We start from the raw sequence: 69,930 nt of genomic DNA on the forward strand, positions 1-69,930 counted from the left end.
CAGTGCTCTCTCCCCAGGCCCCTGCCCGTCCCCGCAAGAGGGGCCCCCCTCCCTGCAGCTGCCCCAGGGAGCCCGGAGTGCAAAGGGTCAAGGGTTTTGCAGAGCCACCCTCTGAATAGACATGCACAGCAGCGAGATGATGGCTGTTTATAAAGCAGATTTGTTATTTTTTAATTCTTCGCCTTGTGTCCTTTCCCCTACTTCTGTCTTTTAAGGATAATTAAAATGCAAGCAGGCACTCCCTGCGAGGAGACAGCTGAAGATTTAATTGCCCCAAGAAAAATTTTCCAGCAAAAGGTCCTGGCGTAATGGCAGCTCCCGGCCTGGCCGCTGCCACGCCTCTGCCTCCCGCCCGTGATCTTGGCGGTAATGCGCTCATCTGCACGCGTGCGGGGTCCATTTGCCGGCACCCCGGGAGCCAGGGCAGGACAGAGCCCACAGCCTGTGTTGGGCCACAGCCAGCTTGCCATTAAACCCTCACCCGGCCTCCTTCTGGAGACAGGTCCGTGGCCCAGATCCCTACCATCACGACCGGCTGCCACACCAGCTGACCCTGCCCAGAGCGAGTCCTCGGGGCCAGAAGGCCCGGGTGGCCAGGCAGGGCACCTTCCCCCGTGAGGGCTTGGCCTGTTGTCCTTGAAGCCGGGCCAGGAAAACAGGTCTGCTGGGCGGGGCGGCAGAGCCCCACCAGCTTCGAAGCTGGGCTGGCCACCCGGGATTGTGCAATCTCGGGGTAGAGATGATCTTTGCCATCACTCATGGTGTTTTCTAAGTATGGGCCCAGTCTCCCCAGAGGAGGCATCAAAGGCTCAGACAAAGGTCACTGTTTCCTTGTCTGTTGGGGAGCACACATCCATTTTTTAAAAAGTGATTGCTCTGAACCCAGGATCGAGATGAAAGGCAGAGGGACTCAGTGGGAAAAGCAAGATGGCTTGGGGTTTGAATCCTAGTTCCAGACCTGCCAGCTGGGGAACTTTCTGTTCTCCAAAGAGGCCCTGCTGTCTCCAGCTTCTGGGCTTTTCTACATGCTCTCCTTTCCTCACCTTTCCTCCCTCCCTCCCTTCCTTCCCACCCACAAATCTATCTTCCATCCACCCAGTCATCCTCCCTCTCTCCCTCCCCCCCCCCCCCCCCCCCCCCCCCCCCCCCCCCCCCCCCGCCACATCCTTCTCTTCCTCCTCCCATCTATCCAACGAATACTTATTGGATGCATCCAGTGGGCTAGGGCAGTTACTGGTTAGCAAAGCCAACATCCTCCATGCCCTGAGGCAGGTCCCAGGGCAGTGGAGCAGGGGGATGTTAATCAAGGAACCATAAGGTCAATATCTGTGACAGGGTTACAAAGAGAGGTACTGGGCAGTGTTGTAATGGTGGCGTTTAACAAGGGAATTCGGGCCATTCTTTGCACTGGAGGACAAGCATGAAAGAGCCCCAGCAGTTGTTCCACGCAGCGGGTGTATCATGTGCGAAGGCCCTGTGTTTCATTCTAGGAACTGTGTTGTCAGTGCAAGGAGTGATGGGGGGAGTGATTGCAAGAGAGGGTGGCAGAGCTTAGCCGGGGCTGGAAGAATGGCTTCTGGGCAGCATTGACTCCACGGTTCCCTCTTTATCTGGCTCACTCTTACTCATCTTTGAGGCCTCAGCTCGGGGTTTCCTCTTCAGAAGGCCGGGATTGCCCTATGCACACCAAGTGAAGCCTAATAAGAAAAAGTATCCAGTACTTGGAAATAAGGCAAAGAAGGTGGAACTTCCTTTCAATGCCTCCTGGGGCATTGTTTAAGAAGGCCCCCTGAAGGATTGCTTAATTCTGTAAGGAGTGTGGCTGCGTTTGGCTTTGCGGTTCTGTAGTTGCATCTCTCTTGTTTTGTAACTTCCTGAGAATTACACACGGACACCCCCTTGAGCAGATGCTCTGGCTCCCTCGCACCCCATGAGCTCATGAGGGTGTGGTCAGCATTCCTCAGCATGTTTTCCCCAGAGGTTTGCAGGGCCAGGCGCACAGCAGGAGCTGGAGAAATCCTGGCTAAACGAGTGGAGTGATCGTGTCTTTTTCACCTCCCTGAGCTTCAGTTTTCTTATCTGCGAAATGCACAAGATAGTGCCCATCTTCAGAGAAATAAAGAATTCAAGAGTCTGGACCCTGTCTGGCATGTGGTGCTTCAGTCCTTCTCCCAGGGACTGGATACCAAAGGCAGGAAGTGACGTTCTGGTTCTGGTGTTGGGGAGCTCATGGTCTGGCTCGGGGGCAGGCAGGAGGGAGGGTGACTCACTGTAGGGAGGGGGCAGTCAAAGGTAGCTCCAGCTGGTAGCTGGCGGGACTAGACTGGCCAGAGGAGCAGGATGTATCCTTAAAGAGGTCAGGTGGGGGGTGAGGAAGAGGAGCCTGAAGGCCAGGCTAGGTGTTGGATTCCCCAAAGTTGGTAAGAGGGAGCCACCCCAGGGGCGTGTGGGTGGCTCAGTCATTAAGCATCTGCCTTTGGCTCAGGTCATGATCTCAGGGTTCTGGGATGGAGCCCCACATCGGGCTCCCTGCTCAGTGGGAAGCCTGCTTCTCCCTCTCCCATTCCCCCTGCTTGTGTTCCCTTTCTTGCCATGTGTCTCCTCTCTCTGTCAATAAATAAATAAATAAATAAATCTTAAAAAAAAAATGAGGGTGCCACCCCAGGCTAATGAGGGAGGAGGGAGCTGCGAATATTGCTTCACCCAGAAAGGGAGGCCCATCACCGTTGAGCTCCTCTGAGAATCTGGCCTTGGTGAATGGGTGTGAATGTGTGTGTGAGTGTGTGTGTGTATGTGGGGGGAGTGTGTGCTTGTGTGTATGGATGTGTGTGAGAGCATGAGTGTGAATGTACAGGAGTGTGGATGTGTGTGTAAATGCATGGTGTGTGGGGGTGTGAATTGTGTGGGTCTGAATATGAGCATGTGTGTGTGAATGCGTGTGTGAATGCCTGCAGGCGGGGGGGTTGTGAACATGTGAGCATGTGTGTGTGTGAGTGTGAATATCAGTATGTGGACGGCTGTCTGTCCCACGCTGTTGCAAAGGGTCCTCTGTCTATTCTCTATGTAATATTCACTAGAACCCAGAGGGGAAGACTCCATCCCATTTTCCAGGAGCATAAACTGAGGCTCAGACATGAAGCCACTTGCCCAAGGTCACAGGGTGAAGTCTGTGCAGAGGGCTCCGTAGCCTGGGTGGCAGGATGAGGGGTGTGGGCGTGGGGGGAGTCGGTCAGGCAGCCTCAGCGGACGGATGATGTCGGAGAAATGGCTTGTCCTGTAGCCTTGGCCTTCCCCGTTGCACTTTTTCTTTTCCCCGTATTGTGTGCTCTTTTGGTCTCTGGGAGGCCATCTCTCTGAGGTGCTCGACAGTGTTCCCAGAGCCCTCACCTGGGGCTGGGCCCCGGAACTGTCAGGTTGGGGCAGGCATCTGAAGTCGAGGGTGAGGGTTGAAGCCCCTGGGGGACAACCTGTCTTTTTTGAGGTGTAATATACACACGGGAAAATGCAGACATGTTAAATGTGCACGGGATGGAATTTTGCATCCGCAACCCCCCCACCCCACACAGCCCCACTCAGATGGAGATACAGAGCATCCCATCACCCCAGAAGGCCTGTCAGACTGGTCCCCATTGCTGCCTCCCTACAAGGACAGCCCCCATCCCCCAATCTGTCACTGAGATTTTGCCTGTTTCCGAACATCTGGGGTACAAGTCTCTTTTGGAAACCATTTTCCATTTCAAAATCCCGTGTTCAGAAAACAAACCCAGGCCCCTACAAGCACAGTGCCATGGTTAAGGGCTGGGGGCAGCAGAGACACGTGATGGTGCCGGGCAGAGCCCCAGGGAAGCTCGAGGCTATGAGAGCTGGCCGGTGACCAGGCAGGCGACCGGGGCTGTCCTCATACTCGGATGTTTTGGTGGTTGAGACCACATGGCATTTCCTGGCTCCCACCGTCTGTGTCCCCTGCTGTGTCTTCAGCAAACCACCTCCCCCACCCGCGCTCTGCACGCCCATCCAGTTCCCACCCATACCCAGGGTGACACCACTTCTTGGACAATGGCCCCTTGAACAAGACAGGCAATCTCTCTCTGCTCCCATGTCTTTATTAAACAGAGCATAATCATACTACCTACCTTCTAGGTTTGTTAAGAGGATGGAGTGAATTGATTTTAAATAAGTTAATATTTGTACAGAGTTTAGGAGACCATCTGATACGTTAAAAAGTACTTATGTAAAAATTAAATAAACAAACCTTGGCCAAAGTTTGGCTGTTGGGAATTTGCTGGAACATGCGGAGTTTTTCACAGTTGGGTGTTAGAATCTTGCAGAGAAGGCAGAGATTTTCCTGATGATCATGTAAAAGGGGCCGGGGTGGGGGGCCGCAAATGGCCCCTGAGTCCTCATGGGGGGTGGGGGGTGCAGTGGGGTCCTGTGGTTCTCCTTTGCACAACACAGGACCAGACGAGGCACCCGATAAACACCGACTGCTGGACTGATTTCCTGGCGGGCAGGAAGAGGGTCACTTGGCTCCCATCAACTTTCTGCCTGCCAACCCGCAGCCCTGGAGATCTGGGTCGTGGAGCAGGCAGGGCCCAGGTGCTGCATGAAATACACCCCCCCAAGTCTCCTTGCCCGGACACGCTGTCCATCATCCCCCACTTTCCCAGAAAACGCGAGGCACTTCCTCGCCCACGCAGCCTGGATGCTTGCCTTGAACACCTGATCCCGGCCAGCAGCACACAGATTTCCCAGGTTGGGTCCCGAGGGAGGCTGAGGGCTGAGCTCTCTGTCAGTTCTCCGGCCTGGCCTGCGAGGCAGGTGACTTCCCTGAGCCTGGTGGGAGGCTCCTTTGCCTTGGATGCCTTAGATCTCTGATCACAGACCAGGCTCGGGGATGGTTCCACATGGGCTTGCGGACCCAAGTACAAGTCCCAGCTCGACTGCAGGTTTGTTGAGTGAGCTCGGCCTGGTGCCCCAAGTCTCCTGTTCCTCCACCTTCCTTCCCTGCCAAATGGGCACAGCCCCTGCTATCTGGCCACTATGAGAAGTGAACAAGGCGGTAGGATGTGTTGAGGAAGAGCCACACTCTGGGTTCAAGGACTCGCTCTTGCCAGGGGACTCTGGGGAAAGGACTTAGCTTCTCTGGACCTCAGTTTACTCATCCACAAAATAGGTATGACAAGAGTTCCCCCTCATCCGGGGGCTGGGGAGACTGAATAAGGTAACAACCGGGAAGCACCGGCATCTTTCTCCCCATCTGACCTGGCCAGTGCCAACACGAGAGGTCTCAATTCTTGACTCAGGGGTTAGAAGCTGCCCACTGAGGTCACGTAGCTGGAGCCTGCGTCTCAGCGACAGCCCTCATCAGCTGTGTGACCCTGTGTGCCTTCCCTATTCACGAGATCAGGAATATTTCCTACCTCCATTGTGAGGACTGAAGCTCAGCAAGGTCAAATGTTGACACACAGTAAGCCCCACTTGTTAATATCATATGACCGTCATTATCTAATCGTCACTAGTATTATGAGTATTCCCATGGAGGAGAGGTAAGGAAGCCAACATTTACACGAGCATTATATGCTAGCACTTGCCAGGAATCATCTGGCGAGGATATTCTAGGCCGAGCACCGGACTTCTGCATTCGGTCAGTCAAGGGGGAAGTGAGGTTCCCAGAGGGTGACCCACTTGTGCAAGATCCCACAGGTGGGGAGGGGCGATCAGTCCCAGCTGTGCAACGTCTAGGGCAGGGAGGAAGGACCAACACTTAGTGAAGGCCTGCCACGCACCAGGCATGGGGCTCGGCAGCCCCGGCCCCCTTCGATCTGCACAGGAACCCTGGCTACCGGCATGACTGTCGCCACTGTGTTGATGACACGGCGAGTCTGAGTCTCCGGGAGGAGGCGAGCTGTGTGAACTCTGCAGAGGGGCAGAGCTGGGATTCAAACACGGTTCTGTTGGAATTCGGCTTATGTAGGTGTTTTGGGGCACAACCTTCTGCCGACTCCTCTGAGCCAGGGGAAACGAAGTCTTTGTGTCTAGAAAACCCAAGAGAGAGACCCAAACCCTGCGGTCTCCAAGCCCCAGGGCCACATGCCAACCTCTGCCCGGCTCCCGGGGACAGGGGAGCTCACACGCGTCAAGACAAAGCCACTCAACATCCAGAAGGGTCGTTGTTACCCAGAAATCTTTATTACAAAAATATTTTGCAAGCCAAAAAGTTTAAGTTGCAACTATATACAAAATGGGGCCTGTTTCCTTCCTAGCAGTCTTAAAATAAACTCCCGAAACCACGCTCCTTCTGCAGTGTTGTTTCGACCTCTTCCTTTTCCTGGGGTTCAATACACAAGGTACGGGAATCTCCAGGCTGCCAGGCCGGAGCTAAAGCCGCACAACTTTCTTGGCCTCATTCCCTTACTCCCCTTCCAAAATTCAAAATAAAATAAAATGAAAATGGCACCAAGAAAACATTCTCTTAAGATTCTGTGTGCATGTGTGTGTGCACACACTCGCGCACACTCGACACGTGTGTCTTCTCTGGGCAGAAGCGAGGGAGACTAAGGTTTACAAGCCAACCTTTCGGAATTTGGAAGCGGCCCGAGCCAGGTGGCTGGGCCACTGCGCTCCCAGATGCTGCAGAGAAACTTCGGCTCATCGGGCCAAAACTGCCCACGTGGCCTGCTGGCTCAGCCGATTCCTGGACGCCGCCACGTAAAGCGCCAAATCACTGTCCCCAGAGAACTGGGTCCGAGCTGAGCTCTCTGTGTTCCATGTGTGGGACCTGCTGATGGGCAAGGTGCCTCAGCTTCTCATTCCGATGGCCTGGGACCTGTGGGGCATCGAGTGGCTGGACCCAGGGGTGCAGGAAAGAGGAACCTCTCAGCTCGCAGAGTCGGTGGCTTATACGTGAAGACCGAATAAACAGGCCTTGCCGCACGTGCTGGCCCTGGGCTTAGCCAGGCCCCACTCCCCACGGGAAGGGTGGGGGTGGTCAGGGGTGGTAGGTCACAGCATCTGCCCAACCTCCTGGCTGTCTTGCATTTATTCCAGTTTGATCCCGAAAGCGTTTGAGAGCAGAAATGGAAGATTCCGCTAGCAGGGGTCAGCTCGGAGAGCTGGAAAGGGAGCAGTCACTAACAGGTGGGGAAATAGCCAGGCATAGCTTCCCTCCCCTGCATGGCATCCAGTGCCTGTGGGATGGCAGGGAGTGGGGGTGGGGTAGGCATCTTTCCTCTCTCCCTCTCGCCCTGTGAAGGACGCAGCCTGGAGAAGTACTGGGCAGGTCTGGGCTTAGCACGCTGGGGGCACGGAAGGCAGCAGTACCGGCCACGTGGCTTGGCTGAGAGCATGGCCACTTTCGTCCTGGAGAGAGAAGGCTAAGCGTCTCCACGGAGCAGCCACACCGCAACCTCGGGGCCTGGGTCGTGCAGGAACTCCATTTCTGCTGTGAGAGGATCCCTCCAGGACCACCAAGCAGTAAACCTTAGATCACACGAGACCCAACGGGGGACTTCAACACATGACAAAGAGCCAAGATAACGTTGCTGTCGTTTTAAGAAAAAAACAAAACGAAACACCACAGATCAAATTTTCTAACACCTCAGTTTCAAGATTGCACATTTCACATTTCTCAATAATTTACAGGCGTCCACAGCGAGATGTTGCTGAGTTAGTGCTAGCTGGAGGAAGCAAGCTCAGGTCTAGAAAGGAGAGGAGGGGCCACGTGTTGCGTCACTGCTGGGATGATGGGTCCTCAAGGAGTCTCGGAGGGCCGCCAGGAGGAGAAGGGTTTTGCTATGCAGTCCTTGGTGGTGGTGGTGGTGGAGGTGGTTGCATGGGAGTTCCTTGGAGGGTCCTCCCCTCCCCCAGGGCCTCTGCCTCCATCAGTCCAGGGATGGGAAGGCTAGGACATTGGCAGCAATCTCACCAAGTCTTGGGATGCGGGTCCCAGAGGTTTCTTTTTTTTTTTCCCACCAGCTTCTCCATGGATGGGGCGGTTTGATCTAAAGGGAACATTTTCCCCAAGCCCCAGATGGGTGGTGGTGAAAGGAGGTGGGGTTTTCTCCTCCTCACCCTGGAAGATCAGGCTGCAGAACATCAAGGGGGTTAGTCAGGGTCTCCAAGACCACGACCAAGACCCACATGTCGTTGGAGATAGGCATGAGGGTTCCTGGATCCCTGACGGCTCTGGCCAGTTCCCAGATCGGTCCCCTGGCTGGCCCGGCACCATCGGCCTCCATGTGTGGCGATGTTGGGAGGACGGTGGCTGCCCTGGAAATGCTGGAGAGCCAAGTGGGTCGGGGAAACAAGAGCCAGCCTCATCCTGGGGTCCCGGGGCCTGCGCCATCCTGGCCCTCTGGGAACTGGGCTGGCTGTCCCCATCACAGCTGTCCCACATGGGACAGGAAGGCTCGCGAGGACAGACCCTAGAGACGACCATGGTCCCATTTACTTCCTCTGGACCTGGACGCTGGCGTACTCCGAGTAGGACGGCTCGGGCTTGGGGGCTGGCTGCTTGGGGGCCCGATTGAGGTGGACCATATCCAGGTCCGCATAGGTGAGGTTGTCCTCAGGCGCGGGCGGCGGGCCGGTCTGAATGCTGGCATACTCTGTGTGGTTGTTGGGCTCGGCGGCCCGAGGCGCAGGCTTCTTCCCCTTGGGCAGGTTCAAGTCTGCATAGGTGATGTCATTGTTGTCCTGGATCTAAATGTGGTGGAGAGACGTTCATTCTGGGATTGCCAGCCACTCATCCGCCTGTTGGCACCAAGGCTGGTTGCTTCTGTCTCCCCTTGGGCCCCACTGGCTCAGCCCTGAGTCATGCCCCACTCTTCTCTGGCCCAGGTTACCTACCTCTAGCTCTACCCTTCCAGGCCCTGCACAGCCTGAAGGAGCTTCCTGAACTCAGCCAGCCCGGTCACATCACAGCCCTGCCTCAGTGTCCCTCCTCCCGAACCTCATCCTGCCTTTTCAGGGTTCCTTCCTCTGCCTGGTGTCCGACCCCTTTCTCCTCGTCATGAAACCTAATCCACCTCACACGTTCCAGCACAAGCAGTGCTTTATCCTAAGACCCTGCCCTCGGCGGGCTCCAGGGCTCCCGCCCTGTGCTTCCCCAACTCATGACGGCACCCATCCCCCACGGCAGACTCTGTCTGGGGGTCGGAGTAGACGCCGACCCGCAGTGGGTGGACACAGTCATTCACTTACTGGTTTCATCAACACATATTCACTATGAATTAGAATGCAGGAACCAAGGCCGGCATTGAAGAAGCCCGATCAGTGTTGAAAGGATGGATGGATGGATGGACGGACGGATAGCAATTTCAGCCTCACTCAGGGTGAAGCTGGGATCCGGGAGACAGAGGAGAGAGGCGCATGGGAACAAGCCCCCAGGGAGCAGTTGCACTAAGAGGCCTAGGGTTTGAGTCTCACTTGGGCTCTCTCTAGTTGAGGGACTTCAGGCAATTCACATAAACTCTTTGGGGGCCTCAGTTTCCCCATCTGTAGAGCAGGGATATAATCGCATTTCCAGGGTCCCTGTGAGGATCACATATGATCCCCCAGGTAAAGCTCTTAGATAGCCTGGCACCTATCAAGCGACACACGTATGTTCGATAAACGTTAGCCATCATCGGCCACCTAGCCAACCCGAAGGTCTCCCACGTGCTCGTCTTGCCATGCACAACAGCCGCCTTCAAATTACTCATCACGCATTACCAGCTCTGCTCCCTCTGCGCCCCTGCCCCGACCGTAGAAGCAGAGGGGGCGGCGGCAGCCACTGGCTGTCGTTGGTGCACAGTGTGACCGCAGAGCTCAACCTCTGAGGGCTTGGAGGCTCCATGCCGTCGCATGGAGCACCTTCTCTAGGCCTCACTCAGTCTGTTGTTGAATTACTTACCCCATTTTACAAGTGAAGCAACTGAGACCCAGAGAAGTTAAATACTTGGGTCAAAGTCACACAGCTGGAAAGGATCCAAAGTCTGTTGGACTCCAGCTGTGGTCACACCACCCAGCCCTCCGGGCTGACCGGGTCAGGAGAGCAGGCCGCGGTGTTCAGGGCTACAAACGCTGTGTTTTTACCAGCCCTGACTCTCAACCACAGACTGTGTCTGAAGCGATGACAACAGACGGGGGAATGTCAAGGACAGCTGGTACTCTCTTGCTCTCGGGTTCAGGGCAGGGCCTGTCTCATTTCAAGAGGCGGAGAAGCCCTCTGCCTCCAAGGTCTGACAGCATCAGCCAGCGAGAAGCAGGGCTAGGCTTCTCAGAATCAGACCAGCCATGTTGCCCGCGCCACTGCATCAGCAGTTTTGAGGAGAAAGCGCCAGAAAGGGAGGACGCCCTTGCACGAGGCAATTAGGAAGCAAACCGCGGACAGTGCCCCCTGGAGTTGTACAGTGGGTGTATTGGGTCAAGAAGACTGTGATTCTCTCCTGGTTGGGGCAGAGGGAGAGTGTGCGCAGAGGACGAGGGGGACATTAGGAATGTCAGTCTCCCCGACTCTCCCCACCCCCCTACCCCCTGCCCCGCTCTGGGGAAGGAGTCTTAATTTAGAACAGGAGCTGAAACTCTGGTTGAGGGGAAGGAAATCACACCATCGAAATTCCCAGGAAGGGCATCTCACCAAGGACTGTACCTGGGTTATTTCTCTGGTGTTCTTCTCGGGCTCATGCAACCTAAAAAGGAAAGAGACGCACAGATAAAAATATCCTCCCTATCTCAAGTACTCATGCAAATCGGTAAGAATAACATTTTCGTTCCATTTCGCATATGGGTGGAGCAAATCACAACAGAAACACAGGATTTATCAAATGTTTGGACCGAAGGGTCAGTCTTACTGAGAAGGAATTTTAAGCAATGCACTTATCTTTTTTTTTTTTCCCCCCAACCTACATTTTCCGGCAAGGATTTTAAAAAGTTAAAATACCGGATGCTGGGGAAGGTATGGTGAAACAGACACATTCATACATTGCTGGCGGGAAGGGCAAACCCATATAAGCCTGCTGGGAGGCAGCTTGGCAAAATCGAGAGCTTGGAAGGTGTCCTCATCTTTTGACTCATAAGTGTGCATTTTGGGGGGGGATTCAAAATATAGAAAAAGCGTTAGGCGCGGAGGCATTTGTCACAGAGCAGGACAGGGAGGAAGGTTTATATGTTAGAGCTCTGCCAACTGGGACTGGTTTAGGAAATTAGGATAGGTTCACAATAAAGATTTAAAAGGCTTATGAGGGTTTTTTTTTTTTTTATCACAAATGATTACCTTAAAGTGATAAGTGAAAAGGTAACATTCTCTGTGGTTTGATCTTGATTCTAAAAATGTACCGATAACACGGGAAGGAAACATAGTAAAAATGCTAACTAACAGCAGTGGTCTTTGGGAGGATTTTTTTTTCTTCCCTTTTCATTCCCATATTTTCTACACGTTCTATATTCTACACATCTAGGTCTTAGCATTAAAAAAAGAAGAAGAAGAAAAGAGAAGGTACAGTGTCCTGGTTAATCAAAGGAGCTGTTCATGCACTTGATTCTGTAATGGGAGGCCGTGGCTTGGCTCACTGCAGGGTCACGGTCAAGGTGGTGAGCACACCGGAGCCATGGTTTTACAGGAGTTGTGTAAATTCTCAGGCCGGCAACTCTGGGGATGTGAGCCTGGATAATGTCAGAAATGAGCAATGGGGCTTGGCAGCAGGGTTATTAATGGATTTGGCACGAGATCTTGGCTCTGAGAGCAGTTCTGGGACATGACAAGCCCCACGTGGCCACAGAAACAGCCCTCCGGGAGCAGGGACACCGGCTGCTAAGGAAGATCACGAAGCTCTATCCACACCCCTTCCAAGGCTCCCCACAGCCTCTGGTTCAAGTAAAACCCATCACTAATCAACCCATCATAAGCCCCGTGTGCTCTGGCCCCTGTGGACTGTGCCAGGCCCTTTCACTGCCTGACCTTATTTACCCACATATCCACCCACCGAGTATTTCACAATGGCTACTCAATGAGACATACTTTGTGTCAACAATAGCCTGGAAGGCCGCTCTCCACCGCTTTTCCTCTTGGTTAACTTTTGTGCTTTCTTTAAGACTTAACTATGGTGTCACTCTCTTGGGAGAGCTTCTCTGACAGCACTGGGCTGGCTGGGCTGCCCCTCCAGGATACCTTCAAGCCTCCTTGATTATTTTCCCGCCTGCCGCCTGCCTGCCATGCTTTGTCAGCACATGGGTAGAGGTGTGTAAAAGTGACTTGGAATGAAGACATTCAGACTGCCCCTGGGCCTTTGCACAGGCAGCCCTCCTTGCATCTTCATTTGCTTCAGTGCTTCTCTTTCCTCGGATTCTATTTCAAATAGTCCTTTCTTGGGGAAACCTTCACCGGACTTCAAATTCCATTCTTAGAACACTGGGTTCCTCTCTTTTCAGATCAATATTGCAGATGAGACGCAATTATCCATTTTGTTGTGTCTGTCTCTTTTATCTCTGATAATGGCACTACTATTACCCATCCTTGGGCTCAGGCTAAAGAAATGGAATTCATCCCTGATTCCCTTGTCCTCCTTTACAAACCATGTTAGCCCATCACAACGCTTGTGGACTCTGCTTCCAAAATCCTTCTCAAACTCAGCTATTCAAGTCTCCTCCACTACCATCCCAGCTCCCTAGGTTCCTGGAGAGCCTCCTCCCTGGTGTCCCTGCTTCTGTTCCCGCCCCTCAGCATTCCATTCTCTGTGTGGAAAAGGTGTAGGTGAGGTCATGTCATTTTCTGCTCAAAACCCTTAACCCCTTGACACCGCACAATGAAATCCATCTCTGTATCCAGAATGGCATGCCTGCGCGGCTGGTCCCAGCTCAATGCTCTAGTCTCCCATTTCTTCCCCTCGCCTGCTCCAGCCCAGCTGCCCTGGCCTCCTCCGTGTTCCCTGAACTTGTCCAACTGCTCCTGCCTTGGGGTCTTGGCACTGGCTGTTCCCTCTGCCTGGCCCACTCTTGTCCCAGATATTCCCGTGGCGAGAGCCTTCCTGTCCTTCAGCTACCTTCTGAATGTCACCTCTAGACACCAGCTTTCCCTGACCGCCTGCTGCAGCCCACACCCTGCTCTGCTCCCTGCCTAGCTCTGTTCCCTGCCTAGCTCTGTTTTATCCAGCCAGTACCTCTATGACACCGTGTATTAACCTCCCACCCAGCTTGTTTGGTGACCTCCCTCCTGATGGATCGTGAGCTCCACACTAGAGCCCTGACACCCAGTAACGGGCTAGGGCACTGTCAGCACACCCTAAATATTTGTTAAAGAGAGTAATGAATGAATGAACATCGAATCAAAAGGGCCACGAGACTAGGGTGAGTGTCTTTTTTTTGCTCTCCTTCAAACCCCCCTAGCTTAAGACCAGGCGCTGAGCTGGGCTCAATTCAGACGAATAAATGAAAGAATCAGAGAAGCCCTAAGTATTCCAAGAATAAACGCAGTGAATGTCTGACAAGTGAACAAACGGCTGACCGAATGAGCCCCAGTGCCCAATTAAGGGAGCAGAGACCTATTTTTCTCCCATCCGAGCCGGGAAAGGTTACAGACAATGTTCTACCGGTACGTCCCTAACCCGGGGAGTTAGAGACACCCAGTCCTCCACCAGCCCTGAGACCTGAAGGGCCCTCTGAGCTCAAAGAGGCGGCACCCACCCTCAGCACCCTCCCAAAGGTGCTCGGTTGTTATCCACACCCGCCTTTCCTGGAAAGTGCCTGATCCCAGCCGGCTGACTGAAGCTGGCCGCTGCATGGGAACCACCATCCCCGCTCACCAGCTAGCGCTTGGGTTTAGGGAGATGAAAGGGAGCAAGCAATCTCACGGCTCCCTTGGTAGGTTCACACTGGAAAAATAAAACATAAGCGGAAAATGGTTGGCTTCTCTGGGGAAGAAAAAGTAAGCAGTGGGAGGCATGAGAGCAGTGAGGAGCAGCAACGGGCTCCCGCGGCAGGGAAATCTGGGCTGGAGCCCGAGTTCTGGCACTTGCCAGTTGTGGGGCCTTGGGAACGTCACACGACTTCTCTGAGCCTCAGTTTCCTCCGCATACACTGTGACAAGAATAACCTTCCAGAACAGGGGTTCTCAAAGTCTGGGTTGGAAGCGGCAGCATCAGCACCACCTGGGAACTTGTTAGAAACGCAAACCCTGCATCAGAAACTCTGGTGGGGAGAGGGGGAGGCCCCCAGTAATCTGTGTTTTAACAAGCCATCCGGGAGATTCTGCTGCACGCTCTGAGTTTGAGAAGCTCTGTTCAATGAACATGGGGCGAGAGTAAATCAGAGGGTTTATGCTATAATTAAAATTACTGTTGGGCCACTAGAGGAAAAGACAGAGATCGGTTCCCGGGACGCAGGAAGTGCCTGATGGATGTTAGCTGCTGACAGTGTCGTTACTATTATGGACACTGTCCCTTCCTTTCAGGAACTTATGGTCTAATTGGGAAGTTAAGACAAGCAAAAAACAATGACATAAAAACAAAATAAAAAAGAACGATCCTTCCGTATCTGCAGCTGGGAAGGCACTGAGAAGGAGAGTTTTAGGGATTCAGAAGGGGAAGAGATTGGGGATTGGGGCCATGGTTTGGGATGGCTTTCTTTCATTCCTCGTCCATTTGGTTCATTCCACAAACCTTAACCGAGCACCTGTTCCGTTCTAGGCACAGTGCCAGGTTCAGCAGAACCTGAGGGAAAGGCTCCCTGTCCTTAATGGGGGTGGCGGTGGGTGGGAGGGTTGGGGGTGGGTTCCAGCCTAGGGCAGGTCCAGAGGCAGCTGGGATACACTGTGGTTGTCAGTGCACGGGCACCAGGAGAACTGCCAGAATGGGACCCTGTCCCTGGGTGTGTGTGTGTGGGGGGGGGGGGGGGGGGTAATGTCTTCGCTGAGCCCAGGGGAAGGGCGGGAGATAAGCAGGTGAAAGGAGGGGTGCCCATTTGAGCTCCCGTGTCGCACAACTCCAAGGGGCGCTGTTGGCAGAGCCCATGGTGACTGCTGCCCCCCCTGGCAGGGCGGAAACTCTGAGTGGTGCAGGAGCACATCTCAGGGAGAGAGGCCGGCACGTGAGGGCTGGGAGGAGAGCGAGGACACAGCGTGTGGGAGGCTGTGAAGGGCGTGCAGCGTGGCTGAGTCACGCAGTGTGAAGGCTGGGGAGTAGCTGGCAGGAAAACTGTCCAAGTCCGTGGGGGCCAGACCGAGAGGGGCCTGAGGGCCTCAGGGGCGCGGCTGACGCTGTCGAGGGCCATGGGAGCCACTGAAGGTTTCCAGGCAAAGGACAGAAGTCAAGTTTTGGAGTGTCTGGGTGGCTCTCTCGGTTAAACGTCCACCTTTGGCTCAGGTCATGATCTCAGGGTCCTGGGATCAAGCCCCGCACCACCGGGCTCCCTGCTCAGTGGGGAGCCTGCTTCTCCCTCTCTCTGCCTCTTCCCCGACCCCCAGCACTCATGTTCTCTCAAATAAATAAATAAAATCTTCAAAAACAAAAAAAAAGGGGGGGGGCGTCTGGGTGGCTCAGTTTGTTAAAGCCTCTGCCTTCGGCTCAGGTCATAATCCCAGGGTTCTAGGGTCGAGCCCCACATCAGGCTCTCTGCTCCGCAGGCAGCCTGTTTCCTCCTCTCTCTCTGCCTGCCTCTCTGCCTACTTGTGGTCACTGTCTGTCAAATAAATAAATAAATCTTTTAAAAAACACACAAAAAAAGAAGTGAAATCTTGCCCTTGGAAAAGAATGTACTTGGCGTATACACACACACACACACACACACACACACACACACACACGGCACTCCCACTGCCCCCAACCTGGGGACTGTCCTTGAGTCTGTAATCCATCGGCAAGTCCTCTTGACTTTACATCCAGCATCTGCCCCTTCCTCTGCCATCCCATCCCCAAGGTCCAGGCCACCAACACAGGCTTGGACCCCTGCGGTGGCCTCCTCTGGGCCTCCCTGTCCCCTCCCTCACCTCCCACAGCTTGCTCCCCACACGTCGCTCACGGTAGTCCTTTTAAAACACAAGTCAGATCGTCTCCCTCCTATGGCTCCCTGTCCCACTGGGAGTCAAAGCCTGGACCGCTGGTCTCCACTCCAGAACCTTAGTTCCTACTCTGCAGTTCTGAAATCCACAAAGCTCTTAAAAAAAAAAAGAAAGAAAGAAAGAAAGAAAGAAAAAGAAAAAAAAAAGGGAAAGATCTGCACAACCCATTTGTTAGCAAAACCTGACCTGAACCAACATGAAGCTATTTATGGCTTTTATTTATGGCCCATGCGGGGCGTGTCTGTGCAATTTATCTGTTGTTTCCAGGCAGGTCCATTCAAGTGGTAGATTATGGGGTTCTGGATCTCTCCGCTGGGGGCAAATATCGGGGGCTTTCCTTTAAAAGCTGGGAAGTCTGAATTAATCACAACCTGGCTGCATGGCTTTGGGCTGAGACCATGGACCTGCATCTCCCTGGTCTCATCTCCTGCCCTTCCCGTTCCTTCTGCCCCAGCACGCAGGCCTCCTTCTCTCGGCCTCCCGCCTTGGCCATGCCCGCTCTCTTGCCCAGCAGACCCATCCCCCTTCACAGCTCCTTGGCTCAGTCCCTGTTCACGTCCTCTCTTCAGCAGAGGCCCTGTCCCCTGCCTAAGCTAGCCAGTCAGTCTCCGTCCCCCTGCTTTTTAGCAGGCCCTCGGCTGCCGGGTCCGGGGTGTGGGGGAGGGCAGACCAGTTTCTACCCTACCTGTCCCGGCATTCCCAGGGCCACCTGCACCCAGGCCCACAACACACACAGAATGACAGAAGGGAAGAGCAAAGTTCGCGACTTGGATCTTGGGGCTGCGTGTGGGGATAGCAGCTTTCCGCCACCATCCGAATGGGACTGTCTGCAGACGGCAGACAGGACATCAGAGCCTCCGCATGCGGAAGAAATCCCTTCAAATCCCCTCACTCAAGACAATTATTAAACACGGACCTGGCAGAGCCGCTTACACAGGAGAGAAATAGCAAGGCTGCCCCGCATGGGAATGGGGGTCAGTGGGCATGGATCGTGCTTCACAGCTTGGGGGGCTGTCAACCGACCACCCACCCAATACAGCGCCCTCCTCGCCCAGCAGCGCACTTACCTCGTAGAAGAAGTGGAGCCCTTGGCTGAAAGAGAAAAGAAATCCAAACCAGTTATTTAACCTAGAAACACACTGTTCTTATGTAACTTTTCGCGGATGGGGGAGGGGGGAGTGCAAAGGTTTGCCTCCAGGGAGGTTGTGAGGAATTGTTGAAATCACCTCCTCTGAACCACAGGAATCCCCCATGGCCACTCCAGTGGGATGGTCCAGTATCTTCCATCAGGGGGACCAGTGGTCTGGGCCTTCCCACTTTCCCACCTCTGGGGGTTGCTGAGGTCCGATCCCAAGCAGCCTTCAGTCCAGGAGGGGCCGACTGCCCTGCGTCTGTCTAGCCTCACCTCCATTCACCAGATACCTTACCTGAGACCCTGTAGGAGCCTGGGTCCCTATCAGGACCCTTCACTGCTGAGGAATAGATTTTAGCAGAGTGAGAGTTGGGGGAGCAGGTGCAAATCCCACGTCTGCCCCCAACTCACTCGCTGTGTGACCTTGGCTGGGTCATGTCCCCTCTCTGAGCTTGGATTTCAGCTCTCCAGCTCACAGGGCTGGGCTGGACATCCATTTATTTTCATGTTACCACGTCGCAAAAAAGGATCTTAGGCGGGAAGAAAGGATCCATCTGGTTCAGAGAATTTAAACCTATGATAAGGGGCATCCCACAGAGAAGCTGCTGGGATTTGACCACTAACTGACCCTCCCATCCCACTGTAAAATTGTAATTAAGAAGCAACCTGTACACCTTTGCAGAAGTCACACTTGGCCAGGCTAGAGCCTTCCACAGCACAAAAATTCTCCCTGCCAGGTGAGCGCCTGGTGCCTGGGCAGGTAGTGGGTTTTTAGGTGAGCAGGTAGCCTTGGGAAGGCTGCATCTCAGCATCCACTGTCTGAATGGAAGCTGATGGGCTGCAGAGTGCTGGGACACCAATCACCAACCATTTTAGACCAGAGACCCTGGGTGGTTCCCTAGGGTCACACAGCTGGTAAGCAGTAGAGCTGAAATCAGGACATTTCATTGCCGGTATTGAGGTAGAGGATGGGCAGACCCTTCCCCTCCAGGGACCAATGAGGAGCGAAGGGTCATCTCGTTAAGGCAGAGATGATGTGCAGAGTGGTTCTCAGACGTGGTCCCTGGAGACAGACCACATTTGAATCTTGGCCCCACCTCTTAGCAGCTGTGAGGCCCTGGGCAAATTTTATAGCCTCTCCATGCCTCAGTCTGTGCCTCTGTAAAAGCGGGTTAATAAAACCACTGCAGAGGCCTGTGGTGAGGACAGTGCGTGGCACGTCAGAGCACGGGTTGTCACTGTCACCAGGGCCTGCATGTGAGAGCTGGGCTCTGAGCACAACTAGACCCATCCCTTGGGGGCTGGGCGGCCTTCAGCAGTGTCTGCAGCTCTCCAAGCCCCATCCCTCTTCCGGGCCCAAGCCCACAGTAACGAGGGTGCATATGCCTGACATGGTGGCCAGGGACGAGCCCCTGCAGAGGGGCTGGGATTTCACTCACGGCCACCATGAATGCCCTCCGATGGGCAGGCCTGTCACCCTCAGCGGGCGGGGGAGCCTGCTTCTCTGCCCTTCCTGTGTGACGTGAAGGCTTGGACTTTAGGGGAAAACCACCGGGTAGATTACCTAACAGAAACCTCTTCCAGAATCCAAAAGGTGGGGCCTCCTGGATGGGGGTGGCTAAGGCTCAGCTAGTACTCACAGCTGAGTCCTGCCAGCTAGTCCAGGAGGGAGGGAAGCTTGGGGAGCAGAGGGGAGGGGGTGCTAGAGACGTGTGACTGATGAACACCACGCCCATCGGAGCCCAGCCCCGGGGTCTGGCTGCAGAAAGGCAGCTCAGGACAGCATTTTGCGATCTGTGGCATATGGTGGGTCACAAACAGCCTTTTAAAGGGAATTTAGTATAGAATCTGACAGAAAAGAAAATACCAGAGTTCCAATTTTATCTACAGGAGTGTGGTGTGCATCGAGTGGAGACATGAAATGTGTTTCTGTAACTCGTAGTCAAATAAGTTTCAGAAGCACTGGCTTAAAATCGTCTCCTCCAAGAGTGGCAAAGGGAGCATGTATTTTCTGAGGTCTGAGAATGTTATTTTACATGCGCTCATTGGTGTTTTGTAACTCTCCTCCTAGGGAGGCACTGCTATACCCATTTACAGATGCAGAAACTGAGGCTCACAGAGGCCAATGCGATTGTTTAGAACCTAGAACAAGGCTGCGAAACCCTGGTTTGTCTGACTCTGAAGTCAGAGGCCACAGCACCTCCACACACAAATGAGGGCATGACGTCCAGATCTGCCCTTCGACCCTCCTGCTGCACAAAGGCTGTGTGCCTTGCCACTGTGACAACAGTTCTCCAGGAAGGCGGTTCCTGTTTCTGGGCTCACATACAATACTGACAACAGGAGCTAACGTTTACTGAGCACCTGCTGTGTTCCAGGCACTCCCTGAACGTTTTACATGGCATGGCCCACTTAATCTTTCCCAACAGTCTTGGAGGAGGTGTTGGTGATCCCCACCTCCTCTAGCCTCCCGCCTAGAGGCTGGGCATGTACCTGGATGGGTAAGAGGAAAGAAGACGTTGCTGGGGTTCCTAGCAAATAATGTTTCCTTCCTGAGTCACGTCCTGGCATCTCCCTGCTTCCCAATTTGGTAGTGGTCCTGGGAGGATGGGAGGCCTGGAGCAGTGACAGCTATCTTGCAATCACAAGGTGGGATGGAGGGAGGGACCCACAGAGCGGTGGGGGGGAGGGGGTGGAAGGAGGAGGTGCTGGGCCAGCCTTGACACTGTTACCGCTGGGCTTCTTGTGGAAGTAACTGGACTCCCTCATGGCTCAAGCTACGTTAGCCCAGAGCACCTTCGTGGCCTCTCCCTCTGGGAAGGACAGCCCAGGGGCCAGCTCTTGGGGAGGAAGAGGAGAACGCACGCACCTTTCTTCTGTCGGATCCGGAGGAGGTAGAGGGCTGCAATCAGCAGAGCCACCAGCAAGGCACAAACCACGCCCACCACAATGAAGATGCTCCGGCTGTCATTATTGTCTAGGGACCACACGGAACAGAGGCTTCACATATGCAAATTAAAAACAGTGAAACTTAATACCCACCACCCCTTTTCACCACTAGGTAGGCATCATTAACAGAGAACATCTGGCCATACGTGTTCAGAGCCACAAGGGCACGTTGATGGGTAGGCACACACTTCCCCATGTGGGTCGCCTGTGTGGTCCCCATGCAAAAACCATGCCGAGGTGGCCAGGAGGGAAAGCATTCCTGGCTGATGGTGATGGAGGAACCCTGGCCTCAGGATGGGGGCAGAAATCTCACTCCCAAGGCACAGAAACATGTTCCTTCTCATCTGGAATGAACCAGAGTGGCCACCACGGCGGCCCAGGTCTGTCTGGAATTCCGAGTCGTAACTGGCTGTCACATGTAGGCTGGGGGCGGGTTGTCAAGGGATGGTGACCAATGGCAGACGTGTGCAGCTGGTTACTGGACTCTACAGAGCTCTCAAGAGCTGTCTACTCATTTGTGCCTGGGACCGGGGCAGAGGAGATGGGACCCCAGGTCAGATGCAATAGAGACCGCGTGGGTAGGGCTGGTGCTGGGGCACAGATCGGAGGGATCCTGCCCTAGAGCACTGTGGGTAGTCAGGCGCAGGGCTCTGAGCTGCAGAGACGTGGGTTCAAGTCAGTGCACCTGCTTGTGTGATCTTGAGCCAGGCATTCAAACCTCCCTGTACATACTGACCTCCTCTTGTATGACTGAGGCCAATAATAATCTTTACCTTGTTGGATAGCTCTGAGGGTTAACTTACTAACTAAACAATCAACCAACTCACTCTCTCACTCACTCATTCTTTCTAAAAGCATTTCCTGAGTGTCTATTAGGTGCCAGGTCCTGAAGCTACGATGATGAACAAGACAGCTATGATCCCTGGCAGCTCAGTCTCAGAGCTGGAGGCCAAGGGCATCTCCTTCAACACTGCCATGAGCTAGCCAAGAGGCCCAGAGAGAGGCACTGACTTGTCCAATGTCTGTGACAGAGCATGTCTGTGACAGAGCCAGGGTCGAAATTCACAGGTTCTGTCTGCTAGTATAGTGCTCATCCTATGAAAACCAGGCATCAGTGACATCAAAGGGACACCTTGCCACGGCCCCAAGGCTCCTAGAGCTTCCGTTCAGTCATAGGTTGCATCGAGGAAAGATACGGTCTCTTTTGTGATCCATTCAAAAGATCGGTCAGGTGCAAGGCAGAGCTCTGCTAAAGACAAGGGATGGAACATTCCATAGTGGCACCAAAATGCCAACGAGGTGCTGCTATTTTGAAGAAAGAAGAGAGAGAGGTCGACAACAGGTTGGGAGGGCTGAGAAAATCACACTGACACCTCTCACTGGAACAGGGGAACGGCAAGGCTGTCACCGTCTTCATCGGGCATGCACTTTGGTCTAGAAATGCTCTTTGGGAAATCGTCCCCCAGAAACAGCTGCACGTGTATCAGAGTCTGTGCAAGGTCATTCTTCACTGCCATGATTCTACTAGAGATAAGCCACAAAGGTTCTAGGGTTCCTATCCCATTCCAGAGGTGCAGGCTTGCAAAGGCAGCTAGAGAGACAAAGCCCAGGCAAGAAAGAACAGCAGGAGGGACAGCTAGTCTGGCCTGGTGACAGTCCCTGTCAGGTGCAGGAGCAGGAGGCAGGAAGCTAGAACAGGCCAGTGTCCTTCCCCCGGTCTCTCTCGAATGCACGCTTCTGTCAAAAGAGCTACAAAGAGGGGCGCCTGGGTGGCTCAGTGGGTTAAAGCCTCTGCCTTCGGCTCAGGTCATGACCCCAAGGTCCTGGGATAGAGCCCCGCGCTGGGCTTTCTGCTCAGCATGGAGCCTGCTTCCCTTTCTCTCTCTCTGCCTGCCTCTCTGCCTGCTTGTGATCTCTGTCAAATAAATAAATAAAATCTTAAAAAAAAAAAAAAAGAGCTACAAAGTGACCCTTATCAGCGGTCACTGCTGAGCTGTGGGCTTTGGGGGAGGGGCACTTATTGTAAAATTCGACTTCGTATCTACAGACCTCTAGATTATTCCATAATAAATGTGAATTACTACTTTTAATGTTAAGAAACATAAAATCTAAAGTGCCAGGATAGCCGGCATTGAGGCCTCACCCTGGGTTTTATGGGTTTCCTGGTCCTTCTGGTGGGCTGAAGCCACAAGGGTATGGTTTCTGGTGACCGCGGGCTGCCCGTCGTGCTGCACCAGGCAGGTGAACACCACGTCTTCCCTGTGGGCGGATGAGTTCACCAGGAGCCAGCTCGTCCAGTTAAAGGTCCCATCCTTGTTCTCTACGAGGTTTGAGGCCCTTGAGGCCATTTCTGTTCGGGACACGTTGCCGTTCTCCAGCCAGGTCAGCTGGAGGCGCTGGGGGTAGAACTTCTTCACTTGGCAAGTGAGCTTCACCTGGTCCCCTGACACGGGCTGCTGGGACACCTCCAAGGTGGGCGGAACTGAAACAGCACAGGGCAGAAGTTCTCACCGCATGGAACAGATGGACCACGGGGGAGGGCTCGAGAACTTAGCTTCCCCGACACAACAAGGGAGTCACCCAGAACAGAGCTAGGCATACAGCTGGTGCTCAAACACTGAGGGGAGTCTTTGCATATGAATGAAATCCCTAAGCACAGTGCCCGGTACACAGTAGGTGTCAAGGACTGATGGCTCCTGATAGGCTAAGAATGAGTGAAATCAAGATTTTCAGCCCCATGCATACAGTTGGAATAGAATAAATGTAGCAAAACAAATGACCCCACCAAGCACACGGTGGCATGGAGCACAGCAGGTGCTCAATAATTGGAATTGCTATGGCAGAGTAAAGGAAACCACCGAGCGCAGTGCTTGGCACATGGTAGGTGTTCACCCCGCAGCGGCCATGGAAACAGTAGGAGGGGACGGCACATCTAGGTGCAGGTGACCTGGAGGGTCTGCCAGGGCTCAGACTCCAGGGAATGGAGGGCTTGGGGCAGGGAGCGGGGGAGGAGCAGGCTCGGAGACATGGGGGCCAGACCCGGGCTGGGTGTGGGGGGGAGGGGCATCTACCTCGGAGGACCTCAGACAGGTTGGCAGTCCCACGAAGAGGAGGGCCCCCCTGCAGAGTCACATGGGTCACCTCGCAGATGACCTGGGAGCGAACGTCCCCCGGGGCCAGCACCAGCCTGGTTGTGCTGGAGATGCTGTAGGACGTTCTGTTTCCCTCTGGGTCCACGCTGGTCTGGGAGGCTGCCAGCTCATTCCCGTTTCTGAACCATCTCAGGGTGATGTTTCTGGGGGAGAAGCCGTGGGACTTGCAGGTGAAGTTCACTGTCTGCTCCGGCGAGGCCCTGTCCGCGGGGCCCAACACCACGGGGGGAGAGGGTTTGGCTACAAGAGGAGCAGTTGTGAACAGTGAGCATGACTGTGGTCATCAGCGCTCAGGATACGTGTGAGGTGCTGTGGAGAACCCATCGCCCTTCTGATAGTGTGTGGAGGGCGGCGTCCTCTTCTCCTTGCACGGAAGAGGCCCCAAGGTTCCAGAGTTGAACTCTGAGTCAGGGGCAGGGCCAGGTGCAGTTCCAGGCCTGAGTTCAAGTCCCCCCTTCTCTTCTCTGCCAGGTGAGTTCCCACCAATCTGGGCACAGGAAGGACATTTCTGATGGGTCTGTTGGCATCAACCATTCCTAGCCGCCTCCCTGCAAACCTCACTGAGGTTTGCAACAAGTTCAATAGTCCGTGCAGGGGAGAGGGGAACCAGGCTGGCCAGCTGACCACAGGTGTGGCCGTGGCACAGCATGGCTCTCCCTCTGTGACATGGGACAGGAGGCATTTCTCCTTCCCGGGGTTGCAGGGAGGGGCAGGTAAGGGAATGGAACCAGTTTCACTTTGAATAAAACACTGAAAATGCTTCTCAGAACCAAACAAACACAGATCGATCTTTATCCCAAACCTGATCTACAGTCAGAGCTCTCTGTTCAGGTATTTACGAATTTGCTCTAGTTTCCAATCTTTCCACAAATATTCCATAGGGCCTCATCTGTGCCATCCCTCAATCCAAGAGGGAGAGAATGAAGGGATGTTTTTCTGAAACTGTGTTCTTTTCTTGGGTCTGTTTTGGGTTGAAAATCAAGATCACTGAGTGCTGAGAAAGCCCAAGTTGGTTAATTTCTTAATCATGAGTTAATTTTAAGGGCAGAGACACGGGACTACAAGCAGGGAGAAGCCGTCAGGTGTCCTGAGAGCACACACATCAGTGAATCAAAGGGGGGAGGGGTTATTTCACCCATAGAAGGTTCTATAGAGTATCTCCAAATTGTTAATTATTACCAACACCTTCTACAATACACATAGAAAATATTACAAATATTTACATTTGTAAATATTTAACTTGTTTCCTAAAACACATGGAACATGTTGAGGTCAGGTGAGTAAGGGCAGTCATGAAACCAGTAGCAGCCTAGATGCCCCTGGAGGGACAAGCGACCAGTCATGGGCAGCGTCTTGGGCACCTGACACAGGGCTGATTCCTCCTCACCCCACGGCTCCTTCACCCCTCAGTCAGCCCTTTCGGGGGGCCACAGGATGGTCCCACTTAGGGGGATAAGGCTCAGGGAGGAACATGGCTGGCCCAAGGCACGCCGAATAAAGGGCAGAGTTCATCTCACCTCCCCCCACCCTCACACACCCTGATTCAGTTTAGCTTCTCTGTTCTTTCTTCCTGTACCTCAGTGTCTGTTCTGGTACAAAGTGGGTCAAAACACCACGTAGGTGACCAGCGAGGATGTACATAAAATGCAGAACATGGCATACTGTAGGTGCTTAATAAACAACACCGGTGATTATTATCCTAAGATCTGGTCCTAACCACTTCTGAAACTACCTATTTGTCCTTTAGGCAGTAAGAAGACAAAACGAAAGCTTGGCGGGAACACCGGAAGAGTCCCCAGACCTGCTCCCCGCCGCTGCCACGCAGAACCCCAAATGAGAAAAGCGACAGAAACCAGCAAATTATGATTCTCTCCCTCTTCTTTTAATCATCCCCTCAGGAAGCAAGTTTGGCGAAATGGCTTCCAAAACACAAATGGGATCACAGGCGTGTTCCCGCAGAGCAGCTATTTACAGAAAGCCGGGAGCGTGTCTGAGAGAGGCAGGGCAGATTTTGGCCGGGACGTTTCGGGTGTGTTGAGGCAGGGAGGTCTCTGGGGCTGAGCAGCGAGTGTGTGCGGGGAGCCCAGCCCCTGCTCAGGGGCACGTGTGCTGGAGGATGGGAAGGTCCCCTGGTCATGAAGCTGGGATCTAAGCAGGGTGCCGCGGTCCCCTCCCTTGGTCGGATGGCAGGAAGCTGCTTGGCCCTAGGTGTGCTCCTCGGGAGGATGTCCTGGCCACTCCGCTCACAGTGGTCATGGGCACAGGTTCTTGTGAAACCTCACCCACCAAAAAGCTTCTCTCCTGGCCCCAGGAACAAGGGGGAGAAAAATTCAGTTTCTTCTGTGACCTCGGGGAACCCCCAGCTTAGGGCTCTTCAGCCCAGACCACACATCACCGTCCCCTGGAGTAGATAAAAAATTCACCTGCCCAGGTTCATGTCCGATGAAGTCAGTCAGAATATCTAAGGGGGAGCTGGGGGCTGGGGATCTTTGTTTCCCAGGTGATTCTAATGAGCAGCCCAGGTTGCAAGGCACCCATCACCCCCCAAACCCCACTTACATTCGAGGTCTGGGAGGGAAAGTGACCCGGCCGAGGTCCCATGGCTCGGGCCTATCCTGGCTACGCTCCTGGGACACTGATCCTGTGTCAGGCCCTGCTCTGGGCGCTTTAAGGCCTCCTTCAGTCCCCTTCAGTGTGGGGTCACGCTGTCACAGACAGACAAGAACACTGGGCCCAATGTGCAGACGACTCATCAGAGGTCACAGAGCAGGGAAGGCAGAGCTGGGTGGGAGACATGTCCCACCTCCCTGCCCTAGGTGCATTCGTCAACAGGAAGGGAAGGGAATGTGAGCTTCATGAGAAAGGAGCCCTTGCCTGTTTTGTTTTCTGTTTCCCCTGCACACAAACCAGAGCCTGTACACAGCAAGTGCTCAGTAAGTGTTGAGTAGAGAAGAGTCAGTCACATGGAGGGGACACTCTCTGGAGGCAGGAGAAAGATTGGGTCATGTGACTGGGCAAGTCCCTCATCCCTGGACCAGAGGGCTGCTCAGGATTGGAAAAGGCGAGAATTGTGGACCCACAGACTGGGGTTCTAGACTTTCCCACCATTTATCAGGGGCCTTGAGCAAGCATCAGGACCTCTCCAGGCCTCAACTTCCCTGATCCGTGGAAGGGCTGAAGTCGGGGACACCCACCACAATGCCTGATTCTTAGATGTTGCCCAGAAAATGGAGGGCATTCTTACTGACTTGTCACAACCAGGAGACAAAGGAGGCCCAGGCCATACTCACCGCTCACAGTGACCAGAGTGCCTGGTCCAGACTTAAACTCCACATCATCAGGGGTCCCTTTCTGGAACTTCACACAGTAGTAGGTTCCAGTGTCTGCTGGGGTGATGTTACTGATGCGGATGAAAAAGTCCGTGTTGTTTCTCCTTGTGTTGTCTGAAGCATTTGTTACTCGGGGGAAGTGGCCTCCTTTGAAACTGAAGATTAACTCCCGGCCTGGCTCTGTCCCCCTGAACCACTGAACCGGCCCTATGGGGAGCAGGGAGGTCACGGTGCAGCGCAGAGTGGCTGTCTGTCCGGCTGCGACAGACACTGACTTGTCAGGCTGGATCACCTGCAGCCCCGCCTCACCGGCCACACCTGGAGGGAAAACAGAGCAGTCGTCTACTCATCCTGTCGTGATCCCGCCTATCTCCTCATGTGTTTACCCACAACAGCTCCCTGACCGAGTGCGCACCGGGAGCGGCCCTCGCCCGAGACTGTAATGGGAGACCCCGGAGGTCCTGAGCCTCTGCGGAAGTCAGGTCTGAGCTGGGCTCTGAACTTCCCAGGATGTGAGGGGCACAGCATTCCTGTGACAAAGGGTACAGAGGGGCAGGGGCTCAGAGGTGGGGGGGCAGCACGGTGTGCGTGGGGTTCTACGGGGAGCTTAGGTTCTTTGGGGCCTGGCCCAGGAAGCAGTCCCCGAGCGGGGAAGCCACCAGCAGCTGTGGCTGGTCCAGGCTGTGGAGTCGTGGAGCGGGGGGACTTGGATTTGAATCCTGGCTCAGACCTTACTGCTCTGTGACGATGGCCCTCAGTTGGGCCAAGAACATCCAACCGGACGTGGATGTGGATGTGGATGTGAGTGCTGCCCTGAGTCTGAGCAGGTCCCTTCATGGCTCTCAAGCTTCAGTTTCCTCATTTGTCAATCAGTTTCTGTGACCCCATCTCAGTGGGTCTCTGGCAGGACCAACCAACAACCCTGGCCGGGGACAGGTCTTCAGAGTCATCTGAGGTGGCCTGAAACGTGGCTCATCTTTTATTCACACATGACCCCCGCTTGTCCCCTGGTTCTGAGACTCTGTTTCCTTAGCTACAAGATGGGCAGAGCATCCCCTAGCCCCCTGCTTTGTTCAGAGAAGAAAATGCAATGACACGTAGAAGTTACTTAATACCAGGCAGGCACAGGGAAGCTACTGTCATCACACAACAAATAAACGAGAGGGGGGTCTGTGGTGTGAACTTCCCGCCCGCCCTTGGTAATGCGCCTGCGGGCCAGGCTGTCCGGAGTGCTGGGGACACACAGGGTCTGGATGCACGTCAGGCCTCAAGGAATCCTGGCTGGGTCCCTGGAAAGCTTCCTAGGGGTGGTGGAGGGGAGGGGCCTGAGCCCCAAACTGGAGAGCAGTGGGGCCCGTGAGGCAGGGAATCCGGACAGAGGACATGGTGGTGACGATGGGGTTGGGGGGCACAGCCAGGAAGGCAACTGGGCTGTGGGAAGCTGCCGAGAGAAGCTGGCAAGATACTCAGGTCCAAGTACTCCCAGGGCTCAATTCTGAGCCAGGTTGGGTTGGTAGAGGGGGAGAGGTGGACGGACAGGGACAGTGAGCACAGGGGTCAGAGTGGGGGAAGAGAGTGCAAAAAATAGACATGAGGTCGTGGCAGCTGGTATAGGTGCTGAAGGTCAATCTGTCTCCTCCTGGTCACTCATTGACCCGTAGTGTGACCCTGTCCTATCCTGACACCTTGCCCTAGGCCACCTTTGCCCTGTACACCGGACAGGGTGCAGCCAGTGCCCTCTGGCTGTGGCCGGGCAGGAGAACCCGCCACCCACCCATGGCCTGGCACCACCGGAAGCCCACGGACTCCAGTCTGCCCTCCCTGCCGGCAAGCCCAGGGCCTCAGAACACGCCTTTCCACCCCTGTGCCCATCATCTCACGCCTGACTCCCGGGCTGGGGGTCTCCTTGTTCTCCCGGCAAGGGCCCGAGATGCAGAGCTGCAGCCAGACGGCTGCCCGACGCTCCTGGTGCAGGGAGGAAACCAGCGCCCATAGAGGGCAGGGGCTCAGGCTAGCTGCTGGCCAGGTGTGTGACCGGCACATGGTGGAGGCTCCCAGAGGCAGAGCCAGCCTCCAGAGACTGGAGGCACCTGCCAACAGCAAGCAGCCACCAAGCACACCCCAACGTGTGTGCATTCCAGCTTGGGCCACTGGAGGAACTGGAAATGCCGCTTGAAGAGAGCACAGGTAACAGTCCCCTCTTAGCCAGCCCAGCACCCACCCTCCCTGGGCCTCCATCCCATCATCCACAAAGTGGGGGTACCAGCGTCCACCCCCCAGTACTGTCCTGGGCACTAGGGCACGGCAGGACATAAGCGCTTGCCTTGTAGGCGCTGGGTAGATTTCAGTGTCTGTTCCCGTTATTATCACACATATAACATTTATATCCTTGATTGTCATGTTTCCCCCCAACCAGGATGCAGCATCCACAAGGAACGGTTTCCAACCCCCTGCCTGGAAGAGTGTCTGGCAGCTCTGGGCCCCCCATAAGTATACGCTCAATGAACGCAGGCACTCATGAATGAAGGCGGGGTTTCACCTGCTCCCCGACCAAGCCCCTCTCTCAGCTTCTGCTCGGCTGAGGCTGAATGGAGCTGTCCCAGGCATATCCGGGAGACAGTGCGAGCTGGGGGCCCCCCCGGACCACGCCAGCCCCAGGGCGTGTAGAAGAGATGCCGGTTATTATTATCCTTATCAATAACGCGGCCCAGGGCCGTGAGTCAGCAGCTGGTGAGAGGCGCGGCGCGAGCAGGAGACGGCTGCAGAACCAGGCGTGCAACGTGTTGGAGCAAGGCTATTCTTGGGGTGCAGCCGGAGGCCTGTAATCACACCCCAGGCAGGCGACAATAAAATCTGGAGTTGGGGAGGGCTGGTCCCCCCCCCTTTTTTTTAGCTTCTCTGAGCTCTCTCCACCAACTGCAGCCAGATTTAGGCGGCTTAATTAATTAGCTAGTGTTTATAAAGCGTTTGAAGAATTTTAAAAGTGCGACGTAAGTGCCAAATATTATTTTAATCTGTGTATATGTGTGTTTTTTCCAACAGAGAGGTTTTTTTTTTTTTTTTCCCCCTTGCTTGCTTTGCTTTGCTTTTTCTCTGCAGGTTCTGTTCTGGAAACCGGGCTTGTTAAAAAATCACTCCTGCGGTTCTGGGCCTGGGGTCATCATGCTGGCATTGCGGGCAAAACCATTTCCTGCTCTCTCCCTGCACTCCCTGGCAAGGGAGAGCCGCGGTCCAGGGGCCTGAACTGTCTCCAGGAGAGGAGGGCGGCTGGGCAGGCATTCTCGCATGCTGCCGGTGGGAGGGGAAATTGGAACATCCTCCCGGGAAGGCAGTTTGGCACGATGTTCCAAAGGTGTGAAAGCTGTTCGCCAGCCTTTGCGGGGCTGTTCCGCGAGGACATAACCCCAAGCAGGGTGTGGGGTTCCCACATGACGATCTTGAAACAGTTGGGGGAGGAAAAAACCCAGGCTGCCCATGAGAAAGGGGATGGAGGAGTGAATTAGGGCCTATCCCCTAGGGGGACTTACAGAGAGGCCCAAGAAAGCCAGCACCATGAGAACTGGTAATCTGGATATTTTTGGCAGGGCGTAATTATAAATGATATTGTGATTATGCAAATGAAACCTGTTCGTGGCAAAGCATGTTGAGAAAACGAAAAAGTATAAAAACACAATAATGATCTCAGAGAATATCAGCACAGGTAACTGCAATCCACATTTTGATGTCGTTAGCATATGAGAAAAAACAATGTAAAATCAGACTCCGATAACAAGAATCTGAGCAAACATTTTGCTTCATTCTCTCAAGTACTCTTATAAAAATAACCTGAAAATGTCCTAATGTCTCAGAGAAGGAGACTGACTGATCCTGTGATGGTGAACCCACACGAGGACCAAGTCTACAGCCACTGAAAAGGACGGTGTCGAATGACAATTATCGACACGAAAATATATCATGAGATCAGAGTCCTTACTGAGTGACACATTCAGTGTGGTCTCAGACTGCTAAGTTAAAAAAAAAAAACAACAAAAAACCAAGGTGCATATTAAAGATTAGCCATGGTTAATTCTGTAGTAGATTTACAAGGGTTTTTGCTTTTATGTTTTCTGTCTGCATGACTCGTGCAATAAAAAAATAAGAAAAACTGTGCTTTCGGTATGATTATGACTTTGTAAAATAAAATAAAACCATATTTAAATAAACAACAGCCAGGTACTATAGATACAAGACTATAAAACGCAACTCCCTCTGCATCATGAATCTAAACCCGAGAGGTTTTTCCTTCTATTTTGGATCTTTTTCAGAGTTCTTAAACTCGATGAGTATTAAATATTTACAGTGCTCTATAAGAAAAGTCTATACGCGTACTATGTATGTTACAGACCTGTTCACTGTCTAAATGAGCCTCCCCTCCAGGAACCTTGTCTGTTTTGTTCACCGCCGCTTTTCCCCGGCTCCTGACACAGTGCTCGGCCCAGACCAGACACTCGAGAACCGTCTGCAGATGCTGACTGGTCGCTGGAACGGCTTGAGAGAAAGATCTAGCGTGACCAACACCATGACGCTAAGGTTCGTTATGTCTGGGAAATGAGGCCAGGGGTCGGCCCATTTTCTTTTTCGCTTTAGAGTAAACAATATATGGAAATCGTGTCTTCAGTGAACATTTACTTCTTTTGGAAAAGAATTAAAGTCATAAAATAAAACCTAGGAGTAAGTTTTCTAACAGGAGCGGTCAGGGCAGCGGGTGACGACATTCCCCTGGGTGGTCACCGTCAGATTTCCACAAACTCCAGGAGCCCTGGGGTCGGGGAGGCCGTGGCCAGAGCTCCAGCTATGCCCGGGGGGCTCAGGACCCTGCACTGGGCCCCCACAGCAGGGGAGCTCAGCGGCCCCTTCCGTGACCACGACCGTTCCTGGCCGTCCTGGGGGCCCTGCTGGTTTATGACCCCCCCCCACACACACCTTGTCAGCGGCTGCCTTTGGCATCTTCTGGATTACGATTTAAGGGTTGTGTGTCCCAGCATGCAGTGCAGGAGTGTGGCTGAGTGTGCACACAGGAATGAAGGGGCCGACGCGGGAGAGGGCACCTAGGTGCGTAAGTGTGCCAAACCAAAGGGGTGTGTACACAAGTGAGCACATGCAGGAGACGTGCCCGCAAGTGCAAGAGCGTTGCTCACGAGTGTGCACGGATGGCCCAGCAAACAGCAGCACAAAGGGGTGCAAACTACATGGGGGAGGGTATGTGAATCACGCATGGCCCAGGTGTGTGTGAACATGGTGGTGGCACGAGAGGGTGTGTCTGTGCCTGAGGGTGTGAGCAGATGTCTGGGAGGGGTGTGGGCACAGGCGGCTAGAGACCACAGGGGGGGCGTGCACGGGTGTGTGTGTGTGTGTGTGCGCGCATGCATGTATAGAAAGTGGGCGGGGTGGGGGAGGGAACCTGAGTGCTATAGGGGACAGGCATGTGAATGTGAGTGTGTGCACTAGCAGAGTGCTGGGAGCAGGGGCAAAAGTGTGTGTGCAGCACACCGGTGTGCCCACATGCCCGAAGGTGTCTGGCATGCACAGGTTTCCATACTGGATGGTGGTGAGAGAAGGGGAGGGACAGGTATGTCATCGGTGGCTGATGTGTGCTGATGACTGATGGCCAGCTTGGGGCACCTGTTTACTCTGCGCTTAGGTAGTGCAGAGGCCTGCCCCAAACCTGGAACCCACGCCCCAGGCAGGGAGCAGACAGCCCCTGGGGCTGATCCATGGAGGGGCTGCCAGGGTGGAGGGCTCGTGGATCCTGCGGTTCCCGAGAGGGGGGCTCAGGGCTCAACGCCAGTGTGCTGGGGCTCCGAGAGCCACAGTGACGCACTTACTTTCTCTGGAGGCCTCGTCCACTCGTGCCCTCCCGAACCCCAAGCCAGTGCCAAGCCCAATCCTTAAAGCTACAGGACACAAAGCTGAGTACACAGGTCCTGGCCCTTGTGGGGCCTAGTCTCCAACATAGGCACCAACCACATGGAGGGAGATCGGTTGGGGATGGGGTCCCAGGAGAGTGGTGGGATGTGGGAAGACCTATTGGAGGTGGTGGCCAATGAGCCTGGTCATGAAGGCTGACAGAGGCTGGGGAGCCGGGAAGGCATTCCGGGAGAGGGGAACCACAGGAGAAAAGGTGCAGAAGACAGGAAAGGGCTCTGCACAATCCAGGCAGCAGGGCGGAGTCCTTGGGACATGCTCGTTGGCCGTGAGCAAGAAGGGACGGGGCTAGCCTGGGACTGGGCTTCAGGGGCCATCTGCACAGGAGGCCAGCACTGGGAGCCGTCTCCTGGCATCGGCGGACAGACCCATCGTGCTGCCGTAGAAACTATCAGCTGCATCAGAGGCAGTGCAAATGGGGAGGCACATGGCCTTGTAAATAAAACAGGGGCACTCTCTCCTGCACCCCCACTCCAGGCAGCTCTGGGCACTGGGCACTGTGCCATATCCTTGTAGGGAGCAGGCAGACCCCCGCAGCCCCCTCCACGCAGCAGGGAAACTCCTGAGGGGCCAACAGTCCAGAGCACGGGCTCTGGGGCCAGAAGACCCCTATGGCTCACCCCCAGAGGGGAGACTTAGCAAAGTCACTCTTCTCAAAGCCTCTGCTTTCTCGAAAGTGTAAAAGAGGGGGTCCAACTCTGTCTCTCCCCAACGTCAGACGTGAGTGGTCAGAAGGACCACTGCTTTCCCCCTCCCCGTCCTGGCTCCCAGCCCAGCAATGAGCGGGTATTGCCAGGATCTGGCCAGACTCTGATCTCTTCTAGTCACCTGACCACACCACCGTCCTTGACCTGCATCCTCACCTCGGCTTCCAAACTGGCCTTCTTGCCTCCACCTCCTTTCTCTACAATACATGCTCTCCTTCCAGTCAGAGGAGCCTCTAAAACCTAAGCCGGGTAATATCTTCCTTTGCGCCAAACCCTCCTGCAGCCTTCACTGCAATTCTAAGCGAGATCTAGAATCCTTCTGGTGGCCATCAGGGCATGACATCTTGCTCCCAATCATGCCAGAGTCTCTACTCACCGCAGGCCCTTTGCACTCACCTCTGCCTCTGCCTGGTACTCTCATCCCCTGGATATCTACACTCTGGCTCCTTTACCTCCTTCAGGCCTACCCGAAAGGCCTTCCCTGGCCACTCTGTATAAAACACTCCCCCCTTCATGGCCCTTGCTCTGTTTTATTTTCCTCCATATCACCTACCACGTAACATATCACATGGGTATTTGTCAGTTTCGTTAGCGCCATGGCCCTACCCTAGACTTACCTATAGGCCCTTGAGAGCAGACACTTAGTTTTGTACCCTGCTGTATCCTGTTCAGGTTTAGATTCTAACTCTGCCACTTATGAGACTCCAGGAAATGTCTTAACCCCTCCGGACTTGTGGTTTCCCATCTGTAGAATGGGGACGATGATAACAATAACACTACGGTCGTTCTAGGCTGACGCGTGTGAAGAACGCAGAGAGGAAGCACGTCACGCCGGGCAGCCATGGCCGTGCGGCAGACATTTAAGGATGGAGGGGATGATGGATGATCACGGCTTTAAGACTGAGGAGCGAAGCATTCTCTCTGACGCAGGACCGGCTCTAGCCGACATACGCATGAGCCCACTCACCGCGGCCCCTGTGAAGTGGGCTGAGCCCACTTCTGGCCAGAAGGCACGGAGATGGGGAGGCTCGAAGGCCCTAGTGAGTGTTGGCACGGTGCAGGAGGGACCTGACGGGGATGAAACAATGCCTGCAAAGCACTGGGAAAGGAACATGTGGGCTATAAACACACTTTGTTCTAGCAGGCCGCGGCGGCCCCGCTTAGGCAGGGAAAGCACACGGGGACACCACCCCATCCTCCACCATACTTGGTGCCTTGACAACCTAAGGACCTGCTTCTCACCTTCCCATTTTGCAGACGGAGAAACTGAAGCCCAAAGGTGGGACCTGGACAGGCTGAGGACCCAGGTGAGTCCTTCTGACCGCAGGCCCCACTGTTCCTCTAGGGACAGGCCCGGGCTCTCCCATGGGTCCCACGTGTGCATGAGGTCACATAACGGGGAGCCCTCACTTCACTGTCATGATAACAGCCTGGTGAGGGGACTGCGATTGTCCCCTTCCTTCAGGTGAGGAAGCTGTAACCCTAAGAGGCAGAGCAGGGCCAGAAGCAGGGCTCAGACAGACAGCTCGCTGCTCCTGGGGCTGGAGAGTGATCGCTTCCCCCTGCCACGATGGGGTCCCCTCCAGCTCAGGCTGCTGGATTCTCAGGCTGCCAAGGACGCGCACACATTTTCCCAGCCGAGATAAAGGCCCCCTTAAAAGCGACATGCATTTATTAAACGGCATTTGCCAAGGTTTCAGCACACCCTGCTGCCGACAGCAGACAGTCTCTGGATGAGATTTTTTCCCCAAGCTGACACTATTCACTGATGCCTTTTATAGCGCTCCTTGTAGCTCACAAAGCACTTTCCACAGCTCTTCATTCCGTTAACCCTCAACAGTCCCCCTGTGAGAGGAAACAGGGGCAGAGGTTCCATTTTGCAGATGGAGAAAGTGAGGCTCAGAACAGGGAAAGGCCCTTGCTCCAGAGCCCCTGCTTACAGAGTAAGAGGTGCATGTTGGATTCGAACTCAGGAACGGGTCCCAGAGCGGACAGCCATTCCACCGTCTCCCCTGCTGGAGAGGGGGCCTGGGGTGTCAACAAGACAAAGGGTGAGAAGGGCTCTGGGCTGGAGCATCGGAGCAGGCTGGGGCCCGCAGGAGGGCCACCAAGGTGAGCCTCTGCTTCACAGGAGAAACTGAGGCTGAGAGGGACAACGTGTGGGTTTCAGGTCTCACTGCCACTGAACAGATAGAACGGGGGTCCCATCTGCTCTTCCCAGCCTCGAGCCAGGACACGATGACCAGGCAACAATAACAGTAATAGTAACCACAGCGGGACAGCATCACACACCGCTACTGCCAGCAGGACGACGTGCCTTGTCGAACCGCCCCAGGGACCCAGCGAGACAGGGCCGGTACCACTCCCGTTTCACAGAGGAAAAGGCTGACGCTCAGGGTCATGGGGCCACCAAGCAGTCGGGCTTCACCTGCACCCTCACCCCGCCGTGCCGGGTGGCCTCACGCAATGAACGACTCTTTGGGAGCGGCTGACATCGGGCTGGGCCCTCCAAACCCACCGCGACCAAGAGACTGGAGCACTAACAGCATTCACATTTCACGGTTTGCCAGCTCATTCATCACGGTGTCTACACTGGGGCAAGCCGTTTCGGACAGCCCGAATTTTAAGTACCAGTTCTCAGGTGTCTTGGCTACCTTCCTCCACCGAGGCTGGCCCTGACATTCGTGTGCTTCTTGACGTTTTCGGGATCACTACAGCAGCAGGAGGGGCGGAGATCCATGCCATGGCCACGTCCCCAGCCACAGAAGTGGGACGGTGTAGTAGCGAGGGCAGGACTGTGCTTTCAGACCACGGTTACTGCCTATGTGACCTCAAGGCTCTGAGCCATTTCCTGAAAATGGGGATCTTACTACCCACCTGTTCCTTCTTTCAGCCATATGTGTTAGCCTGCTTACTGCTGCCGGCCCATGTGCTCAGGCCCCAGGAGGCCCAGCAGTGACTAAGACAGACACAGTTCCTACTCTCATGTAGCTTACATCCTAGCGGGGGATACAAGGCCGAAAGAATGACACAAATACAGAAATGGCTTGGAGTGCTCAGAAACAAATTTGTTGTCATGCTAGAGAATAACAAGGGGGACCCACTTGCAGAATGAGGTGGCTGGGAAAGGCCCCTCTGATGAGGTGAGATTACTGCTGAAACCTGAAGGAAGCAAGAGCCAGGAAGTTGTTCCAGTAGGAGAGAAGAGCATGTTCAAAGGCCCTGAGGCAAGAAAGAGGCTAGTGCCTAAGAGGGCCAGGAGGAGGGCTGCTGTGGCCGAAAGCCACAGAGGAAGGAGGGGGTGGATTGAGATGAGGCCAGACAGACAGACGTGGTCTAGAAAATGCTATGCCCCATGGATCATGGTAAGAAGTTTGATTTTATTCTAAGGGCAGTGGGAACCACTGAGAAGTTTGGAGCAGGAGCAAAGAGGATTTAATTCAGTGAGCTGCTCTGGGTGATAACATGGGAGGGGGCAATAGTGGAAGCAGGAAAGCAGTGATGAGGATGCTGCAGCACTTAGGGCTGGGGCTCAAATCCTAGCTCTGCACTTATAAGCTGTGTGACCTTGGGCAAGTCATTGTACCTTTCTGAGTCTCAATTTCTACATCTCTCCAATAGGTATAATAGATCCCATTTCACAGAACCGTGGTGAGATTTTAATGAGGCAAGGCACAGAGTAACGATTCTATCACAAGGCCTGACATGTTCAATGTCAAGGTGCTCAGTGAGCCAGATCCTATATTGTCTGGCTCTGACCTCTCCCAATTGCCACACTGCCTATCTCCCTTCACTCCAGGCTTTCTGGCCTCCTTGCTATCCCTGGACCAAAGAAAACTCTTTCCAGCCCCAGGGCCTTTGCACTTGCTATTCCTTCTACATGGCTCGCTCTCCTGATATTCCCATGGCTGCTCCTTCAGTGTTATTCAGGCCTCCACTCTTCAGAGAGGCCCTCCTTCTGTCCCCACTCAACCTTCTATGCTTCGTCTTGCTTTCCGTTTCTTTACAGCACCTGTCTCCACCTGATGCAGTATTTACTCGGGTCTGTTTTTCTTCCTCACTAGAACATCAGCTCTCTGAGAACAGGTGTTTTTGCCTACCCATGGTTGTCACCCCAGCAACTAGAGCCACCCAGGCACATAGTAGTTGTTCAAAAGTACTTGTTGGACCAATATTTATAACTAAAATGACTGTAACAAGAATAGCAAAGTGGTTAAGAGTATACCGAGGCTAGGATCTGGCTTTAACTCTCACTGGCTACGTGGCCATGGGAGGAGCCCAACTTGGCTTTCAGGAGCCTCCGTTTCCTTTTCTATGAACTGTGGGTGAAGGACTCCACGCTTGTGGGCACATGGGGAGCACTAGACCACGGAGCACATTGAGGGATGTGTGTCAGACTAGTAATGGCTGAAGTGACACATGATGTCTAGCATTTGTTTTCCAAAGCTCCCCTGACCCCTCTGCTCCCAGTAAAGTCGGAGGGGAGGCAGGCAAAAAAGAATGACAGATCAGTGTGGAAGCCAGGGGTCATCCCGCTATTCCTGCTCATTTTTGTGCATGTTTAAAATTTTCCAAAATAAAAAGGTAAGGAAGGAGGCACGGATTCGAGGCCCAGCTCATCCCTAGCACAAAGGACACTCTGTCCTTCCACCGAGGCTTCCACTTCTGGGGGACACGGTTGGCATTGGAGCGGGGCCTAGGGGCCCACCCCTCTGGCTGGCTCTCCAGGCACGGAGGCTCCCTGCTCGTTTGCTCCTGGCTCTCTGTCTCCCCCACTGATCCCTTAGGCTCCTGGATCCAAACTGCGGCCATCTCACCCCCTGTGCCCCCAAGTGGCTGTGCCAGGAAATCTCACAGACACAAAGAGCCGATCTGTGTCGTCTCTGACTTCCACCCCATCTGTTCTGCATCTTTCTGGACAGAGGGCCTGGCCAGACACCTGACGGGGAAAATCCATCTTGCGGGGGCTCCATAGGAGACCTGCCCCAGCAACACTCAAGGGAACAGGAAAGCAGTTTCAGCTGTGAAAATAGATGCTTCCTTCACCAGTATGGGACGGAAACCCATCCTGGGAACACGAGCCACCTCCGCCTCCTGGGGAGGATACACTGACAGAAATACGAGAGGAGGACCAAGAAAGCAGGATGTCAGCCCCCCGGGCCTCGGTTTCTCCACCTGTCAAACAAGGCTGAGCAATGTCTACCTAACAGCCTGCACTCTGCAGTCAGGCTGATCTGGGTTGTCATCTGGACTCGGTCCGGATGTGGCCTTGGTAAGTTGCTCCACTTCTCTGACCCAGTCTCGTCATTAGTCCAGTGGATCTGATAATTGTGCACACCGCCCAGGCTAACTGAGTACCACCGGGACCATACAGGCCAGCCAGCATACAGTGCTCAGCCCCGTAAGTGGCTGGAAACAGTGGTTCCTGTTATTATTACTTTAGTATTTTTCCATGGAATTCGGGATCCTGTCAGATTTCTGGCTTTAACAATGGAAACTTCCAGCACAGCCCAGTCTTAAAAAGGATTGGCCTGGAAGAAAGGGCGCTTGGCATCCCATCCATGCCTTGCTGTGGATCTGGGGTGTGAGCCCACGAGTGTTGGGCTCTCTTGCCCAGTGGGGCACGGTGAGGCGCTCAGCGAGACCACCAGGGGCTCTCCCAGGCTCCCCCTCTGGCTTTCTGGGTCTGGGAGCGCACAATTCCAAACCTGTGGATCTGGACAGAGACACCTAGAGGCAGCCTGTACCCACAGCCTCAGACCCAGTAACAGACAATTAAATCCCACTAGTCTGGGGATCAGCTCCAGTCATCCAGCCCCCAAGGGCCCCCAAAGCTACAGGGAAAAACCCCAAGCGGAACGCCACGCCCTCCCATGACAGCGTTTGCGATTTCGTGCCCAGTGCCTGCAAGAGGCTGTGCCGGGTACTTCGCAAAAGTCAGCCCCACTTTGGTAGAGGAGGAAATCCCAGGAGAACAAAGAGATGGTGGCCGCGAGGCCGGCTGGCTGACGTGTGCCGAGCGCTTGCTCCCTGCCAGGCACAGTGGCAAGCATACACGTGTGTGCGTCAGTGCACTTGATTCTTGAAACAGATGCTGAGGTCATCTCTGTCTTCCTGAGGAGGGAACTGAGACGCACACCAAGCGCTGGAGGTGGCCCCACAGGTGGTGGAGCTGGGATTCACCCTCCAGGGCTCTCGCTTCTGGATCCAGAACCACCACGCCCACCAGGTGCTAACCACGTATGCATATGGCCAGGAAACAAGGAGAAAGCAACAAGTAGCCTCCATCATGGGGGAGACAATCCTGGGAGTGGGGACGGTTCAGAGAAGGAGGAGTTCCCTTGGCTCCAACTGAAAGAGGAACAGGTTTGGGCATATGAAGATAAGGAGGTACAGGGAAGGGGAGCTCTGCCAGCGGGAACAGCATCCGCGAAGGCCCAGAGATGACAGAGTTGAGCTGAGGGCACGGATGGGTACGCAAGCGTTTACCAAACTGGGTCAGGCCGCATGTTCGCGAGCCTTGCACAAGCCAGACGCCTCGTGTTCATATGTTTGGGGAACGCTGCAGTAAACAGGGTCCAGTGTGGGATTCTACCACTCTGGGGCTTCTCGGGTCTTAGGGGCTCCCCCGCTTGGCGGGCTGGGCAAACTGCAGTCTACGGGGGCCAGCCCACCTTGTCAGGTCAGCTTTTGGGGAAACATGTGCCTGAGAGTAAGGCCTGTCAGGGAGGGAGCCCACACAGGCTGCTGCACTTTTCTTTTCTTTTTAAGCGTTTTTGGAGAAAACTTGGACCCACTCAACAGTTTGGAGCCGGGGAGTGACATGATCTGCGCTGTGTTGACAGGCCAGAAATGTGAGCACATTTAAAAAGAGGGGTGGGGGGGAGAACCTTCCATCAGTCCAAGACTCTACAAATAAGAAAATAACCTGTCGCACGGAGCCATTGGAAGCAGCGAGCGAGTGTGTGTGGGCTCCGTACAACAGTTTTAGACTCCCTTCCTCTCACACACCCCCTCTCCATCTGTCGCAAAGGGCACCGTGAAGATGCAAGGAGGAATATTCCAGCTCTGGGGGCCTCCAGAGCTCGGCAGCCCAGATGGGGGGCTCTGGTGGAAGTCACATGGCTCCCATGAGCTGCCATTGGCGAGGGGCTCTTGATGTTTCCGTCTTCAGTGTGCCTTCCAGGAAGTGACTGTGAGTTAGGGAAGGGCTCCTGCCCCAGAAGGAACTCTTGACAAACCTCCATCTGAGGCCGGAGCGGGCTCCTCTCACTCCTTCCAGGCTGGACTAAGTCCATAAAGTTCTTCCCTCAGAGTTTTGATTCAAAATCTCGACCTCCCCTGCCACTTAATCCTGAGACAAGTTACTTCTCCAAGTTGGGACACGATTTTCCTCATCTGCAAAATGGGGATAAAAGCCACCTCACGCTTTGTTTTCCTAACTAATGAGATGACATAGGCAGGCCCTCGGCGCACAGTCTCGGTGCTGTTGCTGTTACCATCCAAAGACATGGATTCTCCTTCTTCTCCACATGTGGTTCCCACCAGGACCTCAAACATGCCAAATGACTACAAATACAGATTGAATCAGACCACATCACAGGTCTCCAGGGAATTGGTAAAGGAATACTTCATGGCCAGAAAGAACCCAGAGAACACCATGGGTTTAAAAGAAACTTCTAACAGCCCGAGTCCATTGGGGTCAAAGAGCCCCCCACCCCCTTTGTCTTCTTGAGAAACAGGAAGTGAGACTCATTTCACTATTTAGGAGAGTACACAGGAGCCACCAGCGTGTCCCCCTCTACCAAAGGGTCAGAAGGTCGCTGGAGAGCCCAGCTGGCCCCCAACACCTCAACCCCATCTTGGCCTGGCCTCCTCCAGGACAGAGGGAGGAGCCAGGGGGAGTCACCAAGGTCTACCCAGTAGGGGCCCCAGAGGTCCATGACCTCAGTGGGACCAAGCAAAGAGCCTGTAGAACGGATGCCAGGTGCTGTGGGGCTGCCCAGGTGTCCCCGAGACCCTTGCCCTACTCCCAGCCTCCGAATGGCCCTGAGCGAGGTTGTTTTAGGAAACAGGCCTCACGTCGGCTCCAAGAACACAGGTTGGTGACTTCACTGGCATCTTTTTAGAATTTCCCTTTGGCAGCATTTGTGCTAAAAGCAATCTTTAGAAACTACTTCTCCTGCCTTCCCCAACCCAGATAATTCACATGACCGGCCCCCTGCAAGCCGTGATCATGTGGGGCCCCAGCAATCATGTGACACACGCCCCCCCCCCCCAGCTGACAGTTCTTCCTGAGACATTAGTAGTCATTCAATCTCACGCCGCCTTCCTAAGCCTGACATTTGAGTTTCTCACTCGAACAAATCTATTTTCTTGGAAAATTGGACAACTGCCTCCTTCTACCTTCCTGCCCTTCTGTCCTGCCTCTCTTCTGTGTTGTCATAAACTCCACACTGGGAGCAGCCGAGGGAGCGGGGCTGCCGCAGCCCCATCCTGCAGCCAGACCAGGTGAAGCCCATGCCGGGGCCCAGAGTGTGACCAGAAGCCTGGAGGACACAGAGGGAAGAAGGCTGGCAGGCTTCAGCCATGACAGCAACACCCCACCACCCTCAGTCCCACCACCCTCGGTCAAGAAATGTGTTCTCACCTCCTCAGATTTATTTATTTCAAAGTTAATCTTGGCCCCTCTGCTGCTCCCACTTTTTCAGGCTATTGATGCTGAATGGATTGGAACGGAAGTTTTATGGCCTAATCTTTACCATTTTATAGATTGTTTTTATAGGCAAAAAGGGGAGATTTGCTCACAAGAAGGGTGTCGGTGTTCCCAGCCAGCGCCCTAGGAAAGGCAGGCTGCCCATCCGAACACTTGCTAATCAGCCTCACCAGGTCATTTGCCAGAAACTGAACCACGGGGTCCTGGCTGGAGAAGGGTCTGGAACAGACATTTAGAAATTAACTTGGGCCCCATTCCCTGTGTCAGGAAAATGAAGTACTTCTGAGAGACACTTGTGCATTTCCAGGCCAGATCCAGGAAGGACGTGGGGCAGGAACTAGGACTTCTGCAGGGTGGAAAGGGTGGCTGGGGCAGCAAGAAGCGGATCAGACTGGAGATGCCACTCGCCAGGCAGACTGGAAATGTATCAGTGTTTCCTTCCGCCCAGCCAGGACCCAAACATACTGGGAAGACCCGGGGTGGGGTGGGGGATGCCTACTAGATCCCTGGGGTTCTGGGGAAACTGCAGGGCAGAGAGAAGCCGCTGTCCACCCCCACTTCTCCCTCCACCCACTCTTTGCTAGTTCTCCCTTCCTCACTGCTATCAGATGGTTACCAGTCTCTAAGCAAATGCAAAAGGCGGGGTGGGGTGGGGGGAGGTGGGTACTGAGCTCATCTTTACCTTCCTCCTCGAGAAGGATGGTGTGGACCCCTCTGCCTACAACAAGATTCCCCATTCTTCTCCCCCACCCCAACTCCTTTAAAGCCATTACGCTGCCTCCTGGGCCCTCCCAGGAGACCCATGGTTTTACAAAACCCCTTTAAGAAGCAGGACTCCTGAATGGTGACCTCACCCCTTGGCGAACATACGCGGTAGCCTTCAGAGCCTGCCGAGGGCTGGAGACAGCCAGGTGTTTGATGTAGGCCAACAAAAAGACATGCTCAGAGCCACAGGTAACAGCCCCACAGAGCACCTGAACTGCAGGGAGCTGCGTGGAAGCCTGGGGAAGGCAGGCAGGAGGAAGTGGGGGAGCCGGGAGAACAGCAAGGAGCAGACCATCCAGCAAGAGGCTTTGGCAAACCCAGGGACAATCCACCGTGCTTTCGTGCTTTCGCATTAGGATCTGTTGATCACAGCAGCTCACCCCCGGAGTTACTGCGGCCTCCCTTCCTCTCTCTCTGCCATACACACACCAACACCGTGTTGCTCCAAGCACCAGAGGGAAAGCTCACTCTTCCCTAATGGCAACAGCCTGTTTCTCTTCCCTTCCAGGCAGCACCTGGGGGACCTCTGCCCGACCCCCTCCTCTCAGACCCTGAAGTCAGACATGCGGAAAGCATAAGTCCGGGGAAAGAGCTTCTAGAGAAGCCAGGGGCACCCAGCCTGGAAAGCTGCTGACAGCCTGCCTCCCCATCAGATTGGGCAGGGGCTGGTGAACCAACACATCTGGGTATGTCCCAGTGCCCAGCACAGGGCCCAGCACAATGCCCACACATGAGAGAGGGAGAGTGGGTCCTACCCATGGCTGTGTGACCTTGGGCAAGTGGCTGGCCGTCTCTGGGCCTCAGTTTCTGCATCTGTAACTCCAGTTACAGACATGTCTCCCCTTACTACTGCTGGACATTAGCCCACTGGCTCCAACTGGCGCTCTGGCAGGCCTGGGCCCGCAGTTGGGGGACGGCAGCCGCGGGGGGCAGGGGTGCTTACCTGTCCAGGCGCAGGACGCGGCCAGCAGCAGGCAGAGCAGCGGCCCGAGGCGGCCGGGGGCCGGGCCGGCGGGCTCCATGGGCCGCGGCTGCGGAGCGAGGAGGGAGAGCGGCGGTGAGTGCGCGCTCGGGCGGGCGCAGGCTGGAGCGGGGAAATGACTAAGGCTCCCCCCTCCTCTCCCCCCCCACCTCCCCTCCCGGCCGGGCTTCCCTGCCCCCCTCCCCCCGAACAGGCGCCAGGAGCGGCTTAGGAGCCGCCGTCACCGCTGCGATTTTCGGAGAACACCCACCCCCCCCAGCCCCGAGAGATATAGAGACGGAGGGGGGAGAGACCCTAAGCGCGCGAGAAATAAAGCCAGGGAACGGCCAGGGAGAGGCGGCAGGAGAGAAAAACAGACCCGAGGGAGCCAGGCGGAGAGCCAGAGACACGGAGAGGCGAGAGAGGGGAAGAGGGGAGAGAGAGAAAGAGGGAGAGAGAGAGAGGGAGAGAGCGAGCGGGAGAGGAGTGAGCGAGGCGGCGCGCAGATCGCGGCCGCCAGCGCGGGAGAGAGGAGGACCGCGCGCGCAGGGGCGAGGGCAGCCCGCCGAGCCCCGCCGAGCCCCGCCGCGCCGCCCCCGCCGCTGCCCACCTGCCCCGCCCGGGCTCCTCGCGGCTCCGGCGGCTCGGCTCGGCTCGCTCCCGGCCCGCAGTCCCTGCCGCTGCCCCCGCCCTCCCGGCAGCCCGGCCCCCTCCCGCCTGCCCTCCCCGCCTCCCTCCTTCCCGCCCGCCCGGGGAGGCTGCGGGGCTCGGGCCCGCCAGTCCAGTGTCGGCCGCCAGCCGCGCGCCCGGGGTGCAGGGGGTGGGGAGGGGAAGGTGGGGGAAGGCGGAGGGCTGCGTCGCCCCCTCGCCCGCTCGGCGGCCCCAGCTCCCCCACGCCGGGCCCCACGGCTGCAGCCCGGGAAGCGGCTCCGCGATCCCCGCCGCCGGCGCGCCCCGCGAGCGCCCGGGACCGGACGGGCCGCCGGCTGCAACAATGTGCCAGTTCGCGCGCCCGCGCCGCTCCCTCCCCGCTCCCCTGTCCCCCGTCCCCCTTTCTCCGGCCCCTAGCTCCGCTCTGCCCGCCCGCCGCGCTCGGACCTGCGCCGCCGGCGAGGGCTAGGAGGCAGTGGGAGAGCCGCCGGGGCTGCCCAGAGGCCGGGGCCCCGCTCCACTTTGCGCAAACTTGTTTTTCTAAGGTCAGCGCCGCGAGCTGGCTACATCGTCCTCTTAAGGTGGACTGGGGAAGTTGCGGCCGACCTCCTTCCCCTCGCCTCCGGACTCGGGGCCGCGGTTAGTCTCTGCTTCCCGCCGGCTGGCGAGCGGCTGGAGGCGGCACGGGAGTGGAGGTGGAAGGGGGACCGGGCGGGGGTGCCTGCCTTAGGCCCCTCCGGGAGTGGCCCTGCCCCTGGGCCCCAAAGCTGGAGGCCCCTGGGGGGGGGAGCAGTGGGCGCGCGCCCGAGGGGCCCGGTTTTTTCAGAGCTGGGCCGAGGTGAAGGAAAAGCAGGAAGTAAGTGAATGTAGGGGGAAGGGGGAGAGGAAGGAGAGAGTGATGGTACAAAAATAGCGTGTGTGTAGGAAGGACTTCAGTACTGCCTGGAAAAGAGGCGCAGGGAAGCAGGGAGGAGAAGGAACGAGAAGGGGGGCTGTGGCTGAGAAACCAGAGGGGAAGGGTCTGGGCCTCCCCTGGGTCAGTGGGCTCTCAGCCAGGTGCATCTTTGTGGGGTAGGGCTGATTGGGGGGTTACAGAAGGCCCAGGCAGGGGTGCGGGGAAGAGGTGGGGCTTGAAGGCCTGGGATCCCAAAAAATTACAGGCAGGGGGTAAGATGAGGGAAAAGGAGAGCAGGGGCAAAGGGCCTGGAGACAGAGGACAGAGCCTCCTGGTGAAACCACTCTCTATCTCTGTCTCTCTTTTTCCCTGAGGGAAAGCTGTGTTCCCAACAGCGGCGGGTCAGTGACAGGAAATGGGGATGTCCTGGTCACCTGGCAAAGGGACTTGCCAGGTAATAGGTGGCAGAGGACTCCCAGACCCTCTGCTAATTGGAGGGACTGGGGCTTGGAAATGAGCTATAACCCATTTTGCTTCACAAGGCCTCAAGGGGATACAAATGAAACAAGGTGGAGGAAGGGCCAGACCCAGAAATAGAGAGGGAGTTGAGGCCCAGAGAGGGAGTGCACTTGCTGAAAGCCTCACAGCAAGGCCTGGGGTAAAAACAAGGTTTTAATTCCTGATTTCCAGGTTGAAGCCCTTTGCAAAGTGACCCCTCCCCCAAGCTCCACCCCAGTATCCCAGTCAATGCCTGGACCTGGCCTTGTGCTAAGCCTGGTAGGCAGGCAGGGTACACCTGTCGCCTGCTGAGCACGGACCAGGCTCCCTACATTCTAATCTGCCACCCATCTCTTCTGATTCTATAGACTTGAGAAAAATCCCTGACCATTTCTGTGCCCCAGCTTCCTCATCGGCAGTGAGGCTAACAGGAGGACCAACCTAAAAAAACGGGTGTGAGCATTAGATAAATTCATATTTGTACCGCGCTTCAAACAGTGCCGAGCGCGTACCAAGTGCTTCGCGGCCTTTGATAAATAAGTAAACTGCTCAGCTCTGGTCCTTGGGAGCCCACAGGGTTCTGAGCAGTATTTGAAGGATTTTCTTTTCTTTGGGTGTGGGAGGTACAGCGACCCCCGCAAGGTCCCTGTCCACAAGGAATTCACATGCTAGTGGGGAGACAGATAAGTAGACAAGTAGAAATAATTCATGAACAACGAAAGAGTGTCGAGAGTGAGAAGCGAGGGCTCATTCAGATAAGCACTGGGCCTTCCTGAGATGCTGGGAGCTGAGACGCCAGATGCGGCAGCAAGGTGAGGATTTGGGGATTTGCTGTTCCAGGAGAAGGGAGCAGCAGGTATAAAGGCCCTGGGGCCAGCCTAGTCAGAGGGGAATTAGCCAAGATGGGGGAGGGTGGTCTAGCCCTGGAGCCTTGCAGACCTTGGTAAAAGGCCTGTATGTATTCTACAGATGGGAAATCATTGGAAGGTATTAAGCAGGGGAGCGCCATGGTCTGATTTATGGGTTTTAAAGGCCACTCTGGTGGAGACTGGAGGGTGGGCCTGAGGGTAGGGAGCAAGGAATCGGGACACCAGTCAGGAGGTGGTTTGGGGGTCCTCCTCATCCGAAGTAGGGGGCTAGGGAATCTCTGACTCTGCAGGCCACATCTGGCCGAGACTGTGAAGGTGACCACCCTAGGCTCCTGGGAAAATCCATCACCCAAATCCTTCTGGGGTGCGAGGAGGGGGCAGGAGCTGCTGCTGAAGGTCAGAGACGAGGCTGTCTCCTGGCCCTGGGCTTCCAGAAGGCTCTGCCATTCACCGTTCCCCAGCACATGCACACACAGACATGCCCAGGATTAGGAAGCCTCGGATTAGGAAGGATAATAATTGAACCACCTGCTATTTACATAGCGCACCTTTGACAAAGGCAATAGCAGGGCTGCCCCATGCAGGGGCCCCCTCCATCCCGCCTTCTGCCCCAGGAGCCCTGTGGCCTTGCTGTCCTGGTCCAGCCACCACAGAAAAAAATCACCCTTCACTGTCAGGGCTGGGAGGTCTTGGAAACCAATGCTTGGAATACCAGCAGCCGGGTATGCTGAGGTTGGGGGACAATTTGCCCGAGGTCACACAGAGAGATTATGGCAGATCATTGAGGTGAACCAGCCACTTCCAGAGGAGGCGTCCTGGGTTGCCCTGGATTAAAGTCGAACTGCTTTCATACATAGTCCCTTCATTCATGCATGTGACAACATTTATTAAACACCTACCATGTGCCAGGCACTGTGCTCTAGAGGGCCTGGAGATATAGCAGTGGGGTGAAAAAAAAAGCCAAGCAAAACCCCTGTCTGCAAAGAGCTGACTGTTGCTAGCAAGGGCAAGCAGACAGAGCAGCGGTAAGGTGGAGATAAGGCTACAGGGAAAATAAGCAGGGAAGGGGCCCAGCGGTGCCTAGGAGAGGAGACCGGTCAGGCAAGGCCTCTGAGGATGTGATATTTGAGGGAAGGCTGAAAGATTCGAGAAGGGAAGCCAGAGGTAGCCCCATCCCTACTCTGCTCTTCTCCGACACTCCCCATGGGCCACCTGTCAGCAATCCTGGCTCCACCTTCCAGAACCAAACCACCTTGCAGCGCCTCTCCGTCTCCCACCTGGGCACCTTCTTGCTCCCCTCGCCCCCCTTTCCCCCATCCACTCTCCACTCAGCAGCCAGAGGGATCATTTCTGGAAGTCAGGTGACATCCTGCCCCTGTTGTCCAGGGTCCATCCGAAGGAAGACTCCAAGGAGCATGGGAGGGTCGGGGAGGGAATCAGGGGCTTTGAAGCCAAGACTTTGCCAATTTGACTGGTGTGACTCCGGGGGAAAAAAATTTTTATTTATTTATTTATTTTTTGGGTAAGCCTCAGTCTCTCCATCTGTGAAATGGGAATAACCAGGCCCACGCTGACATGAGGGTCACAGTCTGTGTGGTGGGAGCAGCCGTAATAGGAGTGAATCTGGAGTTTGAGACTCTGCCTGTGCAGGGATGCCCTGCGTCATCTCACTGAGGACCCAGCGACGGCACTGTTCCCAGAGGCCCGAGGCAACTGGGCCAGGGTCACTCTGCCCAGGCCGGGACATGCCAGAACCTGCTGGGACTCAGCCCCGCCCAGGGCTCTGCTCCTCGCTTCCCAGAACCCTGGGCTAGCGTCAACAGGCAGGCCCTCCAGGCTGCCTTTGTATGGGGCCAGTCAGGAGACTGCACTGCCAAACACCTCGTTTTCTGGGCAACAGGAGCCATTTGGAGTTAGAGGCCTCTGCTGTGGAGCCAGAACAATAAAAATAAAAATAGCGAGGCCTCCCCGGGCAGCCTGGACCCAGGACCCACTGCCCCAGAGAAAGGAGTTCCCAGAGAAAGGAGCTGGCCAGGAATCGGGATGGGGACCAGCAGTGGGAGTGTCCTTACCGCACGCCTGCTCTGCTCCCTGACTATGTGGGGTCATGGCCAAGGCCCCCGGCAGCCATTTTATCCCCGCAGGAACAAGTCCACGGCATTGGAGTGACTCGCATCTAGTGAGTAGCTGAGGGGCCAGGCCAGTTAGGATTCGAACCCAGTTCTCTGGATAGTAACATGTCTTTGTCCGGCAGCTACTCTGCGTTACAGACATGTTCTTGTGATGTATTCAGACCACATCGAGGAGGGGTACGGACAGGGCCCTCTTTTTACAGAGAGAAAGCTGCCTTAGAGAGGTCTCTGCTCACAGGTCACCTGGCCAGACCACGCTGTGAAAAGAATCACCTCTCCAAACCCCAAAGCACTTGACCCCCTTCCAAACTTGACTTCATCTTCCTGGCACACCACGTGACCTGCCGGGGGGTGGGGGGGGCTTTATGGCGTTTTGTCCATCTCCTGGACGAGCCACAGGTCAGCCCGGCCCCAGGGGCTCAGTGCTTGCCTCTGGAGGCACGTCCTATGATGTAGATGCCAGCGCTGCTCAGGTTTGCCCTGGGGCAAATTATCTTGGCCGTCTCTGCCTCAGTTGCCTCCACTGCAGATTAACAGAAGCATACCTAAAACGTCTCTTGCAAGGGATGAGTTAATATGGGAAAGGATATTGCTGACTTGCTGTTGTTTTCTCTTCCTTCCACAGCTCCAGGGCCTTCAACAGTAAACAGTAGGTTATCAGTAAATATGTATTCAGTTAAAGAGGTGACCTGCCCAGGATGGCACAGTAAGAAATGGGCAGAGCCTGGATTTGTGGGGGGAGTCTCTCTGAGCCTGTGCTTCAAAGTGCCCCACTTATAACCACCTGTCCACAGCACCCCGCTTTTCCACCATAGCTGCACAGGGATCAGAGCTGCTTTTCCTGCTGAGCAGGCATCATCGTCATCTGGAGTGATTGTTAATATGTGGATCCCAGAGTTCCACCCACAGAGTTTCTGATTCAGTGGGTCTTCAGCAAGGCCTGAGAATGTGCTTTTCTAACAAGGTCCCAGGCGATGCTGAGGCTGTGGTCTGGGTATCACTGAGCCCAGTCCCAGCGTTCCCGTTGGTGGGTTCTGTCTAGCCCTCTGTTTTCTGTCCTCCCTGCCCAAGGGAGAGCAGAGGGGGCAAGGGCATGGCTCAGAGATTGCCGCCGGTGCCCCGGAGCCGAGGGGCTGTGACAGATCACGGAGCCAGGGCCTGGGGGAGCCATGCTGTAATTAGTGCTTTCCAAGGGAAGTCAGCAGCTAAGTATCTTGGCAGGCAAAGCAGGGAGGCAGCTCGCCTAAGCTCCTTAGGGGTGGGACCAGGCTGTCAGGCCCTAAACACTGTTGTCGGGCTCTGGGGCTCTGGCTCTGCCAGGAGCTGAGCCCAGCTGTGCGGAGCCAAGCCTTCCTCAGCACCTCTGGTTGGGGGAGCCTTGCAGGGTGGTGATGCAAGGGCTGGCGTCCAGACAGAGAGCTGATTGCTTTGGTGCACACCAGGAGACCTGAGTTCAAGTGTGGACTCTGCCCAATAATCATACATGTAGGAGCAGGTACGGAGCCCCAGGCTTGAAGGACTTCAGCGGATTCTCTCGTGCTCCTTACTCCTACTCACATGTCCACAATCTTATCCCCATTTCACAGATAAGAAAACTGAGGCACAGGGAGGTGAAGGGTAAGCTTGTGAGCAGCAGCATGAGACTCTGAATCCAGGAGTTCTCATTCCCCGGCTGCCGCTCCCAGTCTCTGCACGTTCTGGTTTCTACTTTGCTGAGAGCTGGGGCCCCACCGTGCAGCTCTCTTGCAGTCTCCCTCACCACCACAGGGCTGGCTCTGTGATTTCCAGGCCCCTCTATGGCGCCCAGCCCCAGGCCTGTTGACTCGTTGTAGGCACACGAGCCTCTGAATGATGAATGAAATAGTCAATGAACAGAAGCAGCAAACTCTTTCCAGTGGTGATGGGCCAGTATAGCTCAGACTGGGATGTGCTTTCAACTCCAGGCTCTGGCCGGCCCAGCAGTGTGATCTTGGGTGCCTCCCAGCCTCCGTGTCCTTATCTGACAACAGTTTGAGGGCAAGATTAATAGATGAAAAGGGCAGGAATGTGTATGAAAGAGAGAGAGAAACTTGGAGGAACAGCCTCTGAGAACCATGGCTGGTGCCTCCTTCTGTCCCGACTTCCCCATCCCAGCTCTGCTCATGCACTTTTGCTAAGGTGTCTTCCTCAAGCTCTCTCTGTCTCCCTCCTCACTCACAGTCCTGCCAGGTGGATCCTCTTGGTGCTACCTTCAAAATAGACACAGAATCTGACCACTCCTTACTGCCTATGTCCCCTCTGACCCCACCACCTCCAGCTCTCACCTGGATTCGAGCAGTCACCTCCTCCCTGGCTTCCTCCTTGCTCTCCAGTCTCCCCATCCTGTCCTGCCTTCTCCCTAAACCTGCCAGTAGCCTTTCCTGTCCTTGTTACTTGCAGTAGAACCCAGGACTCAGGGTGGCCCCCAAGGCCCTGCCCGATCTCACCCATTACCATTTCTCTTGCCTTGGCTCGCTCAGTTCCAGCCATATGCATCTCCTCTGCATTCCTCAAACACGATCAACAGGTGCTCACCTCAGGGCCTTTGCACTTGCTGCTCCCTGGATGCAGAGCCCCCTCTCCTCGGATAACTTCTGGCTTGCTCTGTCTTTTCCTTTGGGTCTCTACTCAAATGTCCCCACCTCAAAGAAGCCTGTCCCAACCACTCTAAGACTGTCACATCATTTTTTATGCCCTTACCCTACTTTCTTTTTCTTGATAGCATGTAATATATACCTCTTGGTTGCTCTGGCTTTCTCCCATCTCTGATTTGAGCTCCATGCAGGGTCTTGGTATTGGATCTACAGTGCCTAGAGCTGTGCCCACACAGAGCAGGGCCTCAGTAAAGGATGTAGACAGAGTGAGAGAGGGTGCCGAGCTGCCAGCAGCTCTGTCCATGAGATGCTGGTCACTCAAAAGGGGCATGGGCTCCTCTGTCCCAACATCCCTGCATGGCCTGGAATTCCTCTAGGAACAGATGTCCTCACTGAACTTGGGTTTCCTTCCCAGGCATGGAGGCCAGGACTCCACTTGGCCTCATTCCTGTTCCTGGGAGGAAGTGTCTGTCCCTGGGCAGGAACTGGTCTGGCTCACAGGGAAAGCCAAAGAAACACACACCACTTTCTCCGCTCAGCTTCTATGGCCTTTTTGGCAGCGGGTGGCCATGCCAGCTTCCACTCCACCACTGCCTCTGGAGCAAGGACGAAGGTGGGATGAGACTTTCCCCCACCCCCTGCCCTGCCCCAGAGCTCGTTAAGTCACGGGAGCCTCACAGTCATGCAGGGTGAAGGCTGGGCATGGAAGCACGCCTCGTCTGGCCAGGGTTGGTTCCTCTCATGCCTCCCCACTTGGACAGCTGAGCGACCAGAAGCTCCGTGAGGGGCGGAGGATACCTGTGTGACATGAGATCAGGAGCAAACGAGGTCATGAACCAGACCCTTTGGTACCAAATCTCCTATGTGTCTTCTTTATCCCCAACCCCCCACCACTCCCTGTCCCACTCCTGAGTGCCTGAAATCTGCCACCTGAAGAAAGTCGTAACCACCCCCACCCCCCCCCGTCCCTGGAGCAGAGGAGACCGAGGCCCAGAGAGGGAGACAGGCCAGGTTCGGCAATGTTAGCCTGAGTTTGCGCCCCTAGGCTTTCCTCTCCCAGCTTCAAGCAAATGACTAGGTTTAGTCACAAGGTACTTTCCAGGGTATGGGGCAGAAAGGTGGCTCATACTTAAGACCTTCTGAGTTCTGGTCAAAGTCTCAAACGAAAGAAATTATCAGAGAGAATCAGGAGCGGCCGGGGTGGGGCGGAAGGAGAAAGAACATGCTGGAGAAACAGGGACTCCCAGACTGGCGAACACTGCCCCTCTCTGAGCGGGACTGGGGGCCGGGGACAGGGCATTGGGGTTAGCGTCAGCGTGGCCCCAGGAAGCCAGACCTGAGCAGCAAGGCCTCGGGCCTCACCACAGACCCCAGGGCTGCACAACGCTGCAGGGCTGGTGGGGCCCCTTGAGGGGACGATGGTTTGGCCATGCTTCAGTTACAGACCCGCACCGAGCACCTGCCGCGGGCTGGGGGCTGTGCGGGTGCTGGGGACATTCCCGTTGGAACGGGAGCACGAAGATCAGCCCATGGCTGAGACACACTGTGTCCTCTGTAGGTAGTGAAGCTGCTGGGAGAGGCGTGGCCAGGAGGGTCCTGCTGGGGGGATGGAGTTTCTGGAAGGAAGTGACACGGAGAATCTCACCTGAATATCAGCAAAAGGAACAGTCTTTTGGCTTTGATTTAGAGCAAGATGGAGCCCAGGAGCGACAAGGAAAGCAGCGTAAACAGATTCCTAGAAGCCACCTCCGATTTTCTGGGACTCTCTATGACTCCAGAACTGGGCCAGCTCTGGGGAGGAGGAAGCCCCCGGAATGACCGAGGCTGGGCTTGCTGGCCTTCATCGCCGTGGGATGGGATCCCAGACCCAGTCAAATTCATATAACCCACGGCTTCTCAAAGTTTAACCTTATTACTCATGGATCCTGATGTAGCAGGTCTGGAGTAGCCTCTGAGATTCTCGCATCTCTAACAAGGTCCCAGGTAAGGCCCAAGCAGCTGGTCCACGGACCGCACTTTGAGGAGCAAAGTGGGTGTCTTGCCCAGATGTCCTGGTGGTCTGGGAATCCTGACTGCTGCTCAGGTTCAAGTCCAAATCCTTCAGGGGTGTCATGTGAGGCTCTTGCCATGTTTTAGAGCCCCTTCCTCCCAGCCTGAGGGCCTCACACTTGCCACCATGTGTGCAAGAACCTATTGGATCTTTCCCCCACCCCATGCAAGCCGCACCCCCCCCCCCCCCCCCCCCGGTGCTTGATGCCCAAGCTTCAGTGGGAAGCAGTAGGCTTCAGAGGCAGCCTGACTGGGTCCAGATTGCAGCCCCACCAGCTACAGGTGGCGTGACTTTGGGTAAGAGACTTCGCCTCTCTGTGCTTCGGTTTCTCATCTGTAAAAAGGAGAGAGGGGGGGAAAAAACCCATGATAGCCTCTTTACAGGGCGATTCTGAAGATTCAAAGAAATAATATATATCAAAGTCTGGCACACAGGCGGCACTCAATAAATGTTCTATCACTTTGCCACCAGTTCTACCTGTCCTTTCAGGTAAGGATGTGTGTTTTCATCTCATTATTTCAAGTTTTTCTATTTTTGTGTTCGTGTGCCTATGAAGAATAGAATGTATTATCCAAAAGGGATGTAAACATTTGTAAATAAACATACATGGAGGTGTATGTTTAAAATGTTTTTCCTGAAAAATAAAATAAAGTGTTTTTGCTGATAGGGAATATGATAAAAATGTTCAAGATCACTATTTTGAAACCCAGTGGGATTGATAGAAACAGAGAATATTAGAGCTGGAAGGGATTTTAAAGGTCTTCCGTCCCCCCCAGCACTCCTTCTCCCACCTGATGCATAAACCTCTCCGTTATGCTAGATTGCCTCTAGCAATGGGGAGCTCATTACCTTTCTGGGCAATCCATTTTGTTCGGCTCTGGGAATGATTTCCTGAACTCAGTGCCTACATGTGTTTCAGCTGCTTCTGAGCTCTGCTCCCCTGTGTCACACAGCTCTGGGATTTTCTTCTGAGGGCCAGGAGCCAGGCTGTATGCCTAGTAGGCCTTCAATAATGTCTCATGAATGAGTGGGGGTGGAAGAGGGATGAGAGAGGTATGGGAAGGATGACGTTCTTGCCAATTCTCCTTTGGAGGGTACGCTAACAGCTCAGTACCGTGTCCCTCTGGGAGGGTCTCAGTCCAAGTACCACCTGTCTTTGGGTTTGTTTGCACATGTTTCTATATACATATGTGTGCACGGTATTGTGTTTCTCTGTGTGGCTCTGTCTCCATTGCCGTGTGTGTGTTGCACTGCAGATATCCATGTGTGCTGGTGCATGTTTTTCTCTAGGTCTTCGTGTATATGTGTGTTGGGGGGCCGTCCCTGCAGGGATGTGTGTCTGCTCTGATTTGTTTGAACGTGTGAGAGTGCCTGTTGTCTGCAGATGTCCATGTGTGACGTGCAAGTCTCTCTGTGCCTTTGTGTGTCTGCCTCTGTGTGTATGTGCGTGTCTGCATGAGTAGGTCTCCCCTCTCGTACTCAGCCCTACTGGGGAGACAGGAGTGACTTCCCTGCAGCCTGGTTGACCGAAGGCCCTCTGACTGGCAGGCAGCAAGGGCTCCACACCCCTCCTCTCCTGCTCTGCACGGCTGTGCTAATCACTGGGTTGTATGCAGATGGCAAATGTGTGGCTGCCAGGCTTGGGGGAGGGGTTGTGGAGGGGGGAGCAGATGAGCAGACACCAAGGAGCGAGAAGACAATTTAAAGGCAGAAAGGGGAAAACACGCCTGCTTGGCTTTGGAGTTCGGGGTGCAGGGTTCTCTCCAGAAGTACGGATTTTATGAAGAGGATGTGATGTCTGTGATATTTTCCTTCTAGTCGAGCTAGAAGTCTTAGAGTCACAGGATTCTAGAATTCTAGATCTAGAGAGTTCTAGAATCTCAGCCCCATGTAACTCTAGACTCTTAGAACCATGTTCGAGGATTCTAATCCTCCTGGGATATTAGGATCTTCAAACACAGATCTTCTCTTTCTCCCTGTTCTCTTGCCTTTCTTTGTATAGAATCATGGCCAAAGAATGACCTTGAAAGTTCATCCTGTCTCCCCCTTGGCTCTGGATGGGGCAGGGGAGAGAGACTTGTCTACTCAGCTGGGACATTCTTGGGGATGTTGAACTGGAATCTTCCCTTGGCAAGGACTTGTCTCCTGAATGGTCTGGGCTGTCATCTTACCTCTGCCACCTTCTGCTAGGACTGCATTCCCCTCAAAGACAAAGGTGCCTGTGTTCTCGGGATATATTTTCAGCTGTTCAGGAGCTGGTGTAACAGCCTGCAGGTAAGAGGAGAGCCAGGACGGGGATCCTCTGGGGTCCTCAGCTGTGGAGGCTAAGTAACCCAGCCCCGGGGACGAGGGGGCAGCAAACCAGGCAGCCACGTTCCCCAGGATGCCCACTTGGGTTATCTCCTTCCTCTTGTGGCTCCTCAGAATGACAGCTCAAAAGGCTGGTCCTATTGCTGGGGTCCTGGGAGCCATGGATTATCTCTGAGGAAAGGTCATTCCACTGTACTTTGACCTCCTCCAGGACTCACCCAAACTTCTGAGCATGGCAGATTTTCAGGCCCTGACTGCTAACCATCCCATCTCTCCCTCCACACATGTCCAGCCAGCTGAATTCCCTACTCACCTTGAATCTATTGAACTTCTTCAGTCTGCGTGGGCTTGTTCCTCTCTGCCTTTTCGTCATGATGCAAACTCTTATCCATCCGTGGAATGCAAGGTCTCAATCAACTTTAAGTGCCCTGAGAGAAAGGGTTTGACTTATTTAATATTTTATTTCCCAGCATCTGCCACAGTGTTTGGCACACCATATAGGTGCTCAAGGTTTGTTGAATGACTAACTGATCAAATATATCATTCAGAATTTCCCCTCTGAGGCCTCTATTCCCCACCCCCTTATAGGTGTCTCCCACACCTCTACTAGGATTACCCACGGCCCAGAACTTACCCCGCAGATCATGAGTCTTTGCTTCCTGTGTTCGTCTTCTTTACCAGACCAGGAACCCCTTGAAGTTAGGCCCGTACCTGATCAATCTTTCTACATGCAGCGTCCGGTTCAGAGCCTGGCACCCAGCAGGTGTCCAGTAAAGGCAGAGTGGTTGCCAGCAGCCCAGCTTGGTGACTTGAATTCCCCCGTTGGTCCCAACTGTGAGCACTGGTCCAAGCTGTTGGCAACATCTGCTCCAAAGTCTCATTTGCAATTTTACGTTCCCAGGCTCTTGCCACTTAATATTTAATAACTAGGTGGCTGGCCTTCTCTGGCAGCCACTTAAGCCCCTGATTGCCTCTTGTCTGAACTTGGCCCGGAGTGAGGCAGGGACCACCCTGGGGTTAACTACGGGGCCCGAATCCTGAGTCTGGGGCCAGCATTGGGCCAGAGCCTTGGGGACAGAAGGAAGGAATGCCCGTTGGCTTGAGGCTCCCAGATGACGTTTCCAGGCAAGGCACAGGGTGCGTTTGCTCCGGCTGACTCCTCCTCTCCTCCTCACCATGTTAGGCTGGGCCTGCCCCATGCCCTGGTAAGCCAGGGAGGAGGACAGAGGGAAAATGTCCACGGGACCTTCCCTGACTCACATCCGAGTTGGGTGAGGAGGAAGAAAGGGGGATTCCACTGGGGCGGGATCTGAGCAGGAAAGGTGGATCTATCCTATGTGGCTTGGCCCCCAGGAGCCAGGGCCGGCCTATGGGGGTGGGGGGAGGATATGGCGCCATGGTGTGGGTGTTGGCATCCATGCCGGCCTCTCCTGGCACAGAGCTGGAGAGCACTTCCAAGTCAGCTGTGGAGGGAGGTGAGGCAGGGCGGGAGTGAGCCGCCCCCCCCCCCGCCCCCCCCCCCGCCCCGGGATTGCCCTGTGCTGGGAAATCCCACAGGCCCAGGGAGCCAGCCTCTGCAGGACTGCTAGGGGAAAGGGTGGAGAGCAGTCGTGGGAAGAAGGTTCAAGAAGAGGAAACAGCAAGTGTGAGACTCTGAGGTGAAGACAGCAGAGGCCTGGGGCTCAGGAAACGGTCTTCAGAATGAGTTTCTCAGTGGATTCTGGAGGAAGGTGCCACTGGAATTCGTGCTTGGGCAATCACAGACTTTTCAGATCCCAGCGGGGGACTTTTATAGCAACAGGAGACGTGGTTCCTGGGTCTCTCTTTTCCCCTAACAAGCCCAGTGACCTTGGGCATGTCCCTGCCCCGCGCTCACGCTGTCACTGCCCGCACTGGCTGCTTCCAGTGTGGAGTCCTCCGTTCTCCCCTCTGAGGTCATCTGGCCCAACCCAGGAAGCTGAGAGCCAGGATGGCGGCCTGCATGATGGAAGAAGGTCGGGCCAGACCCTCTGTGCTTTGGATGGGCAGTGTTTCTCGAGCAAGGCGCCTTGCTAAGGAAACCCTTTACTGGCATAGAGTCTCATCTAGCCCCCTGTCATCCTCCCCTCTCTCTTCCCCTTGCCCTCTCACCCATTCATAGGGCCTGTTGACAGCACCTGGAAACCCCAGTTTGAGTCCATTTGCCACTTTCCACCTCGCCCACGCGACCACCATCCCCAAACACCACCTGCCTGTCCCTGGCACCGTGTCGGCCCACTCCAGGCTCTCCTGCTCCCACCCTGGCCCCTGCAGTCCTTCCCCAACCAGCAGCCAGGAGGCCTTTAAATGATCTAAACTCGGTCACGTCACTCCCCTGCTTTTGAAAACCTCCAGGGCTACTGGGGTGCTTAGAATCAAACCCCAGTCCTATAGTAGCCCTTTTTGCCCGGTGCCTCCCTCCTCCCAGCCCTGAGGCCGTACTGTCTTCCTTCCTTCCTTCTGCCCTGGCCTCCTTCCTGCCCTGGATGTGCTGGCCAGATGCAACCCAGGACCTCTGTGTTTGCGGTTCCCTCTTCCCGAGACCTTCCTGGGACTGCTGCCACTGTGGGATCAGCAATGCGCTTCTCGATCTTGTCCCCAGTTGCGTCTCCCGCTGCCTTAAGGCAGCTTCACCCACGCCCCTCCACCCTGTGACTCCTGGAAGCTCCCCCGTCTGGTTGCTGGGCAGTGATTTTAGCCCCTGCCCCCACTGTGGGTTTCAGCACCCTTTCTGTCCGCTGCAGTCATTGCTACGCTAGTTAATGGAATAACGAGGCACATTCCCCATTATCTGATGCAAATACCTTCTGGTTGCCAGTGCCAGCCCCACAGCTCTGTTCTTCCTGTGACCTGGCCCATGGACCTCCTACTCCAGCCTCTAGCCCAGGACAGGCTGGGGCACTCCCGGCTCCCCTTGCCTGCTCCCCACCAGAGTCTCTGAAGGGCTAGGGCCCCCAGAAGTCACCAGTCCTGTTCTAGCCACCTTAAAGCAAGGCCCACTGTGTGCAGGCCTTTTGCCCATTCAGTCTTCCCATGATTGCATACCGTTCTGACCCCCATTGTGCAGACTCGGAGATGGAAGTCTGTGTACCCTCAAATGGAAGTCCAATGGGGCCCAGATATGCACTCCAGGGCTTGACCCCCTCCCCCACCCCTTCCTTGGGGCTTTATTCTTGTGACCCCTTGAGACCCTATTTCTCTGTCAGTTACATATTAGCATCTGTATCTACAGATGGAGAGGAGTGTGGAGGGTGGCGACTGGCTCCCAGGTGCACTGGGGTTCGGGGAGGGAGTGGGACTCTATGCCCTTGCCAGGGAGCCCAGGAAGGTGGGTGCATGAACGTGGAGGTAGAGTGGGGTAGGAAAGTTCCCAAACCTTGCCCCCTTGGAAGTTTCCATCCTGTGACCCCATACCACCAGGCATCCCTGGCTTAATTCACAAGGAGTGCCTCAAGCGTGTCCAAGGCACCTGGAAGTTGCTGGAGCCACCCAGAGAGATACGATGGGCTACTTCCAAATGATCACGTGTTTCTTGGAAGACAGCAGGATGAGCAGCAGTCCCCACCCCTAGCTGAGAATATGGGGAGGGAAGAATGGGTGTGACACTCTGCAGGGGAGAGGTTTGGTCAGGGCGGGACTCCTGATATGGGCAAAGGTTGGGAGGTTAGGACTTGAGGGGTGTCCCATAGGGGCCTCCCCCTCCTGCGTCTCCCCTCAGCGGGTCACCTTACCCACCTCGGCCTGAAGGGTCACCCCCGCAATTACTGCCAAGTATCTCTGACTCTACCTGAACATCCCTCCTGGATACCCCACAGGCCGAGGAAGGAACTTGTCAGCTACCGTCAGGCCATGGCTCTTCAAGGCTTTCTGCAAGTCAAGACAGTTTTGCAGCCTTCAGCGGCACCTGTCTTCCTCAGGGCGCAGTCCAACTTCTTGGCCAGGACTTCAAGTCCTTTCCAAGCTGTCAAGTGCTCCCCCAGCCCCATGGAGCTGTCCCATAGCATTTCTCTGCACATGCCTTCAGGGGTTTGTACAAGACCGCCATCTTGCCACGTCTGCATGGCAAACTCCTACTCATCTGTGGGAACCCAATTCTCAAGGGCCTCCTCCAGGAGGCTTTTCCAACAAGCTCCCCATTCCGGGTTAGGGGTCCCAGGCTACATAGACCTTCCTTTAGCAAACGTCCCCATGAATCTTTACAACCTGTGCACGCTTCTTCCTTTTCCACTAGACTGTGGGATCCAGAAGAGGGGTGAGTGGGTAGCAGTGGGCAGGCAGAGATGGACCCTGATTTGAGCTGAGCTCTAAGAGCTCTAAGGCTGAGCTGGGGCCTCCACTTGAGGGGACCTGCCTGGGTTCAAATCCTACTTCTGCCATCTTTTAGCTGCACAACCTTGTACGAAGGAACTTAAGCTCCCTGTCCTCCACTTTCTCATCTGTAGAATGGACAAAATTATCGTATGACCTCCTCTTTGGGGCTATTTTGAGGATGAAATGAGTATGGGGTGCTTAGAAGAGGGCCTGACACATGATGAATGCTCAGTAAATACTAGTTCTTACCGTTGCCTCCGGATCCCACGTAGGCAGCTCTTCAAAAGGTCTATCACCTGACAAATAAAAAACTCGTTCTGTCTAGGTCACAATTGTCTCTAAGCCAGTGTTTCTCAAATTCAAACAAGCATCAGAATCGGTTAGGGTGGCGCCCAAAAGAGTTTAGTCAGCACCCAGCAGGTCCTGTGTTGGCCTGAGAATGAACTTTTTAGCAAGTTCCCTAAATTCCAGTCTGGGTTTTTTTTTTTTTTTTTAAGATCTATTTGTTTTTTTGAGAGAGAGCATGAGTGGGGGATAGAGAAAGGGAGAGGGATACAGGCAGACTCCCCGCTGAGCAGGGAGCCTGACAGGACACTCGATCCCAGAACACTGGGATCACGACCCGAGCTGAAAGCAGATGCTTAACTGCTTGAGCCATCCAGGCACCCCCTCTCCCTATCCCAGTCTGATGCAGGTGGCCCAAGATCAGGCTCAGACCCACAGCCCTGGTGGTGGCAGGGAGCGTATATGTAAAAAATAGGGCTTTGCTCTGGAAACATGACTCCAGGGACCAGCTCCTCCTAGTGTCATCCACTGCCCCAGCAAGGAAGGTTCAGGAAGGCAGAGGGGCAAGGGGTTGCATCTACAGATAGGAGGCTTGGGTTCTAAATCCTGACTCCCCTTCTCCGGGCTGGTGGCTTTTCCTGAGTCCCATTCCCCTCTCTGAGAAGGGGAGCTTCCAGAAGCTCCCACCTCCCTGCCATGAGGGCTGGATGAGTCTTCATTCAGAGACGCCCCTGAGAGCAAGACATAGTGAGCACTGAGCAGGCGAAGGGGGGGCTGTTACCTTCGCCCTGCAGCCGTTTGTCTTCGGAAGCCTGCTCTCCCTGAGTGTTTTATTTTCTGGTGATGGATTCCAGCTCATGCTCGAGGCCTGCACCCGCATACAAATGCCAAGAGCACGGGCGGCCCCGGGATCTGTCCTCGCCTGCTCTCTGCCAAGCACCAGGCTGTGAGCTTCCAGCAGGCCCGGAAGTCCCAGGGCCTCTCATGAGGCCGGGACCACCATGCCCTGTGGTGGCCGGAAGCAGCCAGACTGCCGGTCCCTTTGAGAGTGGTGTCCCCGTGAGAGAGTGACGGCTGGGCAGTCTTCGGGGGACTTGGGAGCTGCCAGGACAATTGGTTGCTGTTTGGGGGAGTGAGGTTGGCAGGGCCTTGCCCCTCGGCGCTGAGCCCCTGCCAAGCCCCTGCCAAGCCTGGGCCTGGTTTCCCACTGCCGGCCGGTTCCAGGGCACTCGGGGAGGGGGCCCGGGAGTGGGGACTCACTGCCCCCGCTCCAGGGCCTCAGCTAGGGGAGGAGGAACCCCAAGCAGGCTTGCGGAGCAGGGGCATCCTCTGCTGCACAAGGAGGGGAAGGGGACGGCTTGCTTACAACCTGTCCCACCCAGACGCCTCCCTGGGATGCCAGGGTCCCCCCGGGCCCCAGGGATTTAGAAGGCCTGTGTGCTTGGGTGGCCCTTGTCACATGCCTCGGCTGGAGAAACAACAGGGAAGGAAACAGAGGCTTTGGCTGCGTGTAGCCTGCGTTCTCCAGCAGGGAGATGGGAGCGAAGCTGGGGACCGTGCGGGGGGAGAAAAGTAAGGAGCCTGGGGAGGGGGAGAGACACAAGGTGGTGGAGCATGGCTTTCTTTCTTTCTTTTTTTTAATTGATGTATAGTGGACACACGAAGTTACATGAGTTTCAGGCGCATGACCTAGTGATTCGACGTGTCTGTATGTTCCGTTGTGCTCGCCGCAAGTGTCGTGCCACCTGTCACCACACAGGGCTGTTACCATGCCACTGACTACTTTCCCTGTGCTGGATTTTTTTATTATTATTGCAGGGGGCGGTTTTGCCAGAAGGATGAGTAAGAGTCTCTCCAAAAGGGTGATGTTGGAGGAGCAGAGACTCAAAGGATGTGGTGGAGGGAGAAAGACACGTGGTTCTCTGGAGGAAGGGTGTTTGGGCATGGGGAACAGCATGTGCGAAGCCATGGGCAAGAAGGAGAGCTGGTCTATTTGAGAAGAGCCCAGAGGCCAGAGCAGCCAGAGAGGAGGGGTAGAGATGAAGAGGGAAGGTGGCGGAGGCTGGAGGCGTGAGAGTCCTCACCCCACCACACAGATGGGGAAAGGAAGCTCAGAGAGGTTGGACGGCTTGCCTGAGGCCACACAGCTGAGAAACAGAGGCACCTGGCTGGACAGTGACTCATTCTGATGTCAGCGCCCCTTCTCACCTTGTCGCTAGGATCCTCTCTGGCGAAGGACACACAGGTGGTACCTTGTAAGCAGTAGCCCAGGGCTGCCTGGGTGCTGGTTACTCCTGTTCCCTTTCACATTCAGAGGGGCTGTGTGCTGGGCACCCAGAAGCCTGGTCTTCTCTGAGGACTGCCTGGAGGTCTGGAATCTGACTGGCCTGGGTTGTCTCCCTGCTCGGCACCCGCTAGTCAACGGGCTTTTCTGGGCCTTGGCTTGCTTATCTGTACACTGGGTCTAATTCTCCATTAGTCAGCGGCTGGCAGGAGGGGTCTGGGCTCAGGATAGGGTGGTGATAAGAAAACATTAGTCCCCCACCCCCTCCAGTCCTCTGAAGCTGTGCTCCTTACAGCAGCCTCCCTGGGCATGTGTTCAGCCTTCCCAGGGGAAGCCTGGCAGGGCTTAAACAGGCTTCCGGTGGTAGGGGGGGGAGGGTCTGATGCAGGGGCTGGAGGACTGCCCCAGGGGCGAGGCTGCTGTAAAACCTTATACAAATGGGAACCTCGGTGTCCCCTCTGGCCCCCTCCCGGAGCTCTCTCTGCTTTTCCTCTGTGGCATCCATCAGGCTTGTAATTACTTGTTTAGCATCTGTCTGCTTCTCTGGGCTGCGCGTTCTCATTCTCGGCCGGCCTTGTTCATGGCTGGGTCCCCAGCACCGAGCAGCCTGCCTGGGGCGTAATAAATGTTTGTTGGGAAAACAAACAAACAGACGCCTGGCTGGCTGAATGAATGCGCGGATGCTCTCCGGAGCAGCAGGACTCGGGGTCCCCCCCAGCCCCCCGAGGACGGGGCTCTGCAGCCGCACGCTTCCCGTGTGATCTTGGGCGAGTCACAGTGTTCTCTGAAGAACTGCATTAGTGTGGGGTTGGGGGGTGTGTACAAAGGATCCCAGAGGATTCTGGACAGACAGGTGGGAACAGTGCCAGGGACAGGGGATGATGGGAGCCAAGGCAAGGGAGCAGCCAGATGCCCGGGGGACCCGTGGTCTTCCTGCCCTGTGGCAGGGGTGGAGATGTGCTGTGTGTGTGCTGTGGGTCTTGGTGGGTGAGTGTGTGAGGAACCAAAGGCACAGAGAGGGGTGAAGCCCTTGCTCAATACCCCTCAGGGTGGGGGCAGGCAGCTCCTGCCCTTTCACAGGGAAGGACCAGATGGAGGGGGGCTATGCTGTGTAGCAGAGTGGGGGGGCAGACCTCTTTGGGGAAACTTTCAGGCCTGTGGTGGGAGCCTTGAAGGTCATGCTGGTGAGCCCAGATGTGGTTCTGGAGGCCTGAGCAGCTTGGGGAGTGCGGGGAGGCTTTGAGGAAGCATCCCCAGCAGAGAAGATCCCTGGTGGCTCTTGATGCTGAGGCTGCTGCAGGACACTGGGCATTGCGGATGGAGTCATCCCCCAGACCTCATGCTTTCTTCTCCTTTCTCACGGAGGAACGGCAATAGCAACGAGCGTTTCTCAGTTGGGGCTGGGGTGGGAGGGAACACTGTTTGGGCAGCTTAGTTCTGTGGCTGGTGTGTGCGTGTGTGTGTTCTCAGAGGGTGACTCTGAGCGGACCCCTTGTCTCTACAAGAGGGAATTCTATCACAGAAATCGTTTGGTGGCCCCCGGGTGGCACAGGGTCGCCCAGCAAGCTGGCACTAGAATATTTTGAGCTTGCAGTAATGAAAGCAAACGGCAATTAGGCGCGTCTTCAGGCTCAGAGCTGCAGTCTGGTGTTCAGTCATTGGCGGCCGTGATTACCCGCCGCTAATGGGGGCTGTGTTCCCAGGCCGGTGACGGAGAGAGGGCTCAGAGAGGTTAAGTGACTTGCCCGCTGTCACAGGGCGCATAATGGGAGAGCAAGGTCCAAGGCGCCCAGTTTGGCCTCTCCCCCTCCCCCAAGGCCAGGCGGCTCCCCAGAATGGATCGTCTCTCGTCTCTCGGAGCGGTTCCTAAGCACTGGTTTCCATAGCAGCGGGGCCATTCTTGCACAATGGATCCCCCATCTTCCCTGGGCTTTGCTGCTGTGGGGGCTGCAGGGGCGGGAGATGCTCTGTCTGGGGGGACAGCGGGTGGGAGGTGGAGAGCATTCGGAAATCATGGGGCCCCCAGCCCTTACAGAAGGGCCACTCTTTTATTTCAGTCCCTCCATTTCAGCTCTGGGCTTGGTTCACTTCTAGGCAGAGAGGGTGGGGAGAGAAGATAGAGAAACAAGAAGACACCAGAACCAGAAAATGGGAAAGACAGAGACAAAAGAAATCAGGCAGAAGCCAAGACAGAGAAAAATGGAGAAGCATGCACCGCTTTGCAGACAAATCATTTAGTCTTTACCACCTGGGGAGGTGGGTTCTGTTTGACTCCCATTTTGCAGATGTGGAAACTGAGGGCAAAGGCAGGGCTTCACAAAGTCTAGCCCAAGAGCCAGCCTTTCTCACCTGAGCCGTGGCAGGGAGGGTACTGGGTAAAAACACAAGTTCTCTGACTTTGCGCTGGACCCATGCCATCAGAATCTCTGGAGTGGGGCCAGGGATCTGCACTCAGGAATCCCCCAGGAAAATTTTCTAGAGAGTAAAGTTTGAGAGTGTCCCCTGCCGGGATGGCTGCTCTCACTCTGCCTACGCTTACGCAGCACAGAAATGCAGAGCCCGGGTTTAGGACCCAGGAGGGCATGAGAAAGAGAGGAAAGTGACAAAGAGAAGCTTTTCAAAGCAAGACAGATATGCCTCAGAAGAGGAGGTAGAGGGGGAAATAGGTAGAAAGAGACCTGCGGGGAGAAGTCCGCAGAACTCTCGGGAAGGAGCGATTTGCTAGGGCTGGAGCGAGCTCTGTGGACCATCTGCCCTCCGAGCACAGCCCCCCACTCGAGTCTTACAAAGAGAGAAGACAGAGGAGACGTGTCCTGTTGCTCTCATTTCCTGGATGAGGAAACGGAGGGCTGCCCAGCAGCTTTGGGAGAAGAGCTGGCCCTCACCGACAGGCAGGCGAAAGCTTACGGAGAGAAGGGCACCTAGGTGTGCAGAGGCAGCAGAGCTCACTCCAGTCCCAGAAAGGACCCCGACAGCCCCAGGCTGGGGTCTGGGTGCATGTGGCCAGGAGCCCCGGAGGCCTGGGCCACAGGCTGGTGGCCTGTCTGCTTTCCCTCCCCCATCAGGCAGGCAGAGAGGGGGCTTAGACCTGGACCCAGACCTTGTCCCTACTGCTGGCTACCTGGGTGGCCGTGAGCTTGTTGCTTAGACTTTCTGTGCCTCAGTTTCCTCACCCACAAGTTGGGGATACCAATGAGACCCATCTCAAAGGGTTGTTGGGAGGTCCCTTCTGACGTGGCCAGGAGTGGGACCTAGAGCAGAACCCGTGCAAATGTCCAGAAAGAACCGGCTCTCAGGAAGCACCTAGAAGCACAGGGGTCCTATAGAAGGTCTTTGCAAGTGGTGTGTTTCTTGGGGGTCTCTTTGCCCTGACCTGGGGCAAGGGAGGGGAAGAGGCTCCCAGTGAGTCCTGCTCATCTCTGAGTTCAGGGCAGACCTACGAAACACAGAGTCACTGGTAGAGGAAAAAAAATGACCCCACTCCTCTGCTCCAGGCCCCTGCCCCAGAGAGCCTCACCCGGGCTTCCTGGGGAGCTCTCTGGCCGTGACTCATGTGAGAGAGCTCGCACCCTAATCTGTTCTGCCTAGATGCTGTGGCGGCTCTCATGGGCACCACCAAGTCCACTGGGCCTCTCTGCCAGGAACCCTTGGGCCCCTTAGTGAGGCACCGAGGGAGCCCTGGGGATGTCCCCTTCACACTGCTGGGAGGAATGAATTGTCCCATTTTACAGATGAGGAGACAGAGGCTCCGAGAAGTAGTGACTCACCCCAGGCCACAAGGTAAACGGTAGAACTGGGACCCACACCCGCCCCTGGCTGGGCTCTAGTTGTTTCCAATGGCCTGTACTGAGCATAGGTGATATGTGTGAGCTGGTCCTTACCTGCATCCTTCTCACTGGCTGGGACCAAGCAGAGGAGGAAGGAGGTCCTCCCCATGAGATGTGCTGGGAGCAGTAGCAGCAGCTGACATTTCCCAAACACGCTAGGCATGCTCCCCAGGACAGTTCACATCGGGACTTGTTACCCCTCTCCACGGGTGTGTGTGTGTGTGTGTGTGTGTGTGTGTGTGTGTGTGTGTGTGTGTGTGTGAGACATCCCTCAGGTGGTGATGAGCAGCCAACCTTGGTCCAGCACCTCTTTCGAAATGTGGACCGTGTTGGGTTGAGTGGGAAGTGGGGTGGGGATGGTTGGCGATGAGCCTTATGACCGCTGGGCCTTTCTCCAGGAGTGCTGAACAACATGAGTTTCCCACCTTCACTCTTCCGCAAATGCAGACCAACTCCAGTCCCGGGTGTGATGCACTCGGCTGCGTTTTACACGGTTGGATCTTTGGGGCTCCACTCACTAGATGAAGTGAGTCTGTTATCACTCCTCCAGTTCTGGATGAAGAACGCTGAGGCCCAGGGATTCCAAGGAGGGAGGATTTGAACCTGGTACATGGGTGCTAAGACCTGTTCCCTGCTCCTGCTTCCTGGTTCTCTGGGAAGGGAGGGATGAAGGCAGGTTAGGAGGTGGAACACTGGCTCAAGTGGAAAACAAGCAGGAGTCAAGACAGATAACAGGGTGGAGGGGTTGGGGGTGTGGAGCGGCAGCACAGGGCCTGCTGAGCAGGGCCAACTGGGCTGCCGGACAGAGAGAGTGGAGAGCATCTACCACGGACGGCATGCCCATGAGCCCCTGCACAGTGGTGACTGTCCTGGCGGCCATCTCATCTTGTCAACCAGGTGATGCTGTTAGGAAAACACAAGTCTGGTCATGCCTTCTGCCCATAAGCTCCCATGGCTCCCCGCTGCACACAGAGAAAACTCCAAGTCCTTGCAGCGGCCTGGGAAGTCCTGCCCTACTGGCCCTGCTCTCACCTGACCTTGACTCCAGCCGGTCTCCCCCCACTCACGTGCTTCTGGACCTGCCCACCTGCAAAGCTCTTCCCTGAGACACCTGCATGGCCCCCTCACTTTGCCAAGCTCTTTTTGAGGGAGGCCTTCCCTGACCAGCATCTCCCCAACCCACTCCCCTTCCCCTTTCTTGGTTTAATTCTTATTTCCCGCGGCACTTATCATCCTCAGTACACCATGTGTTGACTTGTTTGTTTAGTGTGTGGCAGCCCTGCAATAACGTCGGCTCCAGCAGGACCAGGATGTTGTCTGTTTTGTTCACTGCCATGTCCCCGGAGCCTAGAACAATGCCTGGCACATAGTAGGTACTCAATAAAAGCAATTATGGAATGAATATAAGTGGCAGCAAGAATCTCTTTTGATCATCATCATCATCCCTCTGCAAGTCACTTTCTCGGAGGCTCAGAGAAGGTTGGGAACTTACCCAAGGTCACACAGCAAGGAAGGGGGTGTGGAGGGTACCCAGGTTCTCCACAGGAAGGACAGACTTACTTCCTGGCTGCTGGGATGTAGTAAGTGGAGTCTCAAAGACCCAAAGACCCTAAAATGCAACATAGTGCAATCACAGGGTTAGGGTACAGCTGAGCTTTTCCGTGGTCTGTGCCGTCACAAGAGTGGAGGTGTGAGATTCACACTGCCCACCGTCCCCAGAGAGACCCAGGGCCACCACGGTGTGGTGCACCTGACTCGCATTAACTCCTCCGTTCTTCCCAGCAGGCCTCAAGGGTGGTTACTATTATTATCATTCCGCTTTATAGATGGGCAAACTGAGGCTCAGAGAAGCTGGGAAGTCTGAAGTCTCAGAGCTGGGAAGTAGCCAGAGGCAGGATCCAAACCCAGGCATCTCCAGAGTTCAAGCTGTCATCCCCCTTCCCAATCCCTAGGCCAGGTGTGCGGTTTGAACGTTATTTTGGAGTCTTGGGATAAATCCCTGGAGTCTGTCTCGAACAAATAGGACTGAGTGCAAGGAATTAACGTTTCCTAAGGCGCAATCTCAAACTGCTAAGGGAAGCTTTACCCCAGAAGCGTATCAGGCATCCCACATCCACCTCCACACAGAGACGAAGGTGAGAAGTCTGCTCCAAGGCTGCTCACATAGCAAAAGCTTCAGAGTGATGCTTCCTGAAGTGTCTCTTCACCCCAACCACAGCCCAAACCCCCTGTGACCGGGGCTCCCTGAGAGAAGTGTTGGTCCCCTCCCCTGTTCCCTCTGTCCTGGTTCTGCCTCCTGTATGGACTCTGGGGTCAGCCAGAGACCAGAAAACAGACTCTGGAGTGTGTGGCATAGGACAGTCCTGGCTAATGTCTGCACTCCCTTGGAAAGCCTTGCCCAGCCCGCAGGTGTCTTTACTTAGCTCCTTTTACTCTGTGTTTCTTGTGTGCCATGTGGTGTCACAGTCAAAACCTCACTTAAGCCTCAAACAATTCTGTGCATGGAGTCATTTTGCAAAGCAGCTAATCAATATTTATTGAGCACTTGCTGTATGCCCGACACTTAACTAGACCCTGGGATGCAGCATGGAGGAAGAAGACAGAACAAGGACCTGGCTCTCAGGAAGCTTAGGGTCCATGCGGATAAGACAGATAGTTGGGAAAGGAGGTCATGGAGACTGGAGTAGGATAAAGAGAAATGCAGCAGGGCTGGGCAAGCACAGAATGGGAGCTCAATAAATATCTTTGGTGGAACGAAAGCTCGGAGGCCCCGCAGGGTCATAGCTCGGGGTATGACCTCCAAAGTACCACCCTATTGTAGTGATTAGAGCAGGGTCGCTGCTGTAACCAACAACCCCACGGGTGTCTGAGTGGCTCAATGGGTTAAGCCTCTGCCTTCGGCTCAGGTCATGATCTCAGGGTCCTGGGATCGAGCCCCGAATCAGGCTCTCTGCTCGGTGGGGAGTCTGCTTCCCCCTCTCTCTCTGCCTGCCTCTCTGCCTACTTGTGAACTCTCTGTCAAATAAATAAATAAAATCTTTAAACAAACAAACAAAAACAACAACCCCAAATCTCAGTGGCTCAACCCAATACATGAGTTTCCCACTCATGCTTTTGTCCTACATGGGTCAACTTGTCGCAGTCATTGGGATGCCCCACCTTCTCTCCAGTGGCTCTGACATAGCTTTGGGGGTTGGAGCTCCTTTCCGGATCTCTGCATCCCCCAGTGGAGGAGAGGAAAGGGTAGGGTTTGGAGGACCAAGGTTTCATGGGTACACTTGGAAGGGGCTCATGGCCACCTCACCTGGTCTGTTTGGGGATCCAGGTAGAGACCCAGCAGTGATGGAGGTTGGAGGGATAAGATCATGACCCAGGAACTCGTCCTGGCCTTTTCAGTGAGGGCGAGTAGGAAGGGGGCGTGGATTCGGGTAGCCATTAACTTCTACCCAGTAGACATCCACTCTAGGATGCCGGTCAGGATCC

At 55.1% G+C, this 69,930-nt stretch overlaps 1 protein-coding gene across 4 annotated transcripts; it reads right to left on the reverse strand.

Moving 5' to 3' along the window:
• Positions 1-6,167: 6,167 nt before the first annotated feature.
• SIRPA (signal regulatory protein alpha) lies at positions 6,168-45,153 on the reverse strand. Of its 4 annotated transcripts, none has more exons than XM_045980649.1 (9): positions 44,804-45,153; positions 43,688-43,775; positions 26,554-26,910; positions 23,183-23,503; positions 22,255-22,593; positions 20,032-20,139; positions 17,098-17,122; positions 10,619-10,670; positions 6,168-8,700 (listed from the first exon to the last, which is right to left on the reverse strand). In XM_045980649.1, the coding sequence occupies exons 2-9, from the start codon at positions 43,764-43,766 to the stop codon at positions 8,446-8,448; spliced, it is 1,536 nt and encodes a 511-aa protein (XP_045836605.1). In that variant the 5' UTR covers positions 43,767-43,775; positions 44,804-45,153; the 3' UTR covers positions 6,168-8,445. The 4 variants fall into 4 exon arrangements, with proteins under 4 accessions (XP_045836605.1, XP_045836606.1, XP_045836603.1 ...); XM_045980650.1 differs by having other exon boundaries at positions 43,688-43,776; positions 44,764-45,153; XM_045980647.1 differs by lacking the exon at positions 44,804-45,153 and adding an exon at positions 44,316-44,376.
• Positions 45,154-69,930: the final 24,777 nt, after the last annotated feature.

The sequence above is a fragment of the Meles meles genome, chromosome 16 (assembly GCF_922984935.1).
Source record: "Meles meles chromosome 16, mMelMel3.1 paternal haplotype, whole genome shotgun sequence".
NCBI classification, from domain to species: domain Eukaryota; kingdom Metazoa; phylum Chordata; class Mammalia; order Carnivora; family Mustelidae; genus Meles; species Meles meles.

Bases quoted from the DNA above. Each gene is read 5' to 3' on its own strand.
- SIRPA (XM_045980649.1), bottom strand. From the start codon at position 43,766: ATGGAGCCCGCCGGCCCGGCCCCCGGCCGCCTCGGGCCGCTGCTCTGC. The intron at 17,123-20,031 runs GTGCGTGCGTTC...TTTCTCTTTCAG, and splicing joins CCGGATCCGACAGAAGAAAG to CCAAGGGCTCCACTTCTTCT. The intron at 8,701-10,618 runs GTGAGATGCCCT...CACCACATTTAG, and splicing joins TAACCCAGGTACAGTCCTTG to ATCCAGGACAACAATGACAT.